This window comes from Papaver somniferum, unplaced genomic scaffold, assembly GCF_003573695.1.
Source record: "Papaver somniferum cultivar HN1 unplaced genomic scaffold, ASM357369v1 unplaced-scaffold_154, whole genome shotgun sequence".
Classification (NCBI taxonomy): domain Eukaryota; kingdom Viridiplantae; phylum Streptophyta; class Magnoliopsida; order Ranunculales; family Papaveraceae; genus Papaver; species Papaver somniferum.
In genome coordinates, this window is record NW_020624820.1 from 6,140,413 (window position 1) to 6,203,698 (window position 63,286).

General features: G+C 37.2%; 2 protein-coding genes across 2 annotated transcripts; both read right to left on the bottom strand.

Annotated features, from left to right (window-relative positions):
* Positions 1-5,605: 5,605 nt before the first annotated feature.
* On the bottom strand, positions 5,606-7,042 carry LOC113336671 (1-aminocyclopropane-1-carboxylate oxidase homolog 1-like). Its single transcript, XM_026582316.1, has 2 exons — positions 6,442-7,042; positions 5,606-6,353 (listed from the first exon to the last, which is right to left on the bottom strand). Exons 1-2 carry the CDS (start codon positions 6,969-6,971, stop codon positions 5,783-5,785), a joined length of 1,101 nt encoding a protein of 366 aa, XP_026438101.1. The 5' UTR covers positions 6,972-7,042; the 3' UTR covers positions 5,606-5,782.
* Positions 7,043-37,729: 30,687 nt separating this feature from the next.
* Positions 37,730-38,800, bottom strand: LOC113336790. Its single transcript, XM_026582466.1, has one exon. It carries the CDS (start codon positions 38,798-38,800, stop codon positions 37,730-37,732), a length of 1,071 nt encoding a protein of 356 aa, XP_026438251.1.
* Between the last annotated feature and the right edge of the window lie 24,486 nt (positions 38,801-63,286).

A 63,286-nucleotide genomic window follows, 5' to 3' on the forward strand; every position in this document is an offset into this window, starting at 1 on the left:
GAGAAAAAACAACGACCTTATTTCACAAGAATATAAGGATTTCTTTGGACATAACAAATCACATGAAACATGAGTTTGTATCCAAAATACTCAATTAAATTAACTACAAGAGAACCCATGATTAATTTAATCGGAAATGCTTGACATAAGATAACTTACGGAGTCGCACAATATATACATAAAATATGGATCAGGGAAGATCAATACTGTGGAATAAACAAAGATTCATTCTGTCTTTCATTACTATTTGCACAATGACATACAATAGACTTAATCTTTGTAAACAAAAGTTCATCATTTCTTCCATCAATATTTGTATAATGAATAAAAGGCTTAACTTTTGTTTGTCAAAAGTTCATTCAATCTTTTATCAATACTTGCATATCAACATATGACAGACTTAACTTTTGACCAAGTATGGGACAATCATAGTTCACGGACGCAAACACACATATCCCATAACAAATTTGCAATATATAAAACCATAAAGATTAACAATGCAAAATCATCTTCCAAATAAACTTTAGAATTTAAATAATAAATCTAAAAACATTGACGATGAAAATCGTTGGACATAGCTATGTGTAATCACAATAATGGCTATTCCAAACTCTAGTTATTCTTCTTAAAAACACAAGAATAAAATTCTAATAAGAAGATTTCCTATGAAAAATCAAAACAACTCTTCGAGAACATGGTTCGAAAGAAAAATATTAAACATAGCCAGTAACCAGATACTGAACATGAACGAGCTCATCAGTTGCTTTTTTCAGTTCATTTTTCAGAAATACAAGATTCCTTGTTGCAATTCCAAGTTGTTCACGTACGACCTCAAAATATCGAAGAATATTTCCTACCAGTTGTGATGACATATGAACTGGTTTTTTGTTTACATGATCAACAGCATGATAGCAGGTTATGAAAACAGGGTTCTCGTGAAACTCGATAGTCTTGCCCTTCTCAACATTGTCTTCCTTGTTGCATCCATCCATTGAGCATACACAAATCAGGTGAACCTTTTGACGTTACAGAACGTGTATGTACCAAAACGGAGCATGATACATATATATATATATATATGAGTGTTTCTTAGGAAATCCTAGGGATACTCGTATACATTCCGTGTGGGTCAGGTGTATGTGCACTTATGGTTACAACCTTGGTACGAGACCAAAAGAATAATGGAGCTAAATTTAGAAGAAGTCTTGAAAAACTCAAGAATCATTCTAAACAAAGGATGACATTCTTATTTCAAGGGAACATAAGGGAACATTCTTGAAAAACTCAAAAACGTTACATCATGTAAAGTACTGGAGAAAGGCTCAACAATTTTATGATCATCGTTTCGTAAAGGACAAAAAAAACCTACTACTTTCTCAAGACACAAAGGCTTATTGAGAATTATGAGCATCCTTACGCATTACAAGAAGGATGCTACATTGAGCAGTCATGTTGTATTTTGATGAACTTTTTGCTCAACAAGGTTATTGACTTCTTCTCTCTTTCCTTCCTGAAGATTTTCAGAAAAATCATTAGGATTAGTTGAAAGAGTTTTAACCGGAGGGGAACAAGGAATACCTGAACCTGTCGCTTTCCTTGCCTTTTTTATGCTCCGTTTGAGTCTATTTATGCTGATCTTGAGCTCCGAGACTCGATTATTGATATGAATGAATTCTGGAGCAGACACCTTGTGTTCACGGTCTCTTTCAGAAGGAGATAGGGAATTTGGCTTTTCTTCCTTTCTCCTATGTCGTTCTCTCTTCTTAGAGTAATTCAAGGAGTCAGTTGTCCACCTGATATTCTTCCTTCTACAATTGTACGCATTTTTTGTTTCAAAATCATAATCTTGGAATGACTTATCACATCATTTCCCTTGATTGCAGACACTCCCTTTTACTCCAGCAATATGAGAGACAGGTTTAATTACTTCTTTAGACATCCATGCAAGAATGTTGTGAAGTTTCTCATTCCTCAGTCGAAAACGACATCTTCGTTCAAGATGTTCTTTGTTTCCCCAATAATAGCAGTTAAAGGATTTTTTCTTGACCGTTCTCATGTGATTTGAAGGAGTACAATCCTTGTTCCTAAGACCGTCGGCTGCTGGAAAAGTTTTTTCACATGGAGAGTTGTCATTAGCATGAACGAAATTGATCTTACCAGTACTTGGAGCGTCTATTCCCTTATATCCCAAACCACGTGTATCACGATGTTCTTTACATGCTCCAAGCATAGAGGATAATTTTGTAGAGCTAGAATTGAATCTTTTCAAATTTTCTTCCAATGATTTTACCTTATTAAGAGCAGCTGCGAGATCGGTCTCCAAAGATTTTTTTTTGGTGAGGAGACTGAGTTCTTTGTCATTAAAACATTTTTTTAGAGTCATATCTTGCTTCAGATTCCGCAAGTATTTCTTTCAACACAAAGATATTTCGAAGAAGATTATCACATTCGGACCTTTTTGAGCGTAAGTCTTCTTCTCGATCTTTAGCGGTAGATTGTAAAAGTTTATATCCACAATCATAACCTTTAAAGAGTTTTCTCATCTTTCTGTTTTCTTGACAGAGAGGTGCCAAATATTTTCTCAACAAGCTTTTGACTTCTTTTCTTTCAAAGCATGGTTAAAAAGCTTGATATATTGAGAGATTTCCTCATCAATAGCTTGCCATTCTTCTGAATCACTCTCATGTGAAAGATTATCCAACTGTTCATCAAGACATTTTTTCCCAGTTGAAGAGATTTAGACACAGAGGAAGGTATAAGAGGCTTCTTAGATGTCTCAGGATTTTGATACATCTTAGAGGAACTCTGATCTGGTGTTGCATTATTAGAGAGATTACTGCCGTCCATAGAGTCAGGTCGCTACAAACACAGACTTATAAGGTCTTTAAACGTGTTTGCCTGCTCTGATACCAATTGAAAAAGTCGGGGTCTAACAACCTCACCCAATATTTCTCTTAGCAATCTGTATGGACTAACTCTAATATACTTTCAAGAGAATCAACTAGACAGTCAGACTCAATCTTAAGAAAAGTATATCAAGGAGTTGTATCTCAATTTCTCGATACAATACTTACTCAAGCGAATAGAAATATGCGAGTCTAATTGAATACAAGAGAAAACACTTGAATGGTACCAAATACCAATGTTCAAGGATCAATCAATTTCAATCAACAACCAAAGGTTGGATTTACCAATTGATCGATTCAACGCACAACCTTTGATATTTCAATTGTATAACAAAATATAATGCGGAAACGAAATAACACAAACACCAGAAGTTTTGTTAACGAGGAAACCGCAAATGCAGAAAAACCCCGGGACCTAGTCCAGATTGAACAGACACTGTACTAAGCCGCTACAAACACTAGCCTACTAAAAACTAACTTCGGTCTGGACTGTAGTTGAACCCCAATAAATCTCACACTGATCCAAGGTACAGTTGCGCTCCTTACGTCTCTGATCCCAGCAGGATACTATGCACTTGATTCCCTTACCCACAACTAAGAGTTGCTACGACCCAAAGTCGAAGACTTTAATAAACAAATATGTATCACACAGAAAAGTCTACAACAATAGATAAGTCTGTCTCCCACAAAAATACCTACGAGTTTTATTCCATCTTTTGATAAATCAAGGTGAACAGGAACCAATTGATATACCGGACTTATATTCCCGAAGAACAGCCTATAAATATCAATCACCTCACAATAATCTTAATCGACTAGAGAAACTAGATATTGTGGAATCATAAACGATGAGACGAAGATGTTTGTGACTACTTTTCTATCTTTCCTATCGGAGAAATTAATCTTGAGTCAATTTTACAATTGTACTCAACACGATAGAAATAGCAAGATCAGATCAGAGAAAATAGTTGGGTCTGGCTTCATAATCCCAATGGAGTTTTTAAGTCGTTAACCTACAGGGTCTCGATAGAAACCTAAGGTTAAAGGAGAATCGACTCTTGCTTATACAACTAGTATCACACAGGAGGTGTGGGGATTAGGTTTCCCAGTTGCTAGAGTTCTCCTTTATATAGTCTTCAAATCAGGGTTTGCAATCAATGCTACCTTGGTAATAGAGCATTCAATATTCACCGTTAGATGAAAACCTGATTAGATTCATGCTAATATCTTTCAACCGTTAGATCGAATCTTAGTTTGTTATACACAAATGAAATGCACGTTCATTTAGGTTCGTCTAACCGTACCTAAACGTGTACACCTAGTTGGTTCAACAGTAGTTAACCAATGGTTAGCCATATGAGCACTTTCATATCAACCTTATTCATCTTCACCATAACTAGTCCAAATGACTCAAATGAACTAATTCGAGAGTTGTTCAATTGATTAGATCTTACAGAAATATACAAGACACAATCGAAGCAAAATTGGTTTCGATTCACTCTAATCGATTCATGAACATTATAGACATTGTTTGAAAATTGCATTCCTTATTATATAAATGTTTTAGTTCATGAATAAACTAATTTTAGAAAGTAACACACTTACGTATGCATACTTAAGTAATCGGATTTGAGTTTGTTTTGGTTTTCAAACTCAGCAGAAATTCACGGACATGAACTTTTCGCTAGTCTGCGTATGGGTACACATACTTAGGTACCCGGATTGAGTTGGTTTTGATTTCAAAACTCAGCAGAAATTCACGGTCGTGAACTTCCGCCAGTATGCGTACGGGTATGCATACTTACCCAGTCTCCATCAACCATTTAGTACACACAAGTATGCATACGTTTGGTTCCCGGTTTTGAACTTATACACTAATGTGCGAACACACTATATGCTTATATCCAAAGATGGTTACATTATCTAAACTCGTTATTTCAATCATTGAAACATTCTTAGAGGATGTTATATAGCGGTTATTCACACACTATTTTTCATCAAAGAGGTTTTTCAAGAGATTGAAACAATCAACATTACTTTCGTCACTTGTAAAGATGAACTTGGCCAAAACGAAATCTTATCAACACATATTTCGAGAAATAGATAAGCGAGATAAACTCGACTTGAAATAACAAATGTGTATAATCGAAGTCTATATAGCAATACGACTTTTGTCTCAAGATAGGAGATAGAGTTGATAGACTTTTGGGTGATAGATAAGTTCAAGTCTCGACATACCTTTTAGTCGATGAAGATCCACCAGTTCCTTGAATATTTCTTCGTCTTTGCATGATGAACGTCGTGGAGTCTAGAGCTCAACTACACTTTCTATCATAGTCCGAGACTTAGCGATAAGTAGACTAGAAATCAAGACTTATAGTTTTGGAAACTAAACTTGACAAACAAGCTTGAGATAGCAACGCCTTGCGAGTTCGACCGAGCAGTGCTCTAACGAAAAGTCCACTCCAAAGCATCTTGAGCAGCTATGCAATCTCCTTCTTCTTTGTTATGGAATCTGAATCCCCTAACTCTTTTTCCAATTGTTTCTCCTGTGCTACCAATTATAGAAGCACACACACCTGTTAATCCTGTGCAGTTATCAAAATAGGACATGTAAGCAAAAGTCACATTTAAACCCGAATTATGTTCATTCGTAACCATATTGTTTATGATTGGGTTGTCGTCTGTCCTTGGGAGTATTTGACCAGATAAAAGATCACATTTTATTTATTTTTTTGCTCTGTAAACGATTACAAACTGCACACTAATAACACAAACCATTACAAACGGATAAATTAATGCATTTCACTCAGCTCTACTCCCATTACACGCTCCCAAGTTGCAAGAAAAACGCACACATTGCCATCGACCAAGACTCACAACTTAAAGTAGTTTAGGGAGGAAATGCCATCAAGCCCTCTAGAATGGGCATAATCGATATACTCTTTAAATGTGATATCTTTGTATACAGGGGGATTACTTCCAGATGTTAGCTCTCTTATTGGATAAAGCAATGTAGGCTTGTCCAGGCTTGCTCTGTAAAAGCACCCAACTGAAACTCTTGGCCCGACATGGTTCGCGACTACTCTATGCTCAGAGCTTTTAAACTTGTCATTGCTTATAAGCTGAATAAGATCGCCTATGTTTATAGTTAAGGCTCCAGGTATGGGTTTAACGGTAACCCAGTGATCCTGATGTAGAAATTGAAGTCCAGCAACCTGATCTTGGAGAAGAATCGTGAAGAAACTTTGGTCTGAATGCTTTGTTGTGCCCATAGTCAGTTCAGGCTCAGGGCATGCTGGATAATAATGACCCAAGAGTGTCAAGTATTGAGTACATTCCATGCCTTTGAGGTGGTCTTTGTGTAGGCCAAGAGCCTCTGATAATAACTCAGCGACAGTATCTCCAAGATTCATAATATGCTTCCAGTACTTAACTATTATATCTCTGTTTGAGAATCAGAAGTGTTAGAGACCAATAGGATAAGTATTTCAGCCACTAAAAAGAAAAAATTACAAGTACTACACCAACTTACCGGCAAGTTTCAGGCAAAAGTTGAGGATCAATAGGATCTGGATTTAACAAACGACATCGGAAGGTATCCCTCCAATTAGCAGATCTTGATTTATAAAGATCAAAGTTGCTGTCATACTGTACTTTTTGGCTCAGGTCTCTGACGTATAACCGTTTCTTCACCTCTATATCTCCCTCATGAAACCTACGTATGCCTTGGATCATTTCATTGGTCACACTTATAGGTATTTCATGATTCACCAACTGAAAAAATCCCCAAGTCATGGATGCACGTCTAATCTCATCGATAATCTCGTTGCGACGATGATCAATGCCTTGGAGGTCAATAACCGGAGTCTGAAACTGATCCCTTGTAGCATCTGTATATGCCAAGTCCTCGGTGAACTCATCTTGTGTCCGGACAAACATTCGAGGAATCTTTTCGATCCCCAAATCAACTATACCTTTGACACCAGTTTTTGATTCATCAAAGGCCTTCAACTCTTTGTTTCGATCATAAAGGGGGACTTCTCCAGGTTGGACACTCCCCATTTTTCTGATGATTGTAGAATGATATGAAGTAAAAACTTGGCAGATAAACAGAGATTTTATAATTGATATAGTATATCTGAAAGAAGCTCCCCGAGAATTGTCCTAATGTACGTGTACTTGTAAACTACTGGTTGCTTTGGTTGTACACTTTTTTGAAAGTCGTCTCCGTGTTCAAAAAGTAGGCTTCCTTGGACTTTAATTTCCTTAGTCGTATCCGTGAAGTGCATAACCACACCTATAATATCCACCTCCACGTATAAAATTCGCTGTAAACTTTTGCTTGGAAAATTCGCTCTCATCTCTTCCATTTGTACGACTGTTCTTATAAATTCTTTAGCAATGAATCTGGATGCCAGGAAATCATTTTAGTTTGAAGTTTCAAACAATTAACACTAGTCAAAGCGTTTAGTAAGGGAAGTGGGAATATTAAATTTGGATTAGGATCATCTAATCAAGCTAGTGGAGCCGCCATACGTGTATAAGAGTGTTTGTTTTGCATTCATCAGCTTCATACTCAGGTTCCCTTTTTAACTTTAGAAGATTTCATCAATCTGAATCTTTGCTTTGCGACGAGGTATCAGCAGCCATCAGTTATAGGGACCCCTAGCGTAGGATAATCTCAAGAAAAAAATATTACATATAATTTGTTCACAAATGATTAGCACACCCTGATTTTACACCGCGGTGCACACCGAAACATTGCATGTGAGAGGGGATGGTGGGGATCATTTCTGCCTGCACCTATTCCGATGCTAAGCACGTTTATCGGGACCGTTTATTGCCCTTGTTGTGCATTTCACGGTGTAAAACCGTTGTGTGTGGATCAGAGCTGTAATTTGTTGATGCACCAACCATTCACGGCTGAACTTATATACCATTGTGCAGTGCAACTGGTTCTGCTTATCCAGTCGCTGAAGTGTGCTAAATAAATATAGGTTCTTATACCCGCAAGTGTCAGCTGCTTTATCTTGCATGACCCAAATTCGCATGGTTCCTAATGGAGGGTACCAATTTACTAGAGAATGTGCCAAAATTCATATAAGATAAATTAAAAAAATCATATTTGTCTTATATGAATTTTGATATTCTTTCGAGTTATCGGACACCATCCGCTAGCAAATATTGTAAATTCGCATAGTTTTTTCAGTACTACTTGACAAGGTCGTACCTAATGCCTAGGAAATATTGTAAATTCACATAGCAACCGCCTAGGGCCCCATATGACAGCGGCCCCTAAAAAGAAAAAACAAAAAGACAGACTACCCTAATCGAGTAATTTCAATAAAATCATACTCCCTCAGTTTCTAATTTATACACAAACCAGCTTATTTTTTTGAAACGGAGGTAGTAGTTTCTTATTAGTTGGCCTAGTAAAAGCCCTTTTTTGATCCCATAATTTAGTATCCACCTTTGTATAAGTAAACCCTAATTCCGTTACTTTATAGTTTACACAAACTAACTTCGATATCCTTGGAACACTTGTTTCTTCATCTCTAAACACTCTTTTGGGGAAGTTCACCAATTAGAATCTATTTTTTATTTTTATTTTTATTTATGTTTAAAATCGACGTGACAATTATTTATATGGGTATTGATTTTTTAAGATTAGCAGGAGACATTAGTAATTTTGGTCAATTGGAAGTTAGGGTTTTATAATAGTAAAAGACTACACTTTTAGGAAAAAAAATTATGCTATTGATCTTTTTACTTCTTGTCGTTTCCATTTGAAATTTTTATTAAATACTTATGATTTTTTGTTTTGAACATACTGTTGAAAAAAATAGGCTAAAAGAGAGGATGAAACACTAAGAAAAATGTTGTTTAGGGGATAAAACACCAAGAATCATCACTAAGAGAACTGTTTTTCGTTTATTTTATGTTTTTCTCTCTTCTTGTAGGAAAAATTACATTAAAAGATAAGATGAAACACTAAGAGAAATGTTGTACTTCCGACTTCAAGGCTCGATTAGACGCGATTCATAATGAATGACAAACAATCACCACTACTTGTAGGAGGATCATAACTATTTGAGATACCTCTTCATTTCCAATAGACATCAATAACGTCTAATGAGAATGGACGTGTCTTACGTGGCCATCACATCCTTTGGAGATGCCTCTTCATCACCAACTAACATCCATCGTGTTTATTAGACATAGGATGCTCCCATGTCATAGCGGCAAACCAAAAACGAAAACCATTTTATTTCCTATTTTACTGAAAATCTCCAACACATGCTTATGTTACAGATCTTTTTTACTTTAAATGATCGGGATAATTTTTTTTAAGGCTCTTATTTTCTGTTTTCACCTAGGGCCCCTGGAAAACTTGATATAGCTCTGCTACTTGACTTAACCTAGAGTTTAAAAGCGGTGAGGATATCTATTTTTTATCCCAAAATATCTCAAAGGAAAATGGTAAACCTTTCCTGCGAGGGTAGATTCCAATTTTAATTGTCATATTATCCAAGAGCGATTTTGGCTTCCTTCTTAGTTTGTTTATCTTCTTTTGATTCATACCACAGACAGTGGATCTTTTTGGCCAAGGTGTAAATTTAGCCCATAAATGTATATTTTCAATGATAACAGATATTGGTTCATAGGATACCGCAGTTCGGTGATATTTTGGATCATGTGCTTTGGTACTCAATCCGGAGAGCAGCCGACATCATCGACTCATAAACCCATACCTCCAACTACGATAAGATAAACCTCATCTCCCGTTGTAGCCTAAAAAATTGTGAATATCCGCCTCCTCCAAAACAACTCACCAACAGAATCATCTGGCTTTTCACCAAATCTAGAAGATATACCACAACTTCTGGATACAAATGCTTAATCATCACATTGAATCAATTGCATAAAAACTCCTTACTAACAACTAAGTTCCTCTGGACGCTTCTATGTCTCTCAAAAGTATTAACTTTTTTATTTGGAAAGTAATCAACAGAAGTCGTCTCTTGACTTCTTAAAATCATATCCACCTTGAAGACGCCAACATTTTCCCACAATGCAACTTAGATCTGGAAAATGCTGATCACATTTTCCCTCAATGTCAAGTTGTTGAAGCTTCATGAAACGTTCTCTTAACAAGGATTCACCGTCTTTTAAATATTGATTAAGACCTCCCCAACTGTCTCACCCCTTAGACGGTAATCTCGCAAATCGTACAAATAAAGCCACATTCCACTTTCAATATTAAGTTTTATTTTCTTTCATGGACCTCATGGTTAGCCAGGATTGATTTTATATATCCCCAAAGCAGTCTCATTTAGGAAACGTAGCACAGATGGCTCTGAATCTTCAACATGAATTTTCTTCGCCACAGAAAAACCTACCTCCTATTTTACCTGGAATGTTATTTCAAATAAATCGTGGAAATGGAACGTGAACGTCTGCAATGATTTATGTAGGATGGACCAAACCTAGATTGAGCTGGATCAAGATCACCACAGGCAAAACAACGCGAAGCACTCGGGAATAGCAGTACCAGGCTTCATATACAGAGATGTGACAGCTAGAACTATTTTAGTGGTGGCACAACCTCTGGGAATAACCACTGAACTAAATGTTAAATCATGGGTCATGCTTATAGCGGCACAAACAGTATTTCATCGGAGCTGGCCAATAGTACAATTCGAAACTGACATGGAAAATCTACTTCAATTCCCAACCTTAGATGTTGAACCACCACTGTACATTTCGGAAATGATTGCATAAATCAAACTGAACATGGGAATAATCCCCCCAATGCACCATCCATCATAACTATATGGAAGGAAATCAAGCAGCCGATGAGTTAGCGAATATCGTGACGGATGCCAACATGTTAGTAAACCTCCGATAAGAACTGAGTTCTTATCACGGCCAGCAGGAACGATTTATTTTGCAGACAGGGGAAACAAGGTAATCAACAAGATGTCTATTGAATTTTCGATGCAAATAAAGGACCTGACAGACTCTATATATAGATTCAAAAGAAAGACTGATCCTAATAGAACTCCTAAACTTATTCCTGAAGTTATCGAACTCCTTCATGGATTAATAAACTCTTTCGAGAAAAACCTTCCAAGGAATTCTAACTCAAATAAAAGACTGAAACATAAAAATTACTAGACCTTTAATACCGCCATCTTATAGTGTTGTTGTGACGAAACTAGAAAGTGACAGAACTGGGTTCTATCATTCCACCCTCTTAAAATCTGCCTTGTCCTCAAGGCACAGTAATGACACAATCATCTCTCCGTCGTCATCTTCTATTGGTTCAGGTAAGTTACTAAAAACCTTTGAATTAGGTAATAGAGCTTGCTTAAGATAAGAAACGTGAAAGACCGGATGGATTCTGGACTCATTAGGTAGCTCCAGCTCATAGGCAACCTTGCCAATTTTTTGCAATACCTTAAATGGACCTTAATACTTTGTTGTAAGCTTTTGATTACTTCTTATAACTGTTGACTAGTGTCGATATGGCTGCAACTTCAAGTATATGAAATCTCCTACCTGAAATTCTCGTTCTACACGCCTAGCATCATCTCTTTGCTTCATTCTATGTTGTGCAACGCTTAGGTTCTCCTTGAGTGACAACAGAATTTGATCTCTTCGCAATAATGCCTCTTCAACCGGTGTACTTCTTACTTCGCCAGGGTTGTAACGGTGCATAACCGGAGCAGGTATGCCATATAATTCCTCAAAAGGGGTCATCCGGGCAGATGTTTGGTAAGTCATGTTATACCAATATGATTCCCTATGTAGCCACGACGACCAACTCTTAGGAGAGACAGAGCCATGTAATCGTGATGAGTGTTCAACCTCTTCACTGGCGCATTTATTGAGCAATTCAATATATTCACATGAAATTTACCTAGAATAGTGCATGTAGCAACAATCCCAGATGTTTTGTAAATTTCGGCGCCCTTCCTATATTATTCATTAATATAAGACTCATTGAATATTTTTCTGTGCTATGTTCCCCGGATGAACCCTTAATACTGATATGACATGACAATTAATGTTCACTCGCAGCAGAGTAGCATGAATTTCCCGAAGTATCGAGGTTAAGGTCTTTGCATAAAAGAACTCTACAGGAAAGCATACTGCTCTCCGGCAATAAATTTAAAGAACTTTATGCGTAGTTTATTTTATGATAACTCACGAAAATATCATAACCCAATTAATTTGCAAAATTAGGGTTTTACGCCACGCGCAGTATATCACACCTTGCTGGTCGAGACTAAACCTAGGCAAGCTAGGCAATTGATCCTCCATGGATTAGTAGGTTCAAAATTCTACCCAAAATCAGAAAACAAGAAATGAAGAGGAACTTCGGCAAATAGAAGCAACGACAATGGCCATGCCACATAGCCGGCCAATCCACTCCAAGAGGCACCGCCTATGGCCGGTGGGGACGCTCCATGTTGCTCTTTCCGCCCCCTTTCCCATCGACCAATCAAGTCGCTCTAAATGTGCCGCACGCATATTTTAAAGTCGGGATGTGGCCGGCCACACTCCATGTTGCTATTACCGGCCCCCGACCAATCACGTCGCTCTAAACCTACCACACGCACACCAGAAACGTGGCCACACCCATGCTTGGCCGGCCCCTCTTATATTAACCAATCAGGTTGCTCTAAACTTTCCACAATGTTAAAAAGGGGAAATTGTGCCAGATGGTCACAAAGCCAATTGGCTTTCCAAAACCGTGCCAACCTGCCAAACGTGTCATGTCGCCCCAATAATTTGAGCAGCATGCCAACATGCCACTCCGCCACGCCAAACATGCCACTTTGTGGCAGCATGCCAACGTCCCGTAAATAGCACCCTACGTGCTTACCTACCTCTTGTTCGTGGCCAACACCATGATGTGCTTAAATTAGGGTTTTCTAGTCAGAAGCACGACTCTGCTTTAGACGCATTAACCAAAACCCTAATTTCCAGTTGTGGCTCAAATCATGCCACTTTGGGCCCCACAACATGCCACGAGCCATGCAGGACCCAGGAAACCCTAGGAATGGCGCCATATCATATCAACTCTTGCTCATGTGGTCATTTCCACATAATGGCCTTACTACAGTTCCTTTGGCATGATTATGGCGTCGTTTGCACAAAAAACGTCACCATGCCGCGGCCGCATGCCACACGCACTATTTGGGTTCCGGCATGCCAAATCCTAATTTAGGCGAATTTGCTACGCCAACCAAGCCTAATCATGTTACTCAGAGCATTGGGATTGATGTGGCAACTGGAACTAATGTTGTCAAGACATATTCGGGTCTAATACCAATGTGCCAAAATCTAGAGGCCATGGCTACGCCAGGCGCTGCTTACACCACTGTGCCACTGCATGTCCAAACTATGCCAACCACGCCATTGTGCCATTATCAGACGCCCACATAATGTGGCCATAATCATTGGCCACCCTTTCTCATGGGTCACAATTTTATCCATCCAAATTTGCCACAGAATTGACAGGCCTATGGCAAGTCTTAGGAGACCATCCAAGACAAGCCTAATAGCATCACATGTTATTCTCATGCGGCGGGTCTCCTGACTTTGACTTGCCACACATAGAAATCTGCTACACGTTTTCCACGAAAACACTCGAGATATCAAACATGTCTCAAACTGGGGGATACTCATCAGGGTATTGGTCTGGCGGTTTACAGCATGCGGCGTGAAACACGCCTATTATAAGAAAGTGTCAGAAAGCAGGGAAGTTAGTGGCGGCAAGAAGTAATGGGTGTAAACTAACCCGTCTCCTCCATGATGGGAACGTGGGTTTCTGGCATTTACACACGACCCCACTTCTCCATCACTCAATCATTCCCACTTTATACGAGACCAAGGTGCGTTCATATGACTTGTATAAATAGGTTCTACCTATTTTCAACCAGACGGCAACAATTTGGTTAACAACAACACAGTATCCAGAAAACACAAAAGAACTGATAGCTTACATTCCGCAAGCCAGTTCCAAATTCTGATACAAGTCATAAAATAGCCACACCTTCAGACTTAACCATTCTGATCTCAACACCTTCTTCGCTTCCCTCCCTAAGACCAACCCTTCTCTTTCACTTTGTGACCGAAGCAAGACTGGAACGGCCATCTCTTAAGTTAGGCCAGGATTGTACAAATTGATCTATCGAATCTAAAGTAATCCCGTGCAGTGCATTTGTTTAAGGTTTAGATTTGTTTCTCATCCACACACCCACATTTACCAAAATCAGCAGAAACAGTTTATACCCATAAACAGGTGTCTGTGTTATTTCTTTTCCGCATTATATTTTGTTATGTCATTGAAATATCACAGGTTGTGCGTTTGAATCAATCAATTAGAATATCCAACCTTTGCTTGTTGATTTATAATGATTGATACTTGAACATTGGTCTTTGGTACCGTTCAAGTGATTTCTCTTGTATTCAATTAGACTCGCAGATTTCTATTTGCTTGAGTAAGTATTGAATCAAGAAAAAGGGATATAACTCTTTGATATACTTTATTAAGATTGAGTCTAGTTGATTCTCTTGAAAGTATATTGGAGTTAGTCTATACAGATTTCTAAGAGAAATATTGGGTGAGGTTGTTGTACCCCCACTTTTTCAACATAAAAATTACTAGACCCTTAATGCCGCCAACTTATAGTGTTGTTGTACGAAACTAGACCGTGATAGAACTGGGTTCTATCAACCTCTCAATAATGATATGAGATCACGCAACCCCATATAGCATTAATCAAATTGTAATACATGATTCCCTGCATAAAACTTACCCTCACGTAACCGCTTCTTATTTTTCAATAAAATTTCATGTTCCAAAAGAAAAGTATTATACACCCCTAATATAGGTATCGATTTATTTGGGATATACCAGATTTTGTGTAAGACAAAATATTTTTCACCTCTAAAATGGTACACCTCTAATAAAATTTGTACTCTATTAACAACCATCCTAATTTGTTTATTTATTGAAGGTTAGCCATCCTAATATTAAGGAATAGGCTACTCAGCGAATAGTTGAAAATGTCTCATTCGAAGTTTTCCCAAGTTAACGGAAAAAATTAGAGTCTCTCTCTTATAAAGGTTCCTTTCTCCTCTTTATGTTAACAAAAAAAACTGAAAATTTAAAAATAATCACCGTAACGGACTGATTGTTATCCTATAATCACCACCAACTATCTTATTCTACCGGAAAATACTGTCGAAGGAGTAAAATCCAATCAGCTTTTTTAAATCACTTATGCTTTCTTGTCTGTTGAGCTACTAATCTTCAGAGTACATATCTATTTTTGTTATAATCATCACCTAACCTAAATACACCAGCTTCTATAACCCTCAATATCTGATATCAAATGCATCATCTGTTACTTGAGACATTGAAGACTTTATTTTATTTTTTTTCAGACACAAAACACCCCCACCCCCTTTCTTTATCTATATTCTCATAGACCCTAAGATTCAAGCCCCAGTTTTGTTTCTGGATACTAAAACCCTAACCTCTTGTGACTTTGGATCTCAATTATTTTGATTTAATTGATAAAATATGAAAAAGCAGGGGTCTAACAACCACACCCAATATTTCGCTTAGGAAATCTGTATGGACTAACTCCAATATATTTCCAAGAGAATCAACTAGACAGTCAGACTCAATCAAGAAAAATACATCCAAGAGTCATATCTTTGTACCTCAATGTAATCAACAAATCAAACAGTAGAAATCCGCGAGCCTGATTATTATGAGAAACAACTTGAACGGTACCAAAGACCAATGTTCAAGTTCCAATCAATATAGACCAACAACCAAAGGTTGGATTATCTAATTGATTGAACTACGCACAACCTGTGATATTTCAATTACATAATTTGGAAAAGAAATAACACAAACACCAGAAATTTTGTTAACGAGGAAACCGCAAATGCAGAAAAACTCTGGGACCTAGTCCATATTTGAACACTACATTGTATTAAACCGCTATAGACTCTAGCCTACTACAAGTTAACTTCGGACTTGAATGTAGTTGAGACCTAACCAATCTCACACTGATTAAGGTACAGTCGCGTTCCTTACGCTTCTGAATCCCAGCAAGACTCTATGCACTTGATTCCCTTAGCTGATCTCACCCAAAACTAAGAGTTGCTACAACCCAAATCCGAAGACTTGATAAACAAATCCGTCTCACACAAAAAAATCTATTGAATAGATAAATCAGTCTTCCACATAAATACCTACGAGTTTTTGTTCCGTCTTTTGATAAATCAAGGTGAACATGAACCAATTGATACACAGTACTTATATTTCCGAAGAAAATCCTAGTAATATCAATCATCTCACAATGATCTTAACCGTATGGAAACGGAACAAGATATTTTGGAATCACAAACGATGAGATGAAGATGTTTATGACTAGTTTTTATCTCACCTATCGGAGATTGAATCTCGAGCATATGTTAGAGAAGATTGTACTCAACACGATAGAACAAAGTAAGATCAGAACACGCAACTACAGAGAAAATCGTTGGGTCTGGCTTCAGAATCCAAATGAAGTCTTTAAGTCGTGAACCTATAATGATTTTAGAAAAACCTAGGTTAAAGGAGAATCGACTCTAGTCGCAACTAATATCAGATAAGAGGTGTGGGATTAGGTTTCCCAGTTTCTAGAGTTCTCCCTTGTATAGTCTTCAAATCAGGGTTCGCAACCAATGCTACCTTGGTAACAAAGCATTCAATATTCACCTTTAGATGAAAACCTGATTAGATTCAAGATGATATCTTTCAACTGTTAGATCGAACTTAGCTTGTTACACACAAATGAAAAGTGACTTCATTTAGATATGGGTAATCGTACCTAAACATGTACACTTAGTTAGATCAACAATAGTTAACCGAAGTTAGCCATATAAACACTTTCATATCAACCATGTTCATCTTAATCACAACTAGTTCAAATGACTCAAATGAAACTAGTTATAAAATTTTTCAATTGTTTATATTCTTATAGAAGTATACAAGACACAATTGAAGCAAAATCGATTTTGATTCACTCGAATCAATTCATGAACATTATAGCCACTGTTTTTAAAAGATTGTATTCCTTATTATATAAATGTATTTGTTCATGAAAGAATCGATTTTATAACTTAACCCACTCAAGTATAAAAATGGGTACGTATACCTAAGTAGCCGGACTTGGTCTGGGTTCGCCAGTATGTGATTGAGTACGCATACTGTCGTACACAACCAAACTCAGTTGAATTCCCGGACTTGAAATATTAAGCCGGTACGCATACTGGTATGCATACTAAGTTCCCCGACTTCAACAATCAAACCAGTACGCATACGGGTATGCATAATATGGTTCCCGGACTTGGAATAACTAGCAACGTTTAGCATACAAGTACGCATATTGTGCTATATACAATCATGGTTAATTGTTCTAAACTCCCATGTCTATCATTGAAACATTCTTAGTAGACGATAATAGTTGTCTTACACAAACTATTAGCTTCAAAGCAATTTTTAAATGATCGAATGATCAATACGAAACATTCTGAGTCTACATCAAATGATTGTCTCACACAAATCATGTAAGATGTTACCAGGCGATTTTTACATGATCATCTTTTGACTTTCGTCAAGAATATAAGATGAACTTGGTTAACGCGAAACCTTACCAACACATATTTCGAGAAATATGTAAGCGAGTTCAACTCAGCTTGAAATATCAAATGTGTATAAAGTAAAGTCTATATAGCTATACGACTTTTGTCTCAATAGGAGATAGAATAAAAATAGACTTGTGAATGATAGATGAGTTCAAGTCGCCACATACCTTTTGTTGATGAAGTTCCACAAGATCCCCTAAGTAGTTCTTCATCTTCAATCGATGAACGCCGTGAAGTCTAAAGCTCAACTACACATTTTATCCTAATCCGAGACATAGCTATAAGTAGACTAAAAAACAAGACTTACAGTTTTGACAACTAAACTTGACAAACAAGCTTGAGATATCAACGCTTTCGAGTTCGACCGAGAAGTGCTCTAAAAATATCCCCCTTTATCAATTAGTGATAAAACTATCAATACATATGGATTACAAGAAAAATAAACTTTGTAGCTTCTAATCTAAATGCTTGATTTCCTTGGTTCTTCAACATTACTCGAAATCTTCGTCACTTCCAAGTACTCCAGTGATTCTGAACGTGTTCAACTCAGCATCATAGTTGTTGATCCGTAGCCATAACAATAATAAAATCATTGTTCCCAACTATTGTTATACAGTGCCATAGTATTATTACACAGCAACAAAGTTCAATTGTATCACAACTTTGACAATAATACTACGGTGATATGTATCACTCCCCCTTAGTCAATAATTCATCTCACAATGAAAACCACTCCCCTTACATAATGATTCGTAAACCATATGTATTTGTAGTGTGAACTACACAATAATTCTCCCCATTTTTGTCAATATAAATTGGCAAAGGTATGAAAACTAGCGGGATCATAATGAAATTATCATAGAGATACTTCATGACTAAAAGAGAACATATCAACTTTGTTTTGATGATTTCACATAGTTGAAACTTGGTTTATTCATCAAGGAGTTTATAAATATACCAGAAAACTCATACAATATTCCACAGCCGCACTCCTCACAAAGATTTGGAAATTAAGCACAAGTTTAGTTAAGAACTCTCCCTAATGAAATATCATTTCAGAAAGAACAACAATAGCGACCTTAGTTTCACAAGAAAAGAAGGATTTCTTTGGACATTAACAAATTACATGAAACGTGAATTCGTATCCAGAAAACTCAATTAAATTAACCACAAGAGAACCATGATTAATTTAATCGTAAATGCTCAACATAAGAAAACTTACGGATCTATACAGTACTTTCACATAGAAGTGGATCAGGGAAAGATCAATTATGCGGAATATACAAAGATTCATTACATTTTTTATTAATATTTTCATAATGACACAGTAGACTTAATTTTTGACATCAAAATTTCATCCTATTTTCCATCAATATTTGCATAATGACATAATAGACTTAACTATTGACATATATGGGACGATCATAGTTCACAGACGCAAACACACTTATCCCATAACAATTTTTTGCAATATATAAAACCAATAAAGATTAATACTACAAAATAATCTTCCAAAAATATACTTTAGAATTTAAATAAATAAATCTAAAAACATTGCAAGATGAAAATCGTTGGCAATAGCAATGTGTAATCACAAAATAGGCTATTCCAAACCCTAGTTATCCTTTTTAAAAACACAAGGATAAATTCTCATAAGAAGTTTCCTAGACATAATCAAGTTTCTTTAGTAACTTCATACCTTTGAAAAGCTCCATCATAAAAGGCATCACTGATATCCTTGATTCTTTTGACCGTAGAAACTCCATGTTCATGGGTTAGAACATTAACTTTTCGATCAACAACGCGGGAAAGCTGCCTAGCCTTGACACAGTCCACGATAAGTTTCTTCTGATTTCTGATCAAGATCTTTTGATTTTCAAGGATTTTGGTATAACCATCAATAAGTTGTATCATTTGCAGTTGAAGATTTGCAAATTTGACCCTAAAGTCATTCTGAAAAAGAATTAAATCCTTGACAGATTCTCCAATCCATGAGTTGTACTCTTTCCTTTCAATCATCTTTTTCAAGACAAGTTCTTGAACTGAATCAAATCCTTTAATGTCTTCTTCCATCTCAAGATTCACCACTTCCTGAGGTTGAGGAGTTCTCCATTTTTTTGTCAGGGAAGGGAAAACAATATAATATACGAACAGAAAAAGGACGCCATTGTTATGGAAACCCTAAAACTCCCATGAAAGACACGGATATTGGTGGACCTGTTAAGAAGGGTTAATGGATCAAAAAGGATCCAAGAATAAGGAAATACTCTCTTTTTACAGATATCTCTTACCTTGATATCTCAATAATTAAAAGATTTAATCAGAGAATAAGGAAAAGATACGTTATTTACTAGGAGTCAAGAAATGACTCAACCTTCACAAAAGAAGAAAACAGCTAAATCAAACACAAGACAGATGGTACCCTACAGTAGATTTGAGCATCTCACAAATGTCATCCTTGCAACTCTCAAGTTAGATACAAGGATGTAATTACCTATATCTAGGTAGTTAAGTGAGATGTAATCCCACCATGAACATTGAGAGATGAGTTGTAAATACCATCTAAATGTTTGAGCCTTGTATTCCTTACCTTCCTTCGGTTATTTCTTATTCCAGAGAAATAAGACATAAACCTTTTTGAGTATCCATCAAAAGGATTTTTCTGAGGATTAAATCTAGGTACTCTAGAGATTGGTTCCAGAGTATCGTAATTGAGAAAGTTCCATCTCCTAGACTTAGGTCTACCAGACTCCTTCTCATTAGCACTGGGAATGTGTACATTTATAGTATAAATATTAGCACCATTAAGAGGGACACGATTCTTGTAAAGATTTTTAGAAGAGTGACTTTGGAAACCTTGTGTATGAGAATTCTGGTATTCTGCAGGAATGAAATTCATTGTAGATGTCTTCAGACAGTTTACTCTGTTGACAGCAAAAAGAAGTAGATTTTGAAGATCATAAATCTTTTTTTTTTTCTAGCAAAACAACGTGAATCATAATGATATCTTTTACCGCAGAAGGAACAGGTTCTTGGAAGAGAGACATCGGAAGGAACCTGTTTTAGACTCGTATCCCTATTAGAAGATTGCAAGTTATGTAAACATTTCTTAGAAGACTCTTCTTTAGGAGTAATTTTCTTCACGTACAGTAATACCGTATGAGAATTGGAGATTGGCACATAAGAGGGTTTACTCACTAAAACAGATTTTCCTTTTCTAAGGATTTGCATTGTTCTTGGGCTAGAATAAGTGATGCAACTGATTAAAGATTTAATGGGGGTTGTAGTAATAAAGGTTCGAACTCTAAGACTTGTGAAGGTAAATGATTTTTTTAGACTTATAAAAATATATATACAAAATATTAACAATTTTGGGCGAGAGGTAACCAAGACACTAGATTCCACTACTACGCAAGATTGAATGATAAATATTTCAAAACTCTATTCAATTCTTAAGTCCTCTTTTATCTTTAATTCACTATCAATCATACAAATTCTCAAACATTATTTGTAAACCTTAAGCATAGATTATCAAGAGATTAAACCAAGAATAACCTATCAAACTGAATAACAAATAATTAAGACAATCATTCAAACAATTTAAAACTCTGCAAAAGCAGCGATTAGGTGAATTATATAATTAAATGAAATAGTTACCCATTTATGTTGCGTGAATAGCTTCCTCCATTGCCTTGGTTACGAGGGAATTAACTCATCATGTTGGAAAACCTCTCAAAATATTTTATTAAGCTCAATTGATGTTTACAATAAAGAGAAAGATAAGTAAATGTTCTAAAACAGGATTCTGCGACCCACAGAAGGCGTCCAAATTTAACGACAAAGCTGAGGTGTTGTTGTCGCTGAAATGCTAAGACCCACACCTACGACCCACGGGTGTGAGTCATTTTCACTGTTGATAAACGACTGCTGCTGCGAGTCCGTTCTTCGTGTTCTTGGTGTTCTTCATCAGCAGCAGCAGAGTTTGATCAACTCTTGATTTCTGCGTCTGTGGCTCTCCTCTCTTCTCCCAACTCTCGACAGCCTCTCTAGTACTCCCAGGGAACATATTTATACACCTACAGCTCGTTGAATCTCCCTCAATTACTCCATATAATCTTCATTACTCGGTGTTTAAAGAAAATATTTTCCGAATATTTTCTTCCCTGAAATGATTCTCCACGCGTAAACAGCCTCTGATACTCCCTTATTTAGCTTCTACACGGTCCAAAAGTGTGCTAGAGTCCTCCATGCATCATCATAACACGTCCGAATCCCTCAAAAAATCCTCTCAAACCCGTGACTGCCATGTTCTCTGATGATGACTTGTTTAGCCGATTCTAGCCAAATTCGATCGATTGTGACACACATACTGTATTCCTTAAGCTATATCACATCTTCCTACCAATTTTTAGCCATTGAATCGCACCACAACACCTTCATTTTGTTGATTGAAAATCTGCCAGAGAGAGAATATATTTTCCCGCCAAAAATGAAATTTGAATTATGAGAAGAAAAGTGTCCTCCCCCTAATCCTGTACGGGTGTCCCTTTAGCAATTGGGGTGGAAATAGTAATTTTGGGGTGGAAATAGTAATTTTTCTGGGTTCCTCCGGTACATTTCTGGGACGCTTCCGGTGCATTTCTGGGGTGCCTTTAGTACTTTTCTCCGGGGTGTAAATCATCACTTTTTTGAGCTCATTTCGCCGCAAAGGCTTATTTCTCTAAAAACATCTACAAAAACACAAAATAACACAATAAGTACTTAATCGAGTCTAACAATACAGAATATTGAGAACAAAATAGACACATAAATGCGTCTATCAGCAACCAGTTTCTCTTTTTCAACACGAAAGCTATTCAGGTCTGATGAATGAGTCTCGATCAAACATTTTTCTCTAACTGGATCTTCTTTAACAATATCTTCAAGAGCACCAATCTTTTCACGTTGTAGAGTAGTTTTGAACAAGATTCTCGATATTGTTAGAGAAAGACTCAACGATACTGTAGAGTTCCCGTTCTCGATCAAGAGACTTCTCAAGTTCATCAATGAGCTGAGCATGTTTTTCTTCAAGAGACTTTATTTTAGAATCTTGAATATAAACAATCTCAGCGGATTTTTTTTAAAGTTCTAGTGAGTTCCATTTCAACTTCTGACATAGTGTCAAATGTCACATCAGAGGGAATGTTATCAGAATCTGATAGCAACAATTTTCTACCTCGGGATTCGGAAGAATCGGCTAAGTAGTTATTCTTTGAGGTCAACCAAAGACATTTGGCATAATCAAAAACTTTGGAAGACATTTTGTATGCGTAAGAATGAGACAACTTTCTGTCCACAGATTTAGATTGTTACAAACACAGACTTATGAGGTCTTGAACGTATTTGCCTGCTCTGAAACCAAATGAAAAAGCTTGGATCTAACAACCACACCCAACATTTCTTTTAGGAAATCTCTATGGACTAACTCCAATATACTTCCAAGAGAATCAACTAGATAATCAGACTCAATCAAGGAAAATACATCCAAGAGTTATATCTCTGTTTCTCAATGTAATCAGCAAACCAAACAGATAGAAATCCGCGATCCTGATTATTATGAAAAACAACTTGGACGGTACCAAAGACCAATGTTCAATTGCCAATCAATTTATATCAAGAACCAAAGGTTGGATTATCTAATTGATTGAACTACGTACAACCTATGATATTTCAATTATATAGAAAATATAATGCGAAAAAGAAATAACACAAACACCAGAAATTTTGTTAACGAGGAAATCGCAAATGCATAATAACCCCGAGACCTAGTCCGTATTTGAACACCACACTGTATTAAGTCGCTACAGACTGTAGCCTACTACAAGTTAACTTCGAGCTGGAATGTAGTTGAGCCCCAACCAATCTCACATCGATTAAGGTACAGTCGCGTTACTTACTCCTTTGAATCCTAACAGGACTCTACGCACTTGATTCCCTTAGCTGATCTCACCCCCACAACTAAGAGTTGGTACGACCCAAAGTCGAAGACTTGATAAACAAATTTGTATCACAAAGAAAAGTCTATTGGATAGATAAATCTGTCTCCCACAGAAATACCTACTAGTTTTTGTTCCGTCTTTTGATAAATCAAGGTGAACAGGAACCAATTAATACATCGGACTTATATTCCCAAAGAACAACCTAGTAATATTAATCGCCTCACAATGATCTTAACTGTATGGAAGCAGAACAAGATATTTTGGATCACAAACGATGAGACGAAGATGCTTGTGACTACTTTTTATCTTACCTATTGGAGATTAAATCTTGAGCAAATCTTAGAGAAGATAGTACTCAATACGATAGAATAAAGTAAGATCAGATTACGTAACGACGGAGAAAATAGTTGGCTCTGACTTCAGAATCCCAATGAAGTCTTTAAGTCGTTAACCTATAATGGTTTTAGAAAAACCTAGGTTTAAGGAGAATCGACTCTAGTCGCAACTAGTATCACACTGGAGGTGTGGGGATTAGATTTCCCAGTTGCTAGAGTTCTCCCTTATATAGTCTTCAAATCAGGGTTTACAATCAATGCTACCTTGGTAACAAAGCATTCAATATTCACTGTTAGATGAAAACCTAATTAGATTCAAGCTAATATCTTTCAACCGTTAGATCGAACTTAGCTTGTTACATACAAATGGAAAGTGACTTTGTTTAGATATGGGTAACCGTACCTAAACGTGTAAACTTAGTTGGATTAACAATAGTTAACCGAAGTTAACCATATGAACACTTTCATATCAACCTTGTTCATCTTAATCACAACCAGTTCAAATGACTCAAATGAATCTAGTTATAGAGGTATTCAATTGTTTATATTCTCATAGAAGTATACAAGACACAATCAAAGCAAAATCGATTTTGATTCACTCGAATCAATTCATGAACATTATAGCTACGGTTTGCAAAATATGGCATTCCTTATTATAAAAATGTATTTATTCATGAAAAAACCAATTTTACAACTTAACCCACTCAAGTATGCAAGCGGGTACGCATACCTAAGTAGTCGGATTTGCTCAGGGTTCGCTAGTATGCGAACGGGTATGTATACCATCGTACACAACCAAACTCAGTTGAATTCCCAGACTTGAACTAGTAAACCGGTACACATACGGGTATGCATACTAAGTTCCCGGACTTCAACTATCAAACAAGTATGCATACGGGTATGCCTACTATGGTTCCCGGACTTGGAATAACTTGCAACAGTTAGCATATAAGTACGCATATTGTGCTATATCCAATCAATATTTAATTTTTATAAACTCTATTTTAATCAATGGAATATTCTTGGAAGACGGGATTAGCTGTCTCAAACAAACTATTAGCTTCACAGCAATTTTCAAGTGATTAATAGATCAATACGAAACACTCCGAGTCTACATCAAATGATTGTCTCACACAAATCATGTAAGATGTTACCAGGAGATTTTCATGTGATCATATTTTGACTTTCGTCAAGAATAAAGATGAACTTGGTTAAAGCAAATGCTTACCAACACATATTTCGAGAAATATGTAAGCGAGTTAAAATCAGCTCGAAATATCAAATGTGTATAAAGTAAAGTCTATATATCTATACGACTTTTGTTTCAATAGCATATATAATACAAATAGACTTTTGTGTGATAGACGAGTTCAAGTCTCCACATACCTTTTTTTAAAGAAGTTCCACAAGATCGCCTTAGTAGTTCTTCTTCTTCAATCGATGAACGTCGTGAAGTCTAAAGCTCAAGTACACATTTTATCCTAATCCGAGACATAGCTATAAGTAAACTAGAAATTAAGACTTATAGTTTTGACAACTAAACTTGAAAAATAAGCTTGAGATAGCAACGCTTGCGAGTTCGACCGATCAGTGCACTAACAATCTCCCCCTTTGTCAATTTTAATGATAAAACTATCAATATTTATGGATTACAAAATAAATAAACTTTATAGATTCTCATCCAAATGCTTGATTTCCTTGGTTCTTCATCATTAATCGAAATCTTCATCACTTCCAAGTACTCCAGTGATTCTCAGCTTGTTCAACTCAGCGTCATAGTTGTTGAAGATCCGTATCCATAACAATAAGAAAATCATTGTTCTCAATTATTATTATAGAGTGTCATCGTATTATTACACAACATCAAAATTCAATTGTATCACAACTTTTACAATAATACTACGGTAATATTTATGACTCCCCCTTAGTCAATACTTCATCTCACAATGAAAATCACTCCCCCTTACATAATGATCCGTAAACCATATGTATTTGTAGTGTGAACTACACAATAATTCTCCCCCTTTTTGTCAATATAAATTGGCAAAGGTACGAAAACTAGCGGGATCATAACGAAATTTTCATAGAGATACTTCATGACTAAAAGAGAACATATCAACTTTGTTTCGATTATTTCACATAGTCGAAACTTAGTGTATTCATCAAGGAGTTTATAAACATACAAGAAAACTCTCACAATATTGAAAAAGCGGGGGTCTAAAAACCACACCCAATATTTCATTTGGAAATCTGTATGGACTAAACCTCAATAATATTCCGAGAGTGAAAACTCAATCAAAGAATATTACTAAAGAGTTTATCTCTTTTTCACAAGTCAATCAGCAAATCAACAAATAGAAATCTATGAGCCTGATTGATGTGAGAAATACTTGGACGGTACCAAATACCGATATCCAAGATCAATCAAAATCCTACCCAACAAACAAGGTCGGATTTATCAATAATGATTGATTAACGCACGACCTGTGATATTTCAATTATAAAGATAAACAATATAATGCGGAAAAGAAATAACACAGACACCATAAATTTTGTTAACGAGGAAACCGCAAATGCAGAAAAACCCTGGAACCTAGTCCAGAATAAACACACACTGATTATAAGTTGTTACACCAATTTCCTACTACCTATTCGGACTAGATGTAATACCTTCTTCAGCTGTATTCAAGCACTTATAGAACTCCTAGCAGAACATTGATTTTCTTTAGGAATTCTTCTCGTAACTTCTAGCAGAACACAAATTCTTTTTAGAAATTATTCCCGAAAATCTTCTGGCAGAACAAAGTTCTCTTCAGAAGATACAAAAACACGGTTGATACTTTTCGATCTTTTGTTTTCATAAAATATCGAATCGATCTCCCTTTAGATGTAAATCAAGGTTTTGAAAATCTTGTGTTTTTGTTGAGAAAAACAATTACTAGGTAAATGTTATATCAAAACAAACTTGTAGATTAGGGTTTACAATCAAAGGTACCTTGGTAACAAAACATTCGCTATTCGCCGTTAGATGAAAACCTAATTAAATGCAAGCTAATATCTTTCAACCACTAGATCGAACTTAGCTTGTTACACACAAATGAAAAGTGACTTCATTTAGATATGGATAACCATACCTAAACGTGTACACTTAGTTGGCTCAACAATAGTTAACCGAAGTTAACCATATGAACACTTTCATATCAACCTTGTTCATCTTAATCACAACTAGTTCAAATGACTCAAATGAAACCAGTTATAGAGTTGTTCAATTGTTTATATTCTCATAGAAGCATACAAGATACAATTGAAGCAAAATCGATTTTGATTTACTCGAATCAATTCATGAACATTATATCCACGGTTTGCAAAAGATTGCATTCCTTATTATATAAATGTATTTTTTCATGAACAAAACGATTTTAGAACTTAACCCACTCAAGTATGCAAACGGGTACACATACCTAAGTAGCCGGACTTGGTATGGGTTCATTACTATGTGAACGGGTATGCATATGTTGTACACAACCAAACTCATTTGAATTCCAGGACTTGAACTGTTAAGCCGGTACGCATACAGGTATGCATACTAAGTTCTCGGACTTCAACTATCAAACCAGTAAGCATACGGATATGCATATTATGGTTCCCGGACTTGGAATAACTTGCAACAGTTAGCATACAAGTACACATATTATGTTATATCCAATCAGATTAATTGTTCTAAACTCCATCTTAATGATTGAAACATTCTTAAAAGACGGGAATAGCTATCTCACACAAACTATTAGCTTCAAAGCAATTTTCAAGTGATTAATAGATCAATACGAAACATTCTGAGTCTACATCAAATGACTGTCTCACACAAATCATGTAAGATGTTTCCAGGAGATTTTCACATGATCATCTTTTGACTTTCGTCAAGAATAAAGATGAACTTGGTTAAAGCGAAAGCTTACCAACACATATTTCGAGAAATATGTAAGCGAGTTAAACTCAGCTCGCAATATCTAATGTGTATAAAGTAAAGTCTATATAGTTATACGTCTTTTCTCTCAATAGGAGATAGAATATAAATATACTTCTGAGTGATAGATGAGTTCAATTCTCCGCATACCTTTTGTTGATGAAGTTCCACAAGCTCCCTTAGTAGTTATTTGTCTTCAATCGATGAACGTCGTGAAATCTAAAACTCAACTACACATTTTATCCTAATCCGAGACATAGATATAAGTAGATTAGAAATAAAGACTTATATTTTTGACAACCAAGCTTGAGATAGCAACGCTTGAGAGTTCGACCGAGCAGTGCTCTAACAAAATCCAATCAATTGGTATCAAATCTTGAAGACTTGGCTGGATATATAAAGAAATAGATAAGGTGTTTTCAAAGAATATAAAAGTCATTTTATTCCGTGTGATGTGTATCATAGGTTTGAATTTTAAGGCGATTCACAACCCTTTGACAGTTCAGCATTTGAGAGAACTCACACACAAACCTAAACCTTCTTTCCTTTTTTTATCTGAAACTATTGGCGTCGCTGCTTTCATGTTACAATTAGATTTCGCTATCCATTTTCCTCACTGCTTTTCCATACCACAAGTCGGTCATACAAGTTTTTCTCTCTGTTTTGGAAAAACTAAGTAAACATCCAAATTATTTTTTCCAATCAATTTATTATACATTCAATTGTATCTCAGCTATTGTTGTTCCTTGGTTCCTTACTACAATTTATGGACCTCCGCGTCTAGCTCCTCGAGAGGATCTAGAGGACTCTCTCCTTGCAATTTTAAACCTTGAAGATAATGTACCTCATCTGATGGTGGGGGGACTTCAATGACATTCTCTCTCAAGATGAGAAGTAGGGAGGCAGACCTGTGACTCATACACAAATGCTAAAATTTCAAAGTTTTTTATTTATTTTTGCATGCACTTTGCTTGATTTTGGTTTTGTAGGTACAGTATTTACGTAGTCGGATAGATAACAAAGATGGAATCTGATTCAAGAAAGACTTTACAGAGCATGTGCAACCCCCTCTTGGATAATTTCCTTTCCACATGCTCTCGTGTTCAATCAAGATCGCTATGCTTCTGACCATGGTCCAATTGTGTTGCAACTCAAAGCTTCATGCTTTATTCCTAATAAGCCATACATATTTGAACATATGTGGCTGCTTCATCCATACTGCTTGGAAATTATCTAAGTGGATTGGGATAAATCATCTAATGGGTATGATGCGATTATTTTACAGCAAAAGCTCACTCTAGAAAAGAGCTTTGTTGCTGGATTAAAGAAAATTTTGGAAAGATATAAAAGCAAATCAAGTTGTTGGAAATAAATTTAAAATGTGCACAAACCAATTGCACTAATGCTTTACCCAACAATTACTTCAAACCACTCAAGATGCTGAGAGGGTGCTCCAACATCATCTCTTCTTACTCAACTGCAAAAATGAGTACTTAAAAGCAAGATCAAGAATCTAGTGGTTTAAAGATGGTGATCTCAATACGTTTTTTTTTTTTTTTTGCAAAACAAAAAAAATCATAAAATCCATAATATGATTCACCAAATTAAAAAAAGTCAGAATTTATGGATTGATGTAAACTCTGAGATAGCTTCCAGTTTTGTTTCTTATTATGGGGAGTTGTACCCACAACCATCAACTAACTTTGACGATATTCGTTCACCAATGCGCATTCTCGGCTTTCTGTAGACCATCTGAAACATATTAAAACCCCTGTGACACAGAGGGAGATAAAGCGTGATCTACTCTCCACTAGCAAAGAAAACGCACCTAGACCAGATGGTTACTTAGGTAAATTTTACATTGAAGCCTGGGATATTATTGGACCAATAATCTCAAACTTGGCAATGGACTTTTTCACAAATGGTTTCGTTCGTTCTCAAATCAACCATACTTATCTCACTCTAATTTCCAAAATTGAGAATCCTGGAAATCCTTCTTAATTTCAGCCTGTTGGTCTTTGTAATGTTAGCTATAAAATCATATCAAAAATCTTAGTGGCTAGACTGCGACCACTGCTCCCTCTCTTCATAAATCCTCATCAAAGTGATTCCATGCCAAAAAGATCCATACATGTAATATATATTTAGCTATGGAGGTGTTACTCTCTATTAGAACCTTTAAACCAGGCCAACACCCTAAGTTTTCCCCGAACCCTGACATTCACAAAGTGTGACAAGATTGATTGGAAATTTATTGATAGAACGATGACAGCCTTAGGACTACCAAAATAGATTGTATATCGAATAATGTTATGGATTAGGAGTGATACTTTTGTTGTGAAGATCGACGGCGCCCCTCAAGGTTTCATCTAACTAAAATATGGCATTCGCCATGGAGACCCATACATCTTCCTCATGTTTCCTAAAATCCTTTCCAAAAAATTTATTCTTCTGGAGAAGCAACACCAAATTAGAGGTATTAAAATCTCTCATAATTTCGCCCCCATATCCCATCTCATATATGCTAATGATTTACTTATTACTTGTCATGCCAACCCCACACAATGCAACAACCTCATAAATACTTCAAGGGAATTTCAATAAAGTACCCAGCTCTCTCCTCTCTACCCAATTGTTTTTCTATATATATATATATATATATATTCAGAAACTTTCTTCTTTCAATTTCTTCATCTTCTTCGACTAGATTTGCTTGATTATGGATCTGATTTTCGGATATATCGAGTAGATCTAGTTGAAGTTATCAGTATCCTATTAATTAGTACGTAATTATTATATATTAAATAAATTGTAATCCCTATTTTGGGTGATTATCAGGGTATGTTAGGTTTGTTTGTTTATATTTTAATCATAATTTCATATAGCCTTCAGGGCGTTTTTATCGATTGTTACAATCGCTTCAATTATATTTTCGAGGGCAATCACCGGCTTGACGTAGATCCATATTCTTATGAAGATCCATGGCTACGGGGTTTGATTGCAGTTTCGAAGCAGTGTGCAAATTACTTCGTTGTTATAGGAGCACTTAATCTTGATGAAGATGAAAAAAAATCATTCTTGAAGAAGAAGAATTCAAATGGTGGAATCCGGAAATTCACACCATCCTCAAATATTGTCGATGTCCTCACAAAATTACATGTACTTAATATTTTGGTTTTATTGTATTTTTTTATTTATTTCAACTTTGATATTCTTGATCGATGTATGCACTCTGAAATTGGGAAATCTTTTCTTATTCCTTCAAAAAAAAAAAAAACTATATATCGATTTCATAAAATAGCCTCGTATTTTTCTTTTAAATATATATATAAAATGCGCGGCCCCACTATTTTGGTAAACTGTCACTAATTTGGTCAATTTCTCCAATTGAGATGACTAAGCTATTGATAAAATAGTATTGTCGGTCGATGAACAAAACTCCAAGCTAACATCTTCCCATTTTCTCCCCACAACCACTGTCGCTCCTTTTCTTCTTTCTTCTTTTTTAACTTACCAACATCACCAGACACCACCATTTCCTTCTCGTAAATCTAATTTAAGCACAAATATTTTAATCTATGATCCATCTAATAAACAAATGTGATAATCATCAAACCCCATTCTGATTTCAGTTTTTGATTTTTTTCAGATTTTATTTTAATTTATCTTGATCAATTTTTTTGTTTTTAATTTGCTTTTTTCATTTTGCAATAACAACAATTGCATTATGCTTGTGGGATTAGACAAAAAAATAAGAAAAGAGTTGTTTGTATGGTAAAATTATTTCTACCCCAAACACGATGTCGATGATGATTTTACTGAAGATCGATTCGCTGTTTATTCTCCAATTAAATTGAGTAATTGGAGGTACCTGTAAAAAACCCTCCGATGCTAAAGTCAGATTAGAATTTTCACAGATAATTTTGTGTCTAAGATTGCGTACCTTTTTGGGTTATTGGGTCCTGTATTTATATGGTCTGAATTAGGCCCTCAATCCCAATTTCGAAATGAATATGATTCGTCTTAATTCCCTTGCATGCCTCCCCTGCATTCATATTCTGCATGACTGCATGGCTCTGGAATAACTGGCCCTTGCATGCCTCCAGTCATGAATTGCATTGACTGGTCCTGCATGCTTCCAGAATCTTCCTCATGGATTTAACCAAAATGATGCAAGCGATTGCCCAAATAAACGAGTACAAAATTCCAAACCCAAGAGGGAAGTTTGCACAAGCCCAAGAAGAAGTTTACATAAGCCCACAGTTGGGTCGAGAAATCCGCAAGGCTAATCAGCATGGGGCGGAATTATCCAAGGGCTACGGAATTAAACTGCGTCTTGCTACACCGAATACGGAACTATCGTATTAAGTTGTATCGTGCTACACCGAATACGCAACCACCATATTAAGTTGCACGCGTTACACTGAATCACGAAGAACTGGACGGACGGTACTGCCGACGTCGGGAACCGATGCCGCCACCGACCGCCGCCGTCTGCCGCCGCATGACACCGTCGACAACTGCTGCTGCTTTTCCAGAACGTTGCCGGAGAAAATGAAGATTCTAGCAACCTGCTGACGTGGTACATCATGGTTCGTCCACCTTGCTGACGTGGCAGTGCTGACGTGGAAATGGTGATTTGGGTTCTCCACTTTGCCTGACAAGGACCCATGTGAATGGGCTTCTATGTATGGTGCATTTGTGAAGCCTAGTTAGCTACATTTGGGTTATAAGAGTGGCATATTTGGCCCAATGAACCATACTTAGCTTATTATGAGGAACTTTTTAGGCCTAAGTTAGCCCAATTTTGGTGTACAATAATAAGGGTACAAACATTTCCCCCTCTTAATCCATAACTTGTTATGGGTTAAGAAGTTCAGGTTCCCCTCTGAATTTGCATTTTTTCTGGAGTGTTACATAACTCGCCCCCAAGCGCGTTGTTTGGAGTGTTATGCAACTCGCCCCCAGGGATGTAACGATTGCGCTGGAGTGTTACATACCTCGCCCCCAAAATGGTTGAGGTGCCATATCACTCGCCCCCAGTATGTTTCGTGTCATGCTACTCATGCTCGCACAAGGGTGCACTTCCTTGCTGCATTTCGCTCGCGCATGGAATGAGAAGTTGAGTTTTTCTGCTATCTTGAATTCCCACAGGGGGCCAATCTTGCTATTCAAGATGCGCGCAGAGTTGAGATGTGTACATTTTCACATGCATGGACAGGTAAAATGTTCGCCACATTTTCTGATGTCCCATATGATGGGGATACAATTGGGATATGGAAAGAAATGCTCGAACTGTGCATTCGCCCTATCTGCGAGGTGTCAGAGACGTTGCTGACAGTAGACTCGAACTGCAATTTGTTTTGCCATTTAGGATTGACTGCGGATTCGAACGCCCGCAACAGCTTATAATTAAACACGGATAATTTTGATAAAGTGTGCAATACCAAAATAATGTTGAATTAAATTCCTGAATAGAAATAACAAGATAAATACCTACTGTTCGACAACAGCTGTCTCATTAAAACCTTTGCGTGGAAAACCCAGTGGGATAAAACCAACATAAAGGAAAAAGAGTGCAACACAGCAGGATTCGAAACTACTCCTGATGATAAAACTTATTCAAGAGGAACGAATTCCATGACTTCCATGGTTTTGAATCTTGAGTACCATAGAGGTTCCTTAGGTAGTATGAGCCACGAGACGCTAGCCTGTCCACTATGTAAGGACCTTCCCAGTTTGTTTCGAGCTTTCCACAGTTAGGTTCCATTGTGGATGCTCGGGTTTTCTTCAAGACATATTCCCCTGGTTTGAATGACCGTTCTATGACCTTGCGACATAGCTCAGCTTGATTGCTTGCTGGTATCGAACTAAATGCTGCAAGGTTGTTTCTCTTTGTTCTTCCAGCAACTCTTTATCCAAAACCAGTATGCTGTCATTTTTTCCAGATTTGACAGCGCGAGTTTTGGTAGTCTTGAGATGTACCTCGGTGGGTATGACTGCCTCTGTCCCATAAGCCAGTGTAAATGGTAAAAACATAGTAGATCTTTTTGGGGTCGTCCGATAGGACCATAAGACTCCAGGGAATTCTTCTGTCCACTTCCCCTTCGCTTTCTCCAACCTTTTATTGAGATTGTCCATGATAACGCGTTTGGTCGCTTCCGCCTACCCGTTGCTCTGAGCATAGTAAGGAGATGAGAAATTGTGGCCAATATTTAGGTTCTTGCAAAAATCTTTGATCACCCCAGAATCGAACTGCTTCCCATTTTCTGATATAATCGCGTCTGGGATTCCAAATCTGCAGACGATATTCTCCCATATGAACCTTTTCACATCATGTCTGGTAACGTGTACCAGTGCCACTGCTTCGACCCATTTGGTGAAATAATCAGTAGCATCTAGTACGAATTTAACGCCTCCAGGAGCTTTGGGAAGTGGTCCGACGATGTCCAGTCCCCACATAGAGAATGGCCAGGGACTGAAAACTGGATGCAATTCGTTGGCGGGCCTTTTAGGAATCGGAGCATGCTCTTGGCATGACACACATATTTGTGCGTAATCTTTAGCATCTTTCTTCATATACGTCCAGAAATACCCCTGGGTAAGTATCATCTGCACGAGACTGCGTCCTCCAGAATGGCTGCCACATATTCCTTCATGAGCCTCCGCCAATATTTGTTGCCCTTCTTCTGCTGATATGCATCGTAAAAATGGCTCCAAAGCCACAGGTTTGCAGTACAGCTGTCCCTCGATCATCGAATATCTCCAAGCATTCTTTTTCACCTTTGAAGCGAGATGCTCATCTTCTGGGAGTTCGCTGGTTGTCAAATACTGGATGTAAGGCCGACGCCAGTCTGCAACGTTTTCAGCATGATTTCCTGAATCATCTAACACTGGACTGTCAACATCCATATTGCTGTCGATGTTCTCGGTATCTCCCTGTGCTGATGTAGCTGCCCTCTCGCCCCCACTAGCGTGTTCGAGAGTCAGAACAAAGTGGGTGTCGGAGATGCTAGGTAACTTTTCGAAATCCACTACAACGAATCGGGTGGTATCAGTTTCGACTGCTGAAGAAAGATATCCTAAGGCATCTGCGTTCCTTTTTTCCAGCCGTGGTCGCGGCCTAATAGAGAATTGTTCGAACTCGTTTGCCATCTCCCTCATACGGTCTAGTTAAAGGGTCATCCTCTCTTCCTTGGATCTGTAGGTCCCCAGAAACTGGTTAACTACTATCATGGAATCAGTTACCATCTTCACGTTCTTCGCATCTAACTTTTTGACAGACTTTAAACCGATAATTGCGGCTTCATATTTAGCTTCATTGTTTGATGCTTGAAAACCCAGCATGGTCGCTTTCTCGATCCTCGAACCTTCAGGAGTAAGGATGACACATCCAACTCCATCTCCACCAACATTTGATGATCCATCAGTAAATACAGTCCATAATGGTTCAGGTGTGTCCACCTCCATTGCGGACTCGTCCCCAGTTCCGATCAGTGGCTGACTCTATGGGTTTGAACAACTCCTCCTCTTTTGTAGCAACCATTTCTATATCGTCCACAGGAAAATATGCTAGCAGTGCATCCAAGGCGTGTCCCTTCTCTGCAGTTATGGTTTTGTACTTGATTTCATACGCCCCCAGAAAATTTGACCATATGGATAGTCGGCTAGAATCATCAGCATGTTCTTGGATTCTCATCAGCGGGTATTCCGAGTAGACTACGGTCTGCCTCCCTTGGAAATAAGGCTTGAGGAGACCAGATGCGTGCAACAGTGCAAGTGCTATCTTCTCAATTTTCTTGTACCGTGTTTCCGCCAGTAAACAGGTTTTTCATGTAGATCCGTAACAAACAGCACTGCACTTACAACGTTCTCCGTTGCGGCCAGATAAACTCCGATAGGTTGTCCAGTTTTTGGACTCACCAAAACTGGGGGGTTGACAAATACTGTTTGATCTCATTGAAAGCTTTCTCGTACTCATCCATCCAACCAAAATTCACCGCTTTCTTCAGAACATCAAAGAATGGTTTGAATCGATCCGACGAGCGTGAAATAAAATGATTCAAAGCTGCTAATCTTCCTTCTAGCTTCCTGGACCTCCTTCTTTGTTCTTGAGGATGTCATTTCTATGATGGCTCTGATTTGCTCCGGATTTACCTTGATTCCTCTGTGCGTCATCAAGTATCCAAGGAACTTTCCCGAGGATAGCCCGAACGAACATTTTACTGGATTGAGCTTCATTCGATATTGCCTCAATATATCAAACGTCTTCTGTGTATCAAGGAAATGTGACTCCTTTTGCTCAGATTTCACTACCATATCGTCGATATATACTTCCATAGTCTTCCCAATCAGATCTTTGAACATATGGTCTACCAAATGTTGGTAGGTTTCCCCTGCGTTCTTTATCCCGAACGACATTACAGTATAGCAGTAAACTCCTCTGCCAGTCACAAACGCAGTATGCTCTTGATCTTCCTCGAACAAAGGCATTTGGTTATACCCTGAGAAACCGTCCATGAATGACAGTCTCTTGTACCTTGAGGTTGCATCCACCAAATCTTTTATCTTCGGTAGAGGGTATGGATCACTTGGACATTCTTTATTCAAATCGGTAAAATCGATACAGACACGAATTTTGCCATTCTTCTTTGGAACGAGTACGACATTAGACAGCCAACGAGGATACTGCACTGGTCGAATAAAGCATGCTTTCAACAACTTTTCGACTTCTGCAGTAACTCCATCTTTTTTTCCTTTCGTCGTATTCCTGATTTTCTGACGAACTGGATGGAACTTTTCGTCGATATTCAGCCTGTGGCAGGCTACATTCAGATCTATCCCAGGCATCTCATCAAAACTCCATGCGAAAACGTCGGCGTTTACCCTTAGCAATGTAACCAAACCATCACGTTCATGTGAAGGCAGATCTGCCCATACGAACTTTGTTTTATGCTCCTCATCTCCAATCTGGACCTCGATAAGTTCTCAACTGTTGGGGTTCAGCCGCGTCCTCTCCCACATATGATTCTGGAGGGAGAAGGTTCTGTAATTGCTATTTCTTCTCGAGTCGCATGATTTGGTTCCCGCTAACTTCTGACTTCTTGTACTCGTCCACAACACTCTCGTGACACTTGTGAGCGGCCATCTGGTCACTCCTAACTTTTACGACTCCTTCAGGAGAAATAAACTTTAAACATTGATGATATGAGGATGTGACTGCACCGATCTCATGAAGCCAGTCTCCTCCTATGATCGCATTGTAGGGAGCTCTACAGTCAAGCAGTAAGAAATTTCCTAGAACAAACTTGTCAGCCACTGTTATAGGTATCTTCACTTTTTCAATCGCCTTTGTAACTTCGCCACTGAAACCGATAATTGGATTTTCATCCTCCTCGATCAAGTCATGTGGTAGATTCATAGAGGAATAAGCTCCTGAAAACAGCACGCTCACTGAGCTCCCTGTATCCACTATAATCCGGTGTACAAGAAACATGCCAATCCAAGCAGTTATAACGATGGCATCATTCTGTGGAGCATATACACCTATCATGTCTTCTTCAGAGAACTCGATCTTTGTGCACCCAAGCTCCCGAATTTCTGCTCCATTTCCACTGAAAAAATTGATATGATTTTGCAAGTACCATTCTTTTAACTGCCTGAGCTTTCTCCTGCTCTCATCTTTCGATGCCCGCCTGGTCATTGAATGTATCCTGGCGTGACTGACATTAATCACATGAGAGTTAATCACATGTGTTGTGCCAAACTGTCCAGGGCCTTTTCCAAAATCCTTCACGCACTCTTGTAGCTTTCCAGCGTCTATCATCGATGGACCTCGATCTGTAAAGCGCGGCAATTCTCAGTCCTGTGACCATGGTCTTTATGGAACTTGCAATATTTGCTCTTATCATGTATATCACGTGTCTCTGCTAGCAAGGGACGATGGGGGCTCAAATCCTTGCTGATTTTCTCATACAACTCTGTAAGCTGTATGTTCAATGGTGTCAGCTTCATATCATGAGATTTCTGGAATCCAGTTTCCATTCGTTCACCTTGGTTCTTCCCTAGCTCTTCACCTCGATCATTGTGTTGGCCGCTCGAACAGTTCTTCGACTTGTCTTTCCTCCCATCATTTGGATGATTGGATGATCTTTTAACATGTCCCGTCTCTCGAGCTTTGGAATCATCCTCCACCCGAGCATATTCTTCCACTCGATCATACAGTCCCTCCAGAGTCTTCGGTGGTCTCTTGACCAAGGAACCGTACACACCTCTTTGATCGTACCGGTATGCCTGCTTGTAAGATTCGATGAGGATTTGATCGTTGGCACCATATACATCTGCTAACTCTTGCTTGAAGCGTCGAGTAAACTGCCTGAGGCTTTCCTCCTTCCGAATTCCTAGAAGGAAAAAATCGTGGCATCCCTTCCGATCGCGTCTGTTGTACTTGTAGTGGGAGCAGTATTCTTCAACTAATTCATGGTAAGTACCGATCGACTGTGCAGGGAGTTTATTGAACCACTTTATTGTTCCTCCATCCAGTGATTGTGGAAACATTTTGCACATCAACTCATCACTGTGCTGCCATAGAGTCATGGCAGTTTCATAGTGTAAAACATGTTGATCTGGATCATCTATTTTCTCATCGAATTCTGGCAGCTTTGGAACTAGAAAATTCATTGGCGGCCGGAATTCTCTGATATTCAGCTTGAAAGGGGCTCCTGCAGACCGATGCAACCGGTCTATCTTTTCTTCTCTTGACTTCTTTTTCGACATTACTTTCTCGATCATCTTGTAAAGGCGAGCTTCTGTTATTGCGCTCACGTCGCCATCTGAGGAACTATCTTCCTGCTCATAATCTCGATCTTCTGGAATATGAGCTTTAGATCTCATTCTTCTTCTTTTGGGTCCAGTAGGATCTCTTCTAGCTCTGCCTTGCTCCGAACGAGCATAGTAATCGTGCGAAAATTCTCTATCATTGTGCCGATATCAAACCTCATCTTAGTCATTCCTGAGACGTTTTGAATGGTTGGTATTTTTGGTCGCACTCTGCTGAGTTGCGGCTGTCGGGTCCCTGCTCACCGAGGTTGTACACGACTTCGTTTAGGTAAGTATCCAGTGACAACCAGATTTTTCTGTGGTCGATCAAGATCGATCACCACTCTGTTTTGGTCTGCAGCTTGTGGGCTAATTCGATTTCCAAGCCGCTGCCATACAAAACGGCCCCTCTGTTTGTTCAGATTACCAGTCCTAGGTCGAGATTGGTTCTCACGTTCCAATCTCAGAGAGCGTTCTCCTTCTCTATAACTCGTTCAGCTGATTGCGCAATAGTTCTTCCTCTGTACTAGGAGTCGGGGTGCGCCCATCTCGCAGGTCCTGTTGATCTCTATTCCTCCTAGTCGGGTTACCGAACACATGCCCTCTATTTCCTCGAACTTGTGGGTTTTCCCTATCAACATCCATTCATTCGTCACCGATCACTGGTTGTTTTTCCCTTCTCTGATTCAGATCTGGAGTTCTGTCACGGTAACGATCTCGATCTCGTCCATGATCCAGGGACTTGTTATGAGCATGATCTCGACCCTGCCTGTTTCCAGTGGGTATTGCTGGGGATGACTGAACCTCAATTTCGTGCCTTTTAGCTTCGTCTCTCCTATGTTGTTGGGAATCGCTGTCAGAATCGTTCCTCCGTGCAGTCTGTCTGATTACTGCCATAACTCGATTTGGTAAAACACGATTATCTTTTCTCGAAAACCTTGATCGGCGACAATGTTTGTATGGTAAAATTACTTCTACCCCAAACACGATGCAAATGATGATTTTGCTGAAGATCAATCCACTGTTTATTCTCCAATTGAATTGAGTAATTTGGGGGAGGGGGGAGGGAGGTACCTGCAAAAAACCCTCCGATGCTAAAGTCAGATTAGGATTTTTCAAAGATAATAATGTGCGTAAGATTACATACCTTTTTGGATTATTGAGCCCTGTATTTATATGGTCTGAATTAGGCCCTCAATCCCAATTTCAAAATGAATATAATTCGTCTTAATTCCCTTGCATGCCTCCCCTGCATTGATATTCTGCATGACTGCATGGCTCTGGAATAACTGACCCTTGCATGCCTCCAGTCATGAATTGCATTGACTGGTCTTGCATGCTTCCAAAATCTTCCTCATGGATTTAACCAAAATGATGCAAGGGGTTGCCCAAATAAATGAGTACAAAATCCCAAACCCAAGAGGGAAGTTTGCACAAGCCCAAGAAGAAGTTTACATAAGCCCACAGTGGGGATGAGAAATCCGCAAGGCTAATCAGCATGGGGCGGAATTATCCAAGGGATATGGAGTTAAACTGCGTCTTGCTACACCGAATACGGAACTATCATATTAAGTTGTATCGTGCTACACCGAATACACAACCACCATATTAAGTTGCACGCGCTACAAATGAATCAGGAAGAGCTGTCCGGACGGTACTGCTGCCGCCGCCGTCGAACACTGTCGCTGCATGACATCGCCGTCTATGGTCGCCGGCAACTGCTGCTACTTTTCCAGAACGTTGCCGAAGAAGATGAAGATTCCGGCGACCTACTGACGTGGCACATCATGGTTCGGTCACCTTGTTGACGTGGCAGTGCTGACGTGGAAATGGTGATTTGGGTTCTCCACTTTGCTTGACAAGGACCCATGTGAATGGGCTTCTATGTATGGTGAATTTGTGAGGCCTAGTTAACCACATTTGGGTTACAAGAGGGGCATATTTGTCCCAACGAACCATACTTAGTTTATTATGAGGAACTTTTTAGGCCTAAGTTAGACCAATTTTGGTGTACAATAATAAGGGTAAAAACTAGAGTATTGTTCGTCCTTAATAGTAATAGCAGTGGCAGGAAAACTTGAGAAGAAAGAGAGAAGTAATTGCTTTGTGTTTTAATCAATCGATGGTAATCCTATAGCAATTCGGGTAAAGCAGCAACATCAAAATGATACTCTTATTGTTGTTCCTGGTGATGATTGTGCTGGGATAATAACTAGTTGTCATCTTGTTATTAGTGTAATCAGAAGTTCTTTCTTAGCAGTTTCGCCAACTAGATTTCAATTTGATATAATTTTAATTTTCAATTGATTCAACTTGATGTAGATACCTTCTTAATTACTCTATTTGATGTTTTGGGAATTTCTCTAAATTAGTGTTCTTCATGTGGGAAAGAACATGGATCGATTAACCCAGCACACCGAATCACGACTTAAGCACATTAATTAGGGGACTTAACAGTATTTTGTAAAGGCACTTAACTGCCATGTCAACAAAAACGTCCGGTAAGTCTTCTTTTTCTTTTTTAAATATTATGAAAAAGGTCAATTTTGTCATATTTAATATATTTTGGAAAAATGCGCCTATTTTATGAAATGCATTATCAAAAGGGGTACTTTATTAAGAAACCCATACTCTAAACAAATACAGCAACTCTGCAGGGCAGAAAATTAGTGTTTACAAATCTTGCATCATTCATCACCCACACCTCCCAAAATACCAGATCAACATGCTACATGTCATATTTCACTTCACAACCACTTATATTCCCCCTTCCCCCACAATCCTAGTGCTCCTATCCTTCATGGTAGGTCTAATCCTTTGTTGTAGAGGATTATTAGTAGGTTATAGGGATACAACATAAAAATGCTAAGTCATGCTGCCAGAATTTTGCTAATCAACACTCTTTTGACGCCATCTGCTAACCATGTAATGCAAACTGCACTCAACACATCCATCAATGAAAAGGACTTTTTTTTCTTGGGGCACTTTGGAAGTACAAGGAAACTACATCCGATCAACTGGAAGAGGGCCTGTAACAAAAAATCAACAAAAGATCTAGGCATCAGAACTGGTGAAACAATGAACATGGCTTTAATCTCAAAAGACTATAAGCCATACATGATCAACCAAACTCATTCTGGTCATCCGCTTGCACATGTAACTATTTTTTGAATTCTTCTATTTTCCAGCATCTTGAAATCACAAGCTCTAACCCTAGACCTCCAGGGAAAGACGTAAAATAAGTTATTACTGTATTTCAACTAGGGGATACTTTTACCAAATAAACTCAGGTGAGCAAACAAACATATGATCATGACTCATAACAATGGATCCCAAAGGTAAAATCATTTCTAACGCCTCTTCCCAAACCCTGCATGTCGTTTCCCAACTAATCAACCCAACAATAAACTCATAGAAAATTCAGCTCATCCAAACCATCACTGACCCAGATACCACATTGATAATCATGGTCATCCCTCTGCCATCAAGCCCAAATACTGACAAACTCATTTTAGAAATCGAGGATTAGCACGGGTCAATAGACGGGATTTTCCGATCCCTAATTATTATGGAGGTGAAGTTTATGTGCTCATCCGTTCGTGGATATTTATCGCACAATTCGGAAAGAGGTAACTTCTTGCTAGTTCGTTAGTAAGATCATTAACTCCGTAAAACAGAGAGATGTTTTGAAGTCGTCACCTGACTAAGAGGAGTCAGGATCCATTTAACTAGATTGAATTCTTTCAGGGAAACAAATTCTAGTTATGACTTACATGTTCATGGTCTGCTATCAGATAGTCTGGGTAAGGAGATTCTAGTACGGGATGGGAAAGTGTTAGGCACCCATGAACTGCCAAATCGTAAGATTGGCCTCTATTAAATGATTAAAGGGGGGAATGCTCTTGATTTATTTTACCAAAACTTACATAAGCAGGCTTGTGATATCATAATTTACTCGAAATTGAGAATAAATTTTTATGCATGATCTATTTAGAATAGAGACATAGTTATAAGCTGGGCGAAGCTTTGACTATGGATTTAGAGATGAAGAGTTTATGTCAACTCTTATTATTTTAGGTGTTTAGGGGTCTTTGGACAACTCTTATATTTTTGGAAGAGTCTAGTTCAACTCTAAATCAATCATGATAGTAAAGGATTAAGAACAATCCTAAATAAGATAAAGGTCATCTAAAGTCTAGGTCGACCATAGACTTAATTACTGAATTTTTTTTACATGTTCCTGGCATGATAGCAAGGAATTTATGGTAAGTTCTAAATTTTGAATTGATTTAACACCAAATTTAATTCGGTAATCTACAAGGATTTGAGGACAAATCGATGCATAATATAATTTTGGTGAATACTTTAATCCAACCATAGATCCATAACTTAGAGCTAAATTAACTCCGCGTTCAAATTCGAAATTTGGATGAAATTGTGAAATTAAACAATTAACCCGAGATTATGTTAGAGCACTTCTCGGTCGAACTCGTAAGCGTTGCTATCTCGAGCTTGTTTGTCAAGTTTAGTGATCAAAACTATAAGTCTTGATTTCTAGTCTAATTATAGTAATGTCTCGGACTAAGATAGATTGTGTAGTTGAGCTTTAAACTTCACGGAGTTAATCGATTGAAGATGAAGAACTACTAAGAAGAGATTGTGGAACTTCATAAACAAAAGGTATGTTGAGACTGAAACTCATCTATCACTCAGAAAGTCTATTTCTACTCTATCTCCCTTCTTGAGACAAAAGTCATATTATTATATAGTATTCGATTATACACATTTGATATTTCAAGTTGAGTTTAACTCGCTTACATATTTCTCGAAATATGTGTTGGTAAGCTTTCGCTTTAACCAGTTTCATCTTATATTCTTGACGAAAGTAAAAATATGATCATGTAAAATTGCCTGGTAACATCTTACATGATTTGTGTGATACTGTCATTTGATGTAGACTCGAAATGTTTCATATTGATTATTTCAATATCTTGAAAATCGCATTGATGCTAATAGTTTGTGAAAATAACTACACCCTATAAGAAAGTTTCAATGATTGAAATAGAGTTTAGAACACTTAACCATAATTGTATTATAGACATAGTATGCGTACTTGCATATATGTTGATCCAAGACCGGTATAGTATGCATACCTGATCAGTGCCTAATAATGCATATCTCTAGATCATTTTGTTGTCTTTTATTACATTCCAAGCGCTTTAATGTCCAATTTTGAGTCTAATTAGGTATTTTGCGTCTCGAGGCACCAATAATACTTTTTTTTGTGAATATTGATTTTTTGTGTTTGTTTTGTATTTGTAGGACTGATAATTATGGGAGGTTCATAAAGTGAGCAGGTGATTGGAGGTCAGAATGGTAACAATACAGAGAGTGGAGCTAATTGTGGACTAAAGGATCAACTCATATCAGAAAAAATTGGATGGGCTGAACAGACTAATGAATATGGCAGATGATGTGAAGAGGGTGTGAGAAATTGGTTTGTTGGCTAATCAAATGGGAAAAGGTGTTGCTACAGATGGCTACATTAGACTGTGTACAAAGGAACTAACAGCTTGACTCATGGGCCGACATGACTGATTCACAAGTAATCTTTTGCTACACATTTTTCTATATTAAAATTTGATGTTCAAAATACACTGAAATGCAAAACCTAACCATTATCCTCTTCACGTGAGAAACAAGATGTTTCTTCATCTTTCTTAGCTCCCCATTTCTTTTCCCTGTGAAACCTATACCTATCTTTACTGCATCCTGCATCCTCCAGCACCGTCAACCTCTGTCTCCTTCTCTTTCAATCTGTCAAACCCATACCTCAATCTCCATCTTTCCCCTATCAGACTAGATGTTTAATCTCCATTGTCATCTCTGCAATCATTTCAACCTAGCCTTAAACTATGAGTTGTACAAAACTAGGTTGGATAATTGGTTTTCAAGAGTGCAGAATTGACTAGTTGAGATATGATTTTGCTGTTCTTTCAAGTACCAACAAAGACAGCAGAGAATAGACCAGTAAACCAAGCAGAAGAGTTTGTCGAATTAAAGGTCTAAAATCTCTGAACGGCGAATCAGTGGTGAGTTTCAATAATATCAAATCCCTAATTTTGTGGTTGTACTTTGTTGAAAATGGGATTGGTTAGATTGGGGGAATTTGTGTATAAATAGGGATATGATTGTGATGAAGAACTTAAGCCCGGATTAGCCGAAGCAATTAGCATTACTAAATTAGGTTTAATTTCCTTTTGTATTATGTTCTAAACATATTTGATAGGACTGAGATGAAGCCCTTAGCTTAATGCTAGTTGCTTATGTTGATGAAAATGTTCTTGTAAATCTTAATTGAATAGGATTCAGTTTAGTCTTCATGTTGCAACTTATACACCTAGTATATCTTGCATCCTAGGTTGTTAGAACAATTATTTGTTGTTGCATCAACTCATGCTGCATTGGTTTTTTTTTCAATTTGTGATTAGTTGTGCCATAATAAGACAACTAATACTAGGAATTGATACCTTAGTTGTGACTAAACTATCCATCTGAGATCACTTTGAATATGCGGCAGACTTGAATCTTCACCGCTATCCCTTATATGGAACAAGAATAATTTTATTAGCTTAATTCTCTAGTGTAGGTTATGTGGTGGATTCAACTTCCCTAGTACCCTCCTTATCATTTGTTCTACTACATCTTGCTTTGCATCCTGTTACTATCAAACATCTTCGTCATAGCGACACCCAGCAAACAACCTTTTTGTGTTACTCTTTTCCCTGACTCAGTTGAAGTAAGACTTTAGAAACAACTCTACATCCACCTTGTCCCTGAGGATCAACCTGTATTTGCACCTTACACAATTGGCACTGTGTACTTGCAGTATAATTGTAGGTATTTTTCTTAGCCTACAAATACCGGTACGCGTACTGGAAAGGTCAGGTAAAGTCCGGGAGCCTTGGTATGTGTACCCGTACGCGTACTGGATAACTCAGTTGAAGTCCAAGAACTTTTGTATGCGAACCCGTACGCATACGAATTCAACTGTTGTTTTGGATGTGTGATAGTATGCGTACCCATTCGTATACTGTCGGACACAATCCAAGTCTGGTTACTTAAGTATGCGTACCCATTTGCATACTTGAGTGGGTTAAGTTCTAGAATCGTTTTGTTCATGAACTAATACATATATATATAATAAGGAATGCAATCTTTTGCAAATCTTGGCTATAATGTTCATGACTTGATTCGAGTGAATCAAAATCGATTTTGCTTCAATTGTGTCTTGTATACTTCTATGAGAATATAAATAATTGAACAACTCATAACTAGTTTCATTTGAGTCATTTGAACTAGTTGTGATTAAGATGAATACGGTTGATATGAAAGTGATCATATGTCTAACTTCGGTTAACTATTGTTAAGCCAACAAGGTGCACACGTTTAGGTACGGTTACTCATGTCTAAATGAAGTCACTTTTCATTTGTGTGTAACAAGCTAAGTTCGATCTAACGGTTGAAAGATATTAGCTTGAGTCTAATCAGGTTTTCATCTAACAATGAATATTGAATGCTTTGTTACCAAGGTAGCATTGATTGCAAACCCTGATTTTGAAAACTATATAAAGAACAACTCTAGCAACTGGGAAATCTAATTCCCACACCTCTTGTGTGATACTAGAGTCGATTCTTCTTTAACCTTGGGTTTTTCTCGGAACCTTGTAGGTTAACGACTTGAAGACTTCATTGGGATTGTGAATCCAGACCCAACTATTTTTTCTGTAGTTGCGTGTTATATCGTATTGAGTACTATCTTCTCTTAGATTTGCTCGAGATTGATTCTCCGATAGGCAAGATAAAAAGTAGTCACAAACATCTTCATCTCATCGTTTGTGATTCCACAATATCTTGTATCGCTACCCTATGATTAATATTATTGTGAGGTGATTGATATTCTAGGTTGGTCTTCGGTAATATAAGTCTGGTATATCAATTGGTTCCTGTTCACCTTGATTTATCAAAATATGGAACAAAGCTCATAGGTTTATCTGTGGGAGACAGATTTATCTATTCTATAGAGTTTTCTGTGTGAGGCAGATTGGTTTATCAAGTCTTCGATTTTGGGTCGTAGCAACTCTTAGTTGTGGGTGATATCATCTAAGGGAATCAAGTGCGCGGAATCTGGCGTAGTTCTAGAGGCGTAAGGAACGCGAATGTACCTTAATCGGTGTGAGATTGATTAGGGCTCAACTACATTCCAGTCCGAAGTTAACTTGGAGTAGGCTAGTGTCTGTAGCAGCTTAATACAGTGTGGTGTTCTAATCTGGACTAGGTCCCGGGGTTTTTCTGCATTTGCGGTTTCCTCGTTAACAAAACTTCTGGTGTCTGCGTTATTTCTATTCTGCATTATATTTTTTTATATAGTAGAAATATCACAGGTTGTGCATTAAGTTCAATCAGTTCTTGAATCTGGCCTTTGGGTTGTTGATTGACACTTGGATATTGGTTTGTGATATCGTCCAAGTTATTTCTCTTATTCAATCGGGCTCGCAAAATCCTATTTGTTTGCTTGCGGATTGAATTGAGAAATCGAGATACAAACTCTTGAATATATTTTCATTGATTGAGTCTGGCTGTCTAGTTGATTCTCTTGGAATTATATTGGAGTTGTCCACACAGATTGTTAAGCGAAATATTGGGTGTGGTTGTTAGACTCCCGCTTTTTCAATTGGTATCATAGCATGAAAATATGTTTAAGACCTTATAAATATTTTTTGTGGCGATCTGAATCTATGGACAGTAAAGTCTCAATAAACGCTTCACCAGGATTTAATTCTGATCTTAGAGAATGTTCTGAAGAGGTTGTTATTCTCCGGAAAAAGTTGGATGAACAAATCCAGATCAATTCTTATCTTATTGCAGAAATTGCAAAGTATAAGGATTTGAAGTCTGTCAAAGTTCCTTCAATGGATTTGAATAACTCCTTTAATTCTTCTCTGAAGAATTGTCGCAAGTCAGGAGATAAGCGAGGTTTAGGCTTTGTGAAACCTGATGGGACTCAGAACTACTCAAATAAGATTAAATATGTTGGTTCATATATGTTCTGTGATTCTCACAATCATTTTCAACATACATGTGCATATTTCAGGAGAAGTTTAAAAGTTGCGAGTAATCTTCGTAAGAAAGCTGAACAATTGTTTACTTCCCTAAAAGGATGTATAAATCTAACAAGAAATCCCAAACGGGATAGTAGTGTTAGTATGGGAGATTTTGCTCTAAAATCAGTATTGCCCTTTCAATGGTTTCTTGACAGTGGATGTAGCCGACATATTACTGGTGATTTCTCGTGGTTTATGAATTCAAGCGACTTTGAAGGAGGTCCTGTGAGTTTCGGAGATGGGAGTTGTTGCTATATAAGCAAGAAGGGGATGATCAATCTTCCTGGCTTCCTGAAATAATCCATGATGTAGTGTACGTTAAAGGTATGACTGCAAAATTTATTTTTATTAGTCAAATTTGTGACAAGGGCCATAAAGTTGTGAAAAACGGGGGTCTAACAACAACACCCAATATTTCGCTTAGCAATCTATATGGACAAACTCGAATATACTTTTAAGAGAATCAACAAGACTCGATCAATTAAAAGTATATCAACGAGTTTATATCTCTCTTCTTGATTTGATATACTCAAGCAAGAACTGCGAGTTCAAATCAAATACAAGGAATAACTTGGATGGTATGAAAGACCAATATCCAAGGATCAATCAATATCAATAAACAACCAAAGGTCGGATTTCCAATTGATTGATTCAAACGCACAACCTGTATTATTTCAATTATATAAACAAATATAATGCGAAAATAGAAATAACACAGACACCAGAAATTTTGTTAACGAGGAAACCACAAATGCAGAAAACCCCCGGGACCTAGTCCAGATTCAACACACATTGTATTAAGCCGCTACAAACACTAGCCTACTCCAAGCTAACTTCAGACTGGACTGTAGTTGAACCCCAACCAGTCTCCCACTGATCCAAGGTACGGTTGTACTCCATACGCCTCTGATCCCAGCAGGATACTGCACACTTGATTCCCTTAGCTGATCTCACCCACAAATAAGAGTTGCTATGACCCAAAATCGCAGACTTTGACAATAAACAAATCTGTCTCACACTGACAAGTATATCAAAGGATCAATCTGTCTCCCACAGATAAACCCTAAAAGGTTTTGTTCCGTATTTTGATAATAATCAAGGTGAACATGAACCAATTGATAATCCGGTCTTACATTCTCGAAGAACAGCCTAGAGTTATCAATCACCTCACAACAATCTTAATCGTATGGTAGCGAAATAAGATGTTGCGGAATCACAAACAATGAGACGAAGATGTTTGTGATTACTTTTTATATCTTGACTATCGGAGATATCAATCTCAAGCCAATCAATCTGATTGTACTCGTACGATAGAAGATGAAAGATCATATCACACAACTACGATAAAAGTATTATCGGTCTGGCTTCACAATCCCAAGGAAGTCTTTATGTCGTTAACCTGGTTTTAGAAGAAGAAAACCAAAGGTTAAAGGAGAATCGACTCTAGCACGCAAACTAGTATCACACGTAAGGTGTGGGGATTAGTTTTGCACAATACTAGATGTCTCCTTTATATAGTCTTTCAAATCAGGGTTTGCAATCAATGTTAGCTTAGTAACAAAGCATTCAACATTCACCGTTAGATGAAAACCTGATTTAGATTCAGACTAATATTTCTCGACCGTTAGATCGAAAACTTATCTATTTACACACACTTGACAATGCACGCTTCTAGGTTTATTAACCGTACCCAAACGTATGCACTTGTTGGTTCAACAATAGTTAACCAAAAGGATAGCCATATGAGCATTTCATATCAACCATGTTCTTCTTCACCATAACTAGTTCAAATGACTTCAAATGAACTAGTTAGAGAGTTGTTCAATTGAAAGGAAATCTTATGTACTACATAAGACACAATTGAAGTAAAGATGATTTGATTCACTTGAGTCGGTTCATGAACTTTTATAGCCACGGTTTGCAAACTGCATTCCTTAGTCTTTTTAAGTTTAAGTTCATAAATTATCTTCAGATATATAACCTTCTCAAGTTCGCAGACTAGGTTCGCGAACTTAAGTTACCGGGCAGAGTTTACAAACTCCAGCAAAAATTCTCGGGTATGTGAACTTCGCCGGTTCGCGGACTGGGTTCGCTGACTGAGTTCGCGGACTTAGCTTAATGCAAGTAGTTTGTCAACTCCAGCAGAAATTCTCGGGTTTGAGAACTTCGGCAGTTCGCGAAGACTTGGCTCACGCCATTCTTCCGGTTCTCTTGATCAACAAAGTTCGCAAACTTTGGTTCAAGGAATAGGGCTTATACTTAAATGTGTTTCCACAACAATGCTTATGTCCACCATTGGTTATGTAATCTAAACTCTCATTTCAATCATTGAAACATTCTTAGAGGAAGTTATATAGTTGTTACACCGTTTCTCGTCAAAGCAATTTTCAAGATGATTGAAACATATCATGACTTTCGTCACATGGTAAAGATAAACTTGATCGAAGTGAAAAGCTTAACAACACATATTTCGAGATATAGATAGGCGAGGTATACTCGGCTCGAAATACCAAATGTGTATAATCCAAGTCTATATATATATCATACAACTTCTTGTGTCAAAGAGTAGGGTATAGAGTAGATAGACTTTTGAGTGATAGATAAGTTCAAGTCTTCACATACCTTTTTCTTGAGAATTTCCACCGGTTCCTTGAGTAGTTCTTCTACTTGTATGATGAATCGTCATGAAGTCCTTGAGCTCAACTACACTTTCTATCATAGTCCGAGACTTAGCTATAATAGACTCGAAATCAAGACTTATAGTTTTGATCACTAACATTGACAAACATGCTTGAGATAGAAACACATGTGAGTTCGACCGAGCAATGCTCTAACAATCTCCCCCTTTGTCAATTTTAGTGACAAAACTATCAACACATATGGTTACAAAAAAGATAAAGAAACTTTAGTAGCTCTTATTCCACATGTCTAATCTTCGACATTCTTCGAAATCTTCGTCACTTCCAAGTACTCCAATGATCCCAAAGGTTGTAAGTTTAGCATCACCCCTGTTGAAGATCCGTAGCTATAACAATGAGAAAACATATTTATCGATCCCTGTTATACAGTTTCATAGTATTATTACACATCGTCAAAGTTCAATTGTATCAAAATTTCAACAATAATGCTATGGTGATATGTATTACTCCCCCTTAGTCAATACTCCATCTCACATAGAAACCACTCCCCCTTACATAATGATCCGAAAACCATATGTATTTGTAGTATGAACTACATATTAATTCTCCCCCTTTTTGTCAATAAAATTGGCAAAGGTACAAGAACGGGATCATAATGAAATTTTTGAGAGAGACATTTCATGACAAAAGGAAAAAATACATACCAACAAATTTACATGCAATCATAAAGCCGAAGCTAAATGCATTCATCAAGGAGTTTAAAGTTACAAGATAACCCCTCTAAAATTACACATCCGCACACCCTCAAGATATGACCATTAAGCACAAGTTCAAAAGAACTCTCCCCCATTTGATGTCATTCCCGAAAGAACAACAAGAGCGACCTTAATTTCAAAAGAAAAGAAGGATTTTATTGTACACCAAAAACCATGAGAACGATTTTCTATTTCCAAAAAACTCAATCAAATTAATCACAAGTAAACCCATGATTAATTTAATCGGAATACACAATCAAATTAAACGCAAGAGGTGATCAATTCAATTGATTATGCTCAACATAAGAGAATTTATGGAGACACGAAAAAACTCAACTAGATTAATTACAAGATAACCCATAATTAATCTAATTGGAATACACAATAAAACTAATCACAAAAGTAATCAATTAAATTGTCGTTTGTTTTGCTCGACATAAGAAAACTTACGGAGCAATAACTAAGTAACCAAATAGGATGATTAATTTATTTCAATATGCTCGACATAACATATCTCACGGAACACCAACTAAGCTAATAAATCAACTTGGTTGTATAGTGCTCAACATAAGATGCATTACAGAGCCTCACAGTAATACATAAAATATAGATCAGAGATGATCAATACTGCGGAATACACAAGGATTCGTTCTATCTTCAATCACTATTTGCATAATGATAATTAATAGACATAATCCTTGAAAACAAAAGATTTTAACCTATCTTCCATCAAAGATTGACATAATAGGCTTAACTTTTGTATTTGTCAAAAGTCAATTCATTCTTTCATCAATACATGCATATCAACTCGCGAACGACTTTACTTTTGACAAAGTATGGGACAGTCAAGTTCACGGACGTAAACACAGATATCCCATAGAAATATTGCAATATATGAAACCATAAAGATTAATACTTCAAAAATCATCTTCCAAACAATTTTAGAATTTAAACAAATAAACCTAAAAACATGAAGATGAAAAACGTTGGACATAGTTATGTGTAATCACAATAATGGCTATTCCAAACTCTAGTTATCCTTCTCAAAAATAAGAATAAATTCTCATAAGAAGTTTCCTAGGCATCAAGACAAACTCGTAATGCACATACAAGATGATTTGTCCTTACAGGGTAGAATCAATCTTTTTCCCATGGATTTACACCAATAATAACTACCAAAGGTTATAAAAATATTTTCTTAACAAAGAAGAACATACAAAGTCATTAACGACCATGCACCATAGTTCACATAAAATGATTGTGAACATTCAAGAATCCCATAGTAATGCGTACTACTGCCCATTCTTGAACTTCTTTATTTGTGATTTACCAAAAACATTCTTGTAAAATCTACACATGATCTTATAAGAGTACTACTCCATGAATCCAAGTGTCCAAGTCCAAGATAAGTGGAACAAGTGCTATGAAACAGAGCAAAACACTCAAAAACAAGAGACAAGACAAATACCAATCTTAACTCATCCAAATTTAAGGTTTCTCATCTCCATTTTTAATAGAATTCAAATAGGAAGGGAGTGCAAAAAGAATTAGGTCAATCCTAGTTCGGACGAAGAAGTTACGGCCAAAACAAGTTTACCGAATATTGACGTCAAGTATGCATAAGTGTTGACAAACGAATTTTCGTATCTTGGAGCAGTATGTAGACGGGGTTTGCGAACTTAAACCCCTGGATTTTGGTTTTAAATGATGTTATGCATACTTGGTATGTGTACCATGAAGTCCAAACATCCCGAACTAATGTTTTCAAACCTAAACATTTAAGAACCTTAAACACATATCAAGTTAGGTAGAAATGAAAGATAATCAAGGTACATGGATCATTATAAGTACTCAAACAAGTAATAAAAACATAAAACTTGCTCAAGTTTATATACATACCTTTTTAGAAAAGTCCAATTGAATTCTACAGCCTTACCGAATATAATCTGTGCGCCCCAGTTGTGTGCTTCCCTCACCGTATACATAGCAGGGCATTTCTTGGTGAGGATGCACTTTCAACACAAACAAGTTGTGTTGAGGTGAACAATGTATTGTTCACCATGGCAACAAGAAAGAGTTTCTTTCCAACAACTCTTGAATCTTGTAGTGTTGAGAAACACCCAAGGAACTATTTTTATAAGTCTATCAAAGAACTTCAAGAGAACCCAAAAAGATTTGTGTTTCTGATTTCTTGTTTTCCAACTTATAAAAAACAGTTTCTGCAGATAGTTTTTAGTACTGCGAAGGGAAACTCTTTTGATAAAAAGAGACGTCCTAGATTCTTCATAAAAAATTATAATACTACTATCTAGATAGGAAGTATCAGGAATTGAGCAACGAATCAATTCATGCTTTGAGGTGATACACTCAGATGACTGAGATTTAAACTCCTCTTGTAATTCGTTTAGTTTATCACAACTAATTGGATTACGCAGAGGAGGAGCATTGCACTCACTGATTAGTAAATCAATATCAACCTCAACATGGATATCATTCATCATAACTTGATTAAGCCTGTCAAGATATTCTTGCTCTTTCGGGAGGTATAACTCAACATCAAGAGATAAGCTTTCAAGCTTCTTTTCAAGCCCTGAAAATATTTCAAGGGATTTTAAACCTGGTGGAGGTTTAGATAGAATTTCTTCTACAGATTTTATCAAATCAGTCATGGAAGAGAATTCTGAAATCCTTAGATCTGGTGGTGCATTTATTGAGATAACACTACTTTCCATAGAGTCGGATCGCTAAAAAAACAGACTTGTAAGGTATTGAACGTGTTTTCCTGCTCCGATACCAATTGAAAAACGGGGGTCTAAAACCACCCAATATTTCGCTTAGCAATCTGTATGGACAAACTCGAATATACTTTTAAGAGAATCAGCAAGACTCAATCAACTAAAAGTATATCAACGAGTTTATATCTCTCTTATTGATTTGATTTACTCAAGCAAGACTGCGAGTTCAAATCAAATACAAGGAATAAATTGGATGGTACCAAAGACCAATATCCAAGGATCAATCAATATCAATCAACAACCAAAGGTCGGATTTCCAATTGATTGATTCAAATGCAAAACCTGTATTATTTCAATTATATAAACAAATATAATTCGGAAATAGAAATAACACAGACACCAGAAATTTTGTTAACGAGGAAACCGCAAATGCAGAAAAACTCCGGGACCTAGTCCAGATTGAACACACACTGTATTAAGCCGCTACAGACACTAGCCTACTCCAAGCTAACTTCGGACTGGACTGTAGTTGAACCCCAATAAGTCTCCGACTGATCCAAGGTACGGTTGTACTCCCTACGCCTCTGATCCCAGCAGGATACTGCGCACTTGATTCCCTTTGCTGATCTCACCCATAACTAAGAGTTGCTACGACCCAAAATCGCGGACTTTGACAATAAACAAATCTGTCTCACACAGACAAGTCTACTAAAGGATCAATCTGTCTCCCACGGATAAACCCTAAAAGGTTTTGTTCCGTCTTTTGATAATAATCAAGGTGAACATGAACCAATTGATAATCCGGTCTTATATTCCCGAAGAATAACCTAGAGTTATCGATCACCTCACAACAATCTTAATCGTATGGTAGCGAAACAAGATGTTGCGGAATCACAAACAATGAGACGAAGATGTTTGTGATTACTTTTTATATCTTGCCTATCGTAGATATCAATCTCAAGCCAATCAATCTGATTGTACTCGTACGATAGAAGATGCAAGATCAGATCACACAACTACGATAAAAGTAGTATCGGTCTGGCTTCACAATCCCAACGAAGTCTTTAAGTCGTTAACCTGGTTTTAGAAGAAGAAAACCAAAGGTTAAAGGAGAATCGACTCTAGCACGCCAACTAGTATCACACGTAAGGGGTGAGGATTAGTTTTGCACAATACTAGATGTCTCTTTTATATAGTCTTTCAAATCAGGGTTTGCAATCAATGTTAGCTTAGTAACAAAGCATTCAGTATTCACTATTAGATGAAAACCTGATTTAGATTCAAGCTAATATTTCTCAACCTTTATATCGAAAACTTAGCTTGTTACACACACTTGACAATGCACGCTTCTAGGTTTGTTAACCGTACCCAAACGTATGCACTTGTTGGTTCAACAATAGTTAACCAAAAGGTTAGCCATATGAGAATTTCATATCAACCATGTTCTTCTTCACCATAACTAGTTCAAATGACTTCAAATGAACTAGTTAGAGAGTTGTTCAATTGCAAGGAAATCTTATGTACTACACAAGACACAATTGAAGCAAAGATGATTTGATTCACTTGAATCGGTTCATGAACTTTTATAACTATGGTTTGCAAACTGCATTCCTTAGTCTTTTTAAGTTTAATTTCAGAAATCATCTTCAGATATATAACCTTCTCAAGTTCGCAGACTAGGTTCGCGGACTTAAGTTACCGGGCAGAGTTTACAAACTCTAGCAGAAATTCTCGGGTATGAGAACTTCGCCGGTTCATGGACTGGGTTCGCGGACTGAGTTCGCGGACTTAGATTCATGCAAGTAGTGTGTCAACTCCAGCAGAAATTCTCGGGTTTGAGAACTTCGGCAGTTCGCGAAGACTTGGCTCACGCCATTCTTCCGGTTCTCTTGATCAACAAAGTTCGCAAACTTTGGTTCAAGGAATATGACTTATACATAAATGTGTTTCCACAACAATTCTTATGTCCACCATTGGTTATGTAATATAAACTCTCATTTCAATCATTGAAACATTCTTAGATGACGTTATATAGTTGTTACACCATTTCTCGTCAAAGCAATTTTCAAGATGATTGAAACATATCATGACTTTCGTCACATGGTAAAGATAAACTTGATCGAAGCGAAAAGCTTACCAACACATATTTCGAGATATAGATAGGCGAGGTATACTCAGCTCGAAATACCAAATGTGTATAATCCAAGTCTATAGATATATCATACGACTTCTTGTGTCAAAGAGTAGAGTATAGAGTAGATAGACTTTTGAGTGATAGATAAGTTCAAGTCTTCACATACCTTTTTGTTGAGAATTTCCACCGGTTCCTTGAGTAGTTCTTCTACTTGTATGATGAATCGCCATGAAGTCCTTGAGCTCAACTACACTTTTTATCCTAGTCCGAGACTTAGCTATAATAGACTAGAAATCAAGACTTATAGTTTTGATCACTAGCATTGACAAACATGCTTGAGATAGCAACGCATGCGAGTTCGACCGAGCAATGCTCTAACAAGTTGACTTCAATGCGAATGGATGTGACATAGTAGATAAAACTAAAAAAATAATTTTTCAGGGTACTTGTTGAAAAAACAATTGTTATCTTCTTGATACTCAGTTTAGTAATTGTTGCAATTTGACTAAGGTGGAATCTACTCATATTTGGCATGAAGACAATTGTTATCTTCTTGATACTCAGTTTAGTAATTGTTGTAATTTGACTAAGGTGGAATCTACTCATCTTTGGCATGAACGTTTTGGTCACATCAATTACCTCCTTCTAACTAAGATCTTTAACAAAGAACTTATTAGAGGCATTCTCAAAATCAATGCAAAGATTGAGGGTGTTTGTGGTGCCTGTCAAAAGAGTAAACAAACAAAATCTCACCATAAATCATCTCGCGATATTCTCAATAAATCCCCACTTGATTTAATTAATATGGGTCTCTTCGGTCCTATTCAACAACGGTTGCTGGCAAGAAGTATGCTTTAGTTATGGTAGATGATTACACCAGATTCATTTGGGTGGCATTTTTAGCTCATAAGAATGAAACCCTTGATGAATTCAAGATTATTGTTAATACAATCCAGAATGAACAAGGTCGCAAACTAAATAAAATTAGAAGCGACCGTGGAACTAAATTCAAGGACACTAAGGTGTTTGAATTTTGTGACAAACTGGGGATTAGTCAACAATATTCACCACCCATTATTCCTCAAGATAATGGAGTTGCAGAAAGGAAGAATAGGAACATTCAGGAAATGACCAGGGTAATGCTCCATAACAAAAACTTCCCGTTAATATTTTGGGGAGAAGATGCCTTCACAACATGCTATCTGATCAACCGTGTATACCTACGGTCTAAAATCCTAAACACTCCTTATGAGTTGTGGTATGGTAGGAAACCCAACTTACGTTATCTCAAAGTATTCGGAAGTAAGTGCTACATTCTGAAAGATCGAGAACAGAGAGGGAAATTTGATACTAAACGCGATGAAGGAATCTTCCTTGGTTATGCTTCTGATAGTCATGATTTTCGAGTATTTAATCTCAGAACCCAAGTTACGATGGAATCTGTTAATGTCATCATTGATGATCTGAGCAAATTTCACCATGATAATCCTCCTGTAGAATTGCCTCCAACTGAGACAATTGATAAAGTCAATGAAATTCCAGAATCAGTTGAAGTCATCCCAACGATTACTGATTCTGATATTTCTAGTGAAGAGGAGAAGAGCACTGATCAGGCTACTCCTGTCAAACAAGAAATTCGAAGACTTGATAAACCAATCTGTCTCATAAAAAAAAGTCTATAGAATAGATAAATCTGTCTCCCACAGATAAACCTATGAGTTTTGTTCAATATTTTGATAAATCAAGGTGAACTGGAACCAATTGATATACCAGACTTATATTCCCGAAGAACAGCCTAGAATATCAATCACCTCACAATAATCTTAGTCATATGGTAGCGAAACAAGATATTGTGGAATCACAAACGATGAGAAGAAGATGTTTGTGACTACTTTTTATCTTGCCTATTGGAGAATCAATCTCGAGCAAATCTTAGAGAAGATAGTACTCAATACGATAGAACACGCAACTACAGAGAAAATAGTTGGGTCTGGCTTCACAATCCAAATTAAGTCTTCAAGTCGTTAACCTACAGGGTTTCGTGAAAAACCTAAGGTTAAAGGAGAATCGACTCTAGTCGCAACTATTATCACACATGAGGTGTGGGGATTAGATTTCCCAGTTGCTAGAGTTTTGCTTTATATAGTCTTCAAAATCAGGGTTTGAAATTAATGCTACCTTGGTAACAAAGCATTCAATATTCACTGTTAGATGAAAACCTGATTAGACTCAAGCTAATATATTTCAACCGTTAGATCGAACTTATCTTGTGACAGACAAATGAAAAGTGACTTCGTTAGATATGAGTAACCGCAGATAAACTTGTGAACCTTGTTTGCTTAACAATAATTAACCGAAGTTAGCCATATGGTCACTTTCATATCAACCTTATTCATCTTAATCGCAACTAGTTCAAATGACTCAAATGAAACTAGTTATTGAGTTTTTCAATTGTTTATATTCTCATAGAAGTATACAAGACACAATTGAAGCAAAATCGATTTTGATTCACTCGAATCAAGTCATGAACATTATAGCCACGATCTTCAAAAGGTTACATTCCTTATTATATAAATGTATTAGTTCATGAACAAACTGATTCTAGAACTTAACCCACTCAAGTATGCAAACGCGTACGCATACTTAAGTAGCCGGACTTGGACTGTGTCCGATAGTATGCGAAACGGGCACGCATACTATCACACATCCAAAACAACATTTAAATTAGTACGCGTACGGGTACACATACAAAATTTCCCCGACTTCAACTGAGTTCGCCAGTACGCGTACGAGTTAGCATACCAAGGCTCCCGAACATTACCTGGCCTTCCCAGTACGCATATGGGTATGCATACTATACCGGTCTTGGTCAACATATATGCAAGTACGCATACTATGTCTATAATCCAATTATGGTTAAGTGTTCTAAACTCTATTTCAATCATTGAAACTTTCTTAGAGGGTGACAGTAGTTGTTTTCACTAACTATTAGCATCAAAGCGGTTTTCAAGATATTGAAATAATCAATATGAAACATTCCGAGTCTACATCAAATGATCATCTTTTGACTTTCGTTAAGAATATAAGATGAACTTGGTTAAAGAGAAAGGTTACCAACACATATTTCGAGAAATATGTAAGCGAGCTAAACTCAGCTCGAAATATCAAATGTGTATAATCGAATATTATATAGTAATACGACTTTTGTCTCAAGAAGGAAGATAAAGTAGAAATAGACTTTCTGAGTGATTGATGAGTTTCAGTCTCCATATACCTTTTGTTGGTGAAGTTCCACAAGCTCTCCTTAGTAGTTCTTCGTCTTTAATCGATGAACGTCGTGAAGTTTAAAGCTCAACTATACAATCTATCCTAGTCCGAGACATTACTATAATTAGGCTAGAAATCAAGACTTATAGTTTTGATCACTAAACTTGACAAACAACCTTGATATAGACTTTGTAGCTTCTCATCCAAATGCTTGATCTCCTTGGTTCTTCAACATTACTCGAAATCTTAGTCACTTCTAAGTACTCCATGATTATAAAGGTGTTCATCTCAGCATCATAGTTGTTGATGATCCGTAGCTATAACAATGAGAAAACAGTTGCTCTCTATCATTGCTATACAGTGTCATAGTATTATTACACTACATCAAAGTCCAATTGTATCACAAATTTGAAAACAATACTATGGTGATACATATCACTCCCCCTTAGTCAATACTTCATCTCACATGAAAACCACTCCCCCTTACATGATGATCCGTAAACCATATGTATTTGTAGTGTGAACTCATTAATTCTTCCCTTTTTTGTCAATAAAATTGGCAAAGGTACGAAAACTAGTGGGATCCTAATGAAATTTCCATAGAGATACTTCCTGACCAAAAGAGAACAACATATCAAATTTGTTTAGATGCAATCATATAGGCAAAACTAAATGCATTCATCTAGGAGTTTATAAAGATACAAGATAACTCCTACAATATTCCACATCCGCACTCCCCACAAAGATTTGGAAATTAAGCACAAGTTCAAATAAGAACTCTCCCCCATAAAATGTCATTCCCAAAAGAACAACAAGAGCGACCTTACTTTCACAAGAAAAAAAAGATTTAAAAGAATACTTTGATACCTAACAACACTGTAGAAACAAATGCGAAATTGAAACAACACTACACTGATGTTCTAAGTCTTGATTTCACAAAAGATATGAATGAGTCCATGGGAAATAGACTTGAGCACTAATGAACCAAAACAACACCAATAGACTGTCGTACGTGTTGAAACATAGCAGTATATAAAGGTTTGGAGAGAATATCAACCAATTGTTGTTTGGAAGGCACAAATTCCATATTGATGATACCATTTTCATAGAGATCTCTGATAAAATTATACCTCATGTAAATGTTCTTAGTTCTTGAGTGCTCAATAGGATTCTCATTGATGCGAATCGCACTTGAGTTATCACAAAAGATCTTCACCACCCCAGTGTCAATTCGATAATCAACAAGCATTTTTTTCATCCATATAAGTTGAGTACAACATGAACCTGCAGCAATGTATTCTACTTCGCATGTAGACATGGATTGTAAGTTTTTTTTCTTGCTATAACATGCCACAAGATTTAACCCGACATAGTAAAATCCCCTGAAGTACTCTTTCTGTATTCTACACAACCTGCCCAATCAGCATCTAAATAGGCAGTAAGATCAGTGTTATTATCAAAGGTATATGATAGACCATACCTGACAGTATGTTGGATATATCGCATGATCCTCTTCGCAACTGCAAGATGAGATTCCTTCGGATTATCCTGAAACCTAGCACAACATCCAACACTAAAATCAATATCAGGTCTAGTAGTTGTAAGATATAAAAGACTTCCAATGATAGATCGATAAAGCTTTTGATCCACATTTACTCCGTTATCATCTCTATGTAGTTTACCAGTAGTGGGCATAGGCGTTAGTTTTGGAGTTGGATTATCAAGACCGAACCTTGATACAAGATCCTTAGCATATTTTTCTTGAGATAAGTAAATTACATCCTTATGTTGTTGAATTTGTAATCCTAAAAAGAACTTTAATTCACCAACATTACTCATTTCAAATTCCTTGCCAAGAGAGACTTGAAAGTCTTTTGCAAGTTTCTCAGAAGTTGAACCATAGATGATATCATCTATATATACTTGAGCAATGACTACATCTATCCCACTACATTTGGTAAACAAGGTTTTATCAGCTCCTCCTCTTGAAAATGTTTCCTAAGAAGAGAAGTAGTTAGTTTTTTAAACCAGGCACGAGGTGCTTGTTTTAACCCATATAATGCCTTTTTGAGCTTAAGGACATGATCTGGGAAATCGGTATTTTCAAAACCCTTAGGTTGAGCGACATATGCCTCTTCCTTTAAGTTTCCGTTTAGGAACGCGGATTTTATGTCCATTTGGAACAACTTAACCTTAAGAAAACAAGCATGAGCTAATAACAACCGAATGGACTAAAGGCGTGCTGCAGGAGAAAAAGTTTCGTCAAAGTCGATACCTTCAATCTGTGAATATACCTGAGTGACAAGTCTAGCTTTATTTCTGATAATGGTGCCAAATTCATCAGACTTGTTCTTAAATATCCATTTAGTACCAACAATATTGATATTGGAGGGACAAGGTACGAGCTCCCATACATCTTGTCTTTGAAATTGATTTAACTCTCCATGCATTGCATTCACCCAAAAGGGATCGCTAAGAGCTTCATCAATATTTTTCGGTTCTACTTGTGATAGATAACAACCAAAATTGCAAATATTTTGAAGTTGTGATCTTGTCTTAGCAGTAGAAAATATTCCTCCAATAATACTGTTGGGATCATGATTCCTTTGAACCCAGAGGTGTCGAGGAGGGACACGTTGGGTCGTAGCAACTCTTAGTTGTGGGTGAGATCGGCTAAGGGAATCAAGTGCGCAGAATCTGGCGTGGTTGTAGAGGCGTAAGGAACGCGACTGTACCTTAATCAGTGTGAGATTAATTAGGGCTCAACTACATTCCAGTCTGAAGTTAACTTGGAGTAGGCTAGTGTCTGTAGTGGCTTAATACAGTGTGGTGTTCAAATCTGGACTAGGTCCCGGGGTTTTTCTGCATTTGCGATTTCCTCGTTAACTAAACTTCTGGTGTCTGTGTTATTTCTTTTCTGCATTTTATTTTGTTATATAATAGAAATATCACAGGTTGTGCGTTAAGTTCAATCATTTCTTGAATCCGGCCTTTGGGTTGTTGATTGAATTGATTGACACTTGGATATTGGTTTGTGATACCGTCCAAGTTATTTCTCTTATTCAATCGGGCTTGCAGATTCCTATTTGTTTGATTAGGAATTGAATCGAGAAATCGAGATACAAACTCTTGAATATATTTCCATTGATTGAGTCTGACTGTCGAGTTGATTCTCTTGGAAGTATATTGGAGTTGTCCATACAGATTGCTAAGCGAAATATTGGGTGTGGTTGTTAGACCCCCGCCTTTTCAGATTAACTTAATAGAAATGGAGATTAATGAAGCAATTATTATTTTTCACAGTGGATTTAATGTAGGAGGGAATTCCGCTTTATACCCACACTTAAATTTACCCCACTTGGACGACTAATAATTAAACGCAATTCTTATCGTAACACAATAGTAATTTTGGTGTTACAACAAGATGGAAAATCATCCCCTTCCCGCACGACTACATAATTTATGGAAAAGATAGGCAATTATTATACCTGGGGTGGGATATCAAAACTTGAAAGGCCTCTTGCAATAATGTCTTGCTTTCGTCAAGTATGCAGAAAATAATTAAAGTACCAGCAATTTAATGCTAATCTTTTAAAAATTTAGAGGCAAATATTGCTTGGAGAAGCAGTGACCTTGTTGAGCATTGTCGGATTTTAATTTCTAGTTCAATGTCGTTTAAGATTATGTATGTAAACGTGTGAACAACCAGCTAGCAGACCGGCTTGCACGCCGGGCTAGGAAAATTGGTCTTAAGGGTCTTTGGATCTCTTTTCCTTCGTTTTTGAACTCTCTTATTAGGAAGAAGAACCTAAAAGAAATCTGTAACTCCCTGCTTGCTTAATAAATCGGTGTGTTTTTTAGCAAAAA

Coding starts and splice junctions, on each gene's coding strand:
- LOC113336671 (XM_026582316.1), bottom strand. CDS start 6,971: ATGGGGAGTGTCCAACCTGGAGAAGTCCCCCTTTATGATCGAAACAAA. Junction 6,354..6,441: donor CTTTTGCCTGAAACTTGCCG/GTAAGTTGGTGT, acceptor ATTCTCAAACAG/AGATATAATAGTTAAGTACT.
- LOC113336790 (XM_026582466.1), bottom strand. CDS start 38,800: ATGAGATCTAAAGCTCATATTCCAGAAGATCGAGATTATGAGCAGGAA.